Genomic DNA, 72,089 nt, shown 5'->3' on the forward strand with positions numbered 1-72,089 from the left:
ATGAAGTAAAACTACTCTATAATTACAATGAAAAAGACTTAGTCTTCTATAAGGTGGAAGCAAGTCCGATGACATCATTTTTGGTCTTGAGCATCAGGATTGATGTCAGCGCACGTGATACTATTTGGATCTACCTGCGGCTGGGCGCTGGCGCTTGGCATAGGATCTGCGCGCGCGGCATTGTTTGTGCGCGGCGACGCTGTTGGCAACATGATGGTCTGTGCGTGCGGCGCGTGCGGCACTGTTGGCCTTTGCTAGCCGCTGGCGATGGCAAAGATTATAGATGGGGCTACATAAGCACATACTATTCATTTTTTATGTGATTGGACTCCTCTTTCAAAGAGTTGAGATTAAATTAATCTCAACTACGGTCCGTGACACGTATTGTTAGTTTTGTCCTAACAAATTTCATAATTTGTCTCTTGGTTATACCACATCAAGTTCAAAAGCACATGTATGATGTGAATTTGTGTTATACTTTCTATAACACTTTATTTTCCTTTCCCAAAATTTGCCAAAGTGTCACATCATTCATTTCTTCGGAAGTTTGCTAGCCTAAAATCCGGCTAATCTTTTGTCAATTGGTGATGAGTAAGTCCAAAATAAGAATGAAGCGAAGAAGAAAAAATGATGAAGTTTTAATGAGTGCAAAATTTTTGAGGAGATGAGGTTTTCTTTCTCAAATGTTAGTGGAGATTGCCTCTACGTTCTTTTTTTTTCTTTCTTGTTTTTGTTATTTGCAGAGTGATGGTAAATTATTTTGAACCCTGAAACTTATTAAATGGATCATGCTGTGACATCCAAATAAGCATTTGAGTGAGACAGCAAAACAGATGAAAGTGATGTTCAATTCAATAATGAAGAGGAGCAGCATCCTAATATTGACTATCAGCACGTATTGAAATTTTAAAATATATACTATTCATTTTTATTACTTCCCTTTGTCTTACTTTATGTGATACAATTATAATTTAGAGTCAAACAAGTTTTTCTTTAAAAATAATCTTTTTATATGCCTTTTAAATATTCTGAATTGTTAATTATTATGACTTATAGTATTTTTCTGTAGTTATTAAATAGGTAAATTTTGTTTCAAAAAACATGAAGATTATATGTCTAAATTTATATCAAAACTTTAGATAGTTTAACGAATCGTCTGACATAAAATGGGACGCAGGGAGTATTAGTAGAGAATAAAGTTATATCCACCTTTCAATTATTAATGCTTAATTTTAATTTTTAAGTGGTTCCGGAGAAGTCAAAGTTGGAAATTTCGAAAGAGAAGCAGTCTGATCAGTTAGACTGACAAGTTAGACTTTAATTATACAAATATTACGTACAGGTCTTCAGTTTAGAATTTAGTGAGAGAAAGACTCTATATATACTTCAGTTTTAAGTGAATTAATTAATTGGGCACCCATCAATAATTCTTCTTCCTTCCTAACTAAAAATGGAGATTCAGTTTTCTAACTTAGTTGCATTCTTGCTCTTTCTCTCCAGCATCTTTCTTGTATTCAAAAAATGGAAAACCAGAAAACTAAATTTGCCTCCTGGTCCATGGAAATTACCTTTTATTGGAAGTTTACACCATTTGGCTGTGGCAGGTCCACTTCCTCACCATGGCCTAAAAAATTTAGCCAAACGCTATGGTCCTCTTATGCATTTACAACTTGGACAAATTCCTACACTCGTCATATCATCACCTCAAATGGCAAAAGAAGTACTAAAAACTCACGACCTCGCTTTTGCCACTAGACCAAAGCTTGTCGTGGCCGACATCATTCACTACGACAGCACGGACATAGCATTTTCGCCATACGGTGAATACTGGAGACAAATTCGTAAAATTTGCATATTGGAACTCTTGAGTGCCAAGATGGTCAAGTTTTTTAGCTCGATTCGCCAAGATGAGCTCTCGAAGATGGTTTCATATATACGAACGACGCCCAATCTTCCAGTCAATCTTACCGACAAGATTTTTTGGTTTACGAGTTCGGTAATTTGTAGATCAGCTTTAGGGAAGATATGTGGTGACCAAGACAAATTGATCATTTTTATGAGGGAAATAATATCATTGGCAGGTGGATTTAGTATTGCTGATTTTTTCCCTACATGGAAAATGATTCATGATATTGATGGTTCAAAATCTAAACTGGTGAAGGCACATCGTAAGATTGATGAAATTTTGGAAAATGTGGTAAATGAGCACAAACAGAATCGAGCAGATGGTAAAAAGGGTAATGGTGAATTTGGTGGAGAAGATCTGATTGATGTTTTGTTAAGAGTTAGAGAAAGTGGAGAAATTCAAATTCCAATCACAGATGACAATATCAAATCAATATTAATCGTAAGTTCTCTATATCTATTTAGTTCCTTGCTTTTTTTTTCCTAATGTAATATCAGCGAAGGTGTGACAAAGCAGAGACGGAGCATGATCTAAAGTTTACGAGTTCTGAACTTGACATCATATTCATAACTCGTCTTCATTGTTGGGTTCACAATTAAATATTTATACATATTTAATGAATTTTCTAATATAAATAGAGTATCTAAACAAAAGCTATAGCTCCACCCCTGCGTACAAGAAAGAGTAATGATGTTACTACATTTGTGCACCACATTTACTAGATTTTCTTATGCACGATTACAGAAAGGGACAAATATAAACTCCCAGATTTTCTTACATGAGTAATGCTACAAGCTTTAAAAAAAACTAAAAGAGCTAATTCCTTTTTCAAGTCTAGCTTCCAACTCAATATATCATGTTCGTTTCTTCATCATGTAGGACATGTTCTCTGCCGGATCGGAAACATCATCGACAACTATAATTTGGGCATTAGCTGAAATGATGAAGAAACCAAGTGTTTTAGCAAAGGCACAAGCTGAAGTGAGGCAAGCTTTGAAGGGGAAGAAAATTAGTTTTCAAGAGATTGATATTGATAAGCTAAAGTATTTGAAGTTAGTGATCAAAGAAACTTTAAGAATGCACCCTCCAATTCCTCTGTTAGTCCCTAGAGAATGTATGGAAGATACAAAGATTGATGGTTACAATATACCTTTCAAAACAAGAGTCATTGTTAATGCATGGGCAATTGGACGAGATCCTCAAAGTTGGGATGATCCTGAAAGCTTTACGCCAGAGAGATTTGAGAATAATTCTATTGATTTTCTTGGAAATCATCATCAATTTATTCCATTTGGTGCAGGAAGAAGGATTTGTCCTGGAATGCTATTTGGTTTAGCTAATGTTGGACAACCTTTAGCTCAGTTACTTTATCACTTCGATTGGAAACTCCCTAATGGACAAACTCACCAAAATTTCGACATGACTGAGTCACCTGGAATTTCTGCTACAAGAAAGGATGATCTTATTTTGATTGCCACTCCTGCTCATTCTTGATTAAGTATTGCTGCTTTTCTATTGGAGAATTTTCAAAATTCATCCACAATATATAGTGTTTGCTAGAGTTGGTTAGCTTTCCACTCTATATCATGTCTGTGTACTCAATAATCGTTTGGGGGTATTTATATTACAAATAAATAAAAGTTTTCCTTTTTGCATTTGTATGCATAACATAAACTTCTGATTAAATTTCACTTTGTTCTCTTTATTGTTTGAGGTAAATGATCTTCCCAATTTTGTAAAAGGACAAGATTCTCTCACCATATGGAAAAAAGAAAAGAACCAAAATGTGTGAAAAATAAATTTGTGACCATTTTATATATAACGCCCTTTTAAAGCGTGTTATACCTTAACGGCTGTTTGCTCACTTAAGTATAGCGCCCTTTTAAAAGGCGTTATATGTATAAAGTCTTTTTGAAAGGCTCTATATATATTATGTGGGCCCACCAATAATTCTTCTGGATTTAACTTACTAGTTTAATTACTAGCATTTTGATGATGTTTTTATTTCATGTATAATATTATTTTTTTCATCAATGTTAGTATTTATTTCTTTTTGATTTTTAAAATAAATATGTTTTTCATTTTACATGGTACTTGCTATATGACATGCATTTATTATTTTTGGTATCATTAGTTATATACATACATGACTTACGTTAAACAATATTTCATTATTAAGGGAATGTTTTCAAATGAACTAATAATATTAAACATAATAAAAATACATTAGCTCAAATCATTTTTTATATACTAATTGACATTGCAATAATGATTCATATGTATAATATATACTAAAAATGTATTTACATACTTAATTATTTATGTGTCACCATTAATGATTAATTGAACAGTATTATCAAAACAAATAACTTTTCAAATTTATATTATTAAATTATTCATAATTTTATCTCCAGCACTATTTTATATTAATAATAATACATAAAAATATAATTCTCACAATAAATAATTTATGCTACATGCTTTGTCTGACCTTGTAAGTATTTATTTATTGTCAGGCTCTACATCTATGCATAATTATACGTACTACATCTTTCCTGCGATTAACTTATGCACAGTATTATGAACTATTGGTGCGGTGAATGTGGATTAGGTATTTCATGTTAATAGTAAAATAATTTATAAATAGCGAAAAAAAAGAAACATAATATGATGTTTTAAATATTTATAAAGTTGTATTTATCAGATGTTATTGTGAAAAAATTGTCTCCAGTGATTTTAAGTAATATCAGTTATTATCACTTCATTTCAAATAGTTAGTGTTATGTATGTGTATTTTATGTAAAAATTAATTCTTATTATTTATTATATCAAAAAAATATATAATATATTAATATACTATTAATTATATTATTTTAATTAATAGATATAAAATACTTTATTGGTATTCACAGAAATTTTATTTAATATGAAACTTTATTAAAATCTTTCATTAATTGCTATGCAATACGATTCAAAAAATATCAAACTATTTCTTATGTCTGTATAATAATGTTTGCTTAATATAAATAAATACTATGGTAATTAGTAATAGTATGTTAAAATTTGCAATAGTATATCATTGAATCATTTATAACATTGACCTTTTTTCACCATTTCATCTTTAAATATGGCAAAAATCTTTTATGATCAACGACATATGTTAACAAAATATGTATGAAACAACAAAATGCAAAACAACTTAACGAATAAATATTTCAGAAGACTTGAGAATATTTATGAATGAATTTTTACAAAATCCTTAACCTCTTTAAATAAGGCAAAAACCAGTCTGGGGGTACAATTATTTGAGGTATAGAGCCTTAAATAAGGGCGTTATACCCAGTTGAACTATTGTTATGTCAGTTAAGCCCAGAAGAATTATTTGTCGGCCCACATAATATATAATATAATATATGAGTTTTTTACACACTTGATCCCTTTTTAACTATTATTTAAAAAAATAGCATCATTTATTGTTTATTCCATAAAGAGCACTTTCTTTTTCATTATTAGCATATTACAAAAACTAAGCCCAACATTCATCTTCTTCACTTCATTTTTTAAAATCATGCATATGTGAATGCCACCTAAATTCAAGATGTATTGATTTATACGTCTTTTATACTTTCTATATCAAGTATCACTTTAATTCAAAATGTATTTTTATGTATATATTTTTTGTATATTTATTTGTGAAGTGTCATCTTATTTTAAGATGTATTTTTAATATATATTTCAAATATATTTTATATGTCAATTGCCATTTTAATTCAGGATGTATTTTTTATATATATGTTTTTTGTATATTTATATGCCATCTTAATTAAATTTAAGCTATATTTTTTTTATGTATATTTCATATGTCTAAGTGTTATCTTAATTGAAGATGCCTTTTTATGTATAGTTTTTGTATATTTTATATGTGTTAATTCAATATATATTTTTTATATATATTTTGTATATATATACGTATATTATTATCAAAGTAAGATCTTTATGTTAAGAAAGGAGGAAAGAAGAAAGAGAAAAACTTAAGAAAGATAATTAAAAAGAAAACGAATGGAACAAATTTAGAAAATATATTGGCTTCGACAGAAAATAAAATTAAGAAGATGAAGAAAAATAAGGAAAGGTAATAGATAAAGAGAAAAAAAGACATGATTTTTGTACAAAGAATTATTGATTTTCCATTCAAATTGCTTATGTTTAGAGATTAATAATTAATATTCCTATTTTAATGAAACTGTGTGCTACAAATATAAATATTTTCCTGCCACAACTGTAATATTGGATTTCATGCTACGAATTTGTTATATTTCTTTTAAATTGTGACAGTTATGTAAAGTTCCCTATATATAGAGCCTTTCAAAAAGACTTTATACATGTAGCGCCTTTCAAAAGGGCTTTATACAATGGTCACCAAGTTTGTTTTACACACATTTTGGTTCTTTGAATCCAAAAGAACCATATTTTGGTTTCGGACTCCGTGAAACAGTATAAACACAGAAAATTGCAGGCTTGCAGCCTTCAAATATCCAACCGCTAATCTCCAGTTCCAAAATTCAGGGGAAGGGAACATAACTAACTGTCATTACTGAAATTTTAAAAAATCAGACCTAAGAGCATCAATTTCTGCAACTGATGCTACTGGCAAAAATCCAAAGATAAAAATAAGAAAACTTTTTACCACTATTACCAAAATTAAGCGTGGTACGACTTTTATATAGTATTATCATCAGCCTAATGATTGGTGCATGTGAGTCAGAGAATGAACACTATGATAGCTCAATCTACAGGTAATTAATTGTCTACAACGACCAAACTTGAAACGGCACATACTCGCCAATAAATACAAAGGTTTCCATTTAAAATTGGTACAAGTGAAGAAAGAGAACTAAGGAAACCTTACAAGCATTATAACCTTGTCATAATTTACGGAGCAACTACAGATCCCTTCTGCACATTGGGCACGAGCCATGTTTCAACAGCCATGTATCTATACACGGCAAGTGAAACATGTGATTACATTGTGGCAAACATCTAATAGTTTCCCCTAGTTGAAAGTCCTGTATGCATAGAATTAGAAAAGAAAGGTTTCAGGATCGACAATTAATTCAATATCAGCAGGAATAGCAAACAAAAGGTGTAAATGTAAATCACCTGAAGGCAGACTGAACAAGAGACTCTCTCTCCAGAATCATCCAAGTTGCTACCATTTGTGATTACAATCTTGGGGATTTTTTCAACAGAATCTCCACGCAAACCTTTAGCCCCTCCCGTATCAAAAATGTTAGGGGCCTCGTCATATGCAGTTTCAACAGCTCCCATCTGATCAACAAGAAAGAGTCAGACAATGAAGGGAGAGTAAGTTGCTGGCAAAATTTTACAATGGCCAACAGTAATGCAGCATATACCTGACTCTGGACTGCACTTAGCATAGCTGGACCTATCCGTTCACGAACCAATCGACCACTTAACAGGCTCGTGAGTACATCAATCTGTTCAAATTAAAAATTCCATCAGTCAAGGATATACCTAAGAGCCACAAAAAAGATCTTGAGACTCTCTCTCTCTCTCTCTGGGTGTGGGGGGAATACCACAAGAGTGTCGTAAAATGCGGATGCTAAAATGAACATGCAATGAACAAGATGAGACAAGATTAGAAATGATTACATCTGACTGAATGTATAAGTAGCATACTTTAGAGTATAAAATGAGAGAATTGATTGAAATATTTTGGAACCTAAAACCTTATAAAGGGGAATTGTCTCAAGAGATCGACAATCTCCCAGAGTCCATATATACTAAGTGAATAACATAACAGAATGGAAGCAAACGTACATTGGGATGTAACTTTTAGTTGGGTTTGGTTCACTTACATTAGGTCGCCAAGAATTCCTTTAGATTGTTTAGATATATGTATTCATTATAAGAATAGATGTGAGATGTAGAGAATTTTCAGTGCAAGTGAACCCTCAATTTGTCTTATAAGACAAAATTATTGAATTGGAATGAAAGGGTTCCAATTGAAGCTGGATGGATATAAATGATTCATAGAGCGGACCTCAACTTATTTAGGACTGAGTCATAGATAGTAGGTTGTTGTTGTTGTTGTTGGTTTTTGGGGAATGGCACGTAGAACAGAGCTTATTGGATCAGGACATGACTTGTCCATCTATTATTATCCCAGACATTGAAGTTACGAAATCACAAAACAAACTCTCAGCATTATCAGTGAGAAAAGAGTCTATATTGCTTACCAAGTAAAGAAGACATCTAATTCCAGATTCATCCGACTGCCATAGTAACAGAGATGACTCAAAGACTTCAAGAGAGAAAACAGCGCCAGATATGGCACCTACCGCAGCACCTCTAACAAATCCACTCTCTGTCTCTTGGCCTATCAAAGCTCCAGTCAGTGCTCCTAATAAGGTTCCCACTGCAAGAAGCCAGCATATTTCTGATAAGTTCCACATTCCAACAAACAGGTAAAATAAAAGCCATACTTTTGAATTTAAAGCAGACCCTCTTAACATTAGAAACATTTGGAACAAAATCACCAACCAATCTGCACGCGCACACACGCATAGCCAATCTCTCAATCAACTCGCCTTAATCCTTAACAGGGTAAACAGGGTTGGGTTGGCTATATGAATCTCTATAATCATTCCGCTCTATGCTGGTATTGAACCATTTACCCATAAAATATTAAACCGGGGTGCCAATATAGCTTGGAGTACGTCCCCACCAATTCATTAAAAGAGCTTAATATCTCTGCATATTTTGATACCAATAGGTGCAGTGGTTATTAGTATATGCTTAGACGCGCCAAATTTTTTCCCTTTTTGGCTTTCTTTCCCCCAAAATGTAAATCCCTAAGATTCAAGTCACAAAACAAATTCAACAAGATATTACGAAACCAAGGCTTACTTCTAACGGTCATGGGCCGAGCCAGGGGAGGGGAGAGGGTTCATCGCCGGAAAATTACACTATATATACCAGGTCAAAAATGTAATTTATGTATACATAATAGATGTTGAATCCGCTTGACTTCTTCATATCGCTTACTTCTTTATATTTTGAACCCCCTTCTACTAATGGTATCAATGGAGTTTCCCACACAATCGGTGTGAGTTCAATTCTCACTATCTCCTTTCCCCGACGTAATAGAAGGAAAGTTTTAAGAAAAAAACAACAAGACAACTGCCAAAAAAAAAAAAGAAAAATCACACGCCTCTGTTACTGCTGTTGTTTTCTAGAATAATTAGTTGTTTAGTTTTAGGAGGAGTCTGCTAGAAGATTCAGAATTTTAATTAGTAAAAGTTTAGTAATTTAGTTGTAGGAGGAGTCTACTACTTTATTTATTTGGCTATTTAAAGCCCTATGATTAATAAAATTTTAGAGACAGTTTTTCAATCTTATTTTCAACCTTCTTGCTGCTTGCATATTTTTCTAAAATCCATAACAGTGGTATCAGAGCCTCCGTTGATCTTGATGGATCTCTGAATTCGTTGAAAAACAAACAAGTTCAACCACTTTTAAACCATACGCATTTTTACCCATACCGAGTTTTAACCAAATTTTTAACAATGGCAAACATCGGTCTCTCTTTGAATACCCCACAAATTTTCACTGGTGAAAACTATCAGATTTGGTCAATGAAGATGAAATCTTATCTTGAAACTTATGATCTATGGGAAGTTGTAATGGAAAACAAACTTATACAACCACTTCCTGCAAATCGTACCCTTACCCAAATCAAAGTTCATTCAGATGAGAAAACCAAATAATACAAAGCCAAAACTATAATTCAAAATTCAGTTGCAGATTCAATCTTCTCTAAAATCATTGCATGTGAGACAGCAAAAGAAGCTTGGGAAACACTCAAACATGAGTATCAAGGAAGTGAACGAGGCACACAAAATCAGATTTTAAATTTGAAAAGAGATTTTGAATATCTTAGAATGCAAGATGATGAGACCATCGCTAAGTATTCTGACCGAATTTCTTTAATTGTCAATAAAATCAGGTTACTTGGCGAGGATTTCAAAGATGACAGGATAGTTAAAAAAATTCTTATGACAATTCCCGAGAGATTTGAATCCAAAACTTCCTCTTTGGAAGAGTCTAAAGATCTTTGTACCATCTCTGTTGCAGAATTAATAAGTGCTCTTCAAGCACAAGAGCAAAGAAGGGCCTTCAGACAAGACAAAGTTACTGAGGGTATTTTTTATGCGAAACACCAAAAAAAAAAAAGTCGATTATCCTTATTGCAAATACTGCAAAAAGAAAACATACTTAGAAAATTTTTGTTGGTGGAGACCTGATGCATTATGTGGAAATTGCAAACAAAAAGTTCATGTTACAAAAGTGTGCAAGTTCAAAGATGCTCATGCACAAGCACTAATAGCAGAAGAAGGAATTGAGGATCAACTTCTTTAGACTGCAGCAACAGAAGCAAGGAGGAGTGTTGGATTTTGCATCTGTTACTGCTACTGTTTTCTAGAATAATTAGTTGTTTAGTTTTAGGAGAAGTCTGCTAGAAGATTCAGAATTTTAATTATAGTAAGAGTTTAGTAATTTAGTGGTAGTAGGAGTCTACTACTTTATTTATTTGGCTATTTAAAACCCTATTATTAATAAAATTTTAGAAACCGTTTTTTCAATCTTATTTTCACCTTGGTGTTTATATATTTTTCTAAAATCCATAACACAACCCACCCCAATATTAGAATGCACGCATACATCAAGAATTAGAAGCTATCAAAGCAGCAAAGTAATATGATATGCAATTCTGGGCAAAAAAAAGAAAAGAAAACATATGGAGGAATATACACAATCAAACAAATTGAAAAGAGAATGGTTAGCAAGCGATACGCACCTAAAGCAAAGAAGAAGGTGAAGATTGCAGAGAAGAGACTGCCGATGATTGCAGATACCGCAGCGCTAAAGAAATCTTTGGCCCTATCTACCAAATCCCGTATGCAAAACGAACAAATAGACGATGAAACAGGCAAAGCACGAGATGGGTATGCGTAAAACTCCATTTCCAGTGATTCTTTTGTACAATCAACAACTCTTCCAACAAAAAGATTGTCTTTTGACACAAATATTACTAAGCTTATAAACGTAAAACTCAATTACATGTATTTGTGCAAGTCCTATTGTTTGTTATTTAAGGCGTTTAAAAGCTTATTTGCTAAAAAAAGAGAGAACTCGTAGTATTTATAGCTTAGGAAAGAGGAAAGGAAAAGGCCTTCTTTTTTTATCGAATGAATTGTATATATGTTTAGCTTGTTTTGCAAAAATTCAAAGGGAAAGAGAGAAAGTGGAGCTTGTCTCTGAATGAAAAAAAACGAAAAAAGAAAGAGTTTTGATGTTTGCTTGAGAGTTATAAATGAACCACAAAATTGGAGTCACATGCCTTAAGAAGCTTTAAATGATCACTCCTCCGTGAGTCACAGAAAGGGTATGAGAAGATGGATTTTCTTCATAGTATATATTTTCTTTAGGAAAATTCCCCCTCTCTCCCTTCTCTTTAATTTAAATTTAAATCATCTTTTGATATTTATCGTCATTTAGCCATAAATTTGATTGAAACTTAAAAAAATAAATTTTTGAAGATGATATAAAAAATATTTTTTAAAAATTAAAATTATATTTGGACATACACTTTACTTAATTTGAAATATTGTAAGTAAAAAACTTCAAAAACTATTTTTGAGATTTGAAGATTTTATTTTCAAAATCTGCCAAAAAATAATTAAAATCTATAAACAAATAGATATTTGAAAAAAAAAAATCCAAAATTTTATGGTGAAACGGGAGCTTAGATTATATTTGGTCAAAAATGAAAAGATATCTTTTTGAGTTAGAAACTTGGAGCTATAAAAAGGTATTACGAAAATAAATTGTGTTTGAATATAAAGTTTACTTGGAAATAAAAAATTCAAGACTTGTGAGTGAAAATGATTTAACTTAAAATATTTCTCAAACCAAAATTTAAATTTTGAAAATAATGTTTGATGTCCAGATATGTTTAAATTTAATTTTTTTTTTTTACCCCTCCCAAATTAGATCTGTAGTTTTTACATTTGCTCTAACTCGAACCATGACTATTTGGTCAAACTTAAAAAAACAGGAAGCATTTAGAAATGCGATTTGGTGAAGGGTAGATAGATGATGATGAATTTATAGATATTTTTGAGGGTGGACCCTTAAGAGAGTAGATATATAGGTCATGTTGTTTTCCATAAGGAGAGTTAGGTACTGATATTTTCTTTTTAGTGTGTGTGGACCCCCTAAAGAATGACAAATTGATTCTGTTGGGATTGAATTGAAATATCATTATCTCTTACACACAGCTTTCTATATTCTTGTGATTATTATTATTATTATGATTATTATGAAATTCAGTACTCTTCCATTATTTTGTCAATTAGGTGCGTTGGTCGATCGGTACGGTATGGTATTTATATATTTTGATTTGGTATTTTTTTTATTTGGTTTCTTAAAATGTTATACCAATACCGTACCTAATTAATTTGGTATGGTTCAGTTTTTCTCCTTTCGATTTATTCGGTTCGAAAATTTCGATTTATTCTATTTGAATACTAACTAGTGCATAGAGTCATAGACTGTAATATTTTTAATTAAAGTACTCATACAAAACTAAAAATATTTGTTGATAAAAGTTCTGTCCAAACCATCAAATATCAACCCAGAGAGAGAAAACTGTACATAAAAGAATAAATTTGATCATTAAAAATATCTTGTTACTTGCTTAGAATTATAGCCTATTTGGCCAAGCTTATTTTTGGGCCAAAACTGTTTTGTTTTTGTCAAAAGTACTTTTGGCCAAAAATTGAGGTGTTTGACCAAGCTTTTGAAAGGAAAAAAAGTATTTTTGTGGAGAAGCAGAAACAGTTTTTGAGAAGCAGAAAAAAAATAGCTTCTCTCCAAAAGCACTTTTCTGAGAAACACTTTTGAGAAAAATACACTTAGAAGTAGTTTTCAAAAGTTTGGCCAAACACTAATTACTGCTCAAAAGTGCTTTTCAAATTAATTAGTCAAACTCAAATTGCTTCTCACCAAAAGCATTTTTTTTAAAAGTAATTTTGAGAAAAACAATTCTCAAAATAAGTTGATTTTAAAAGCTTGGTCAAACATGCTATTAATTGATGAACTTAAAGAATAAAAGAAAGTGAAATTTTAGTTTTTTTAGATTTATGTTATAATTAATAATATATGTATTGTGTAATATAATATATATTTCGGTACGGTATCGATATTTCGATATTTCATTTTAAAGTATCAAATACCACACCTAATATCATTTTTAAAAAAATTTAAATCAAATATCATACCGAATATCAAAATATCGAATACCAAATACCAAAATTTTACCAAATTTTGAAGAGCTCACTGTCAATGACACAGCGTTGTTTCTTTCGGGGCCAAAAGAACAGAAATAAGACCACGTGCGCTCTTAATTTCTTGACTGTATAATTAGGAAAACCAAAAAGAGAAAATGCTCGTCTTTACATTTCTTTTCAAGTAAGATTTATACTGTAACGCAAAACTAATCATTTGAGTTTAAATTATATATATATTCTTTTATAATATTATTTATCCGTAAAACGGTACAATTTAATTTATACGTAATTTCTAGACAAGTGAATTAATTTAATCCTAAAATAATGAAATAATTAAAGAAATACACAATACTTAGCCTTGAAATTATGATAAAAATCACGAAGAACAATGATTTGGAAGCAGAACTTCCGGGCACAACAATGATGAAATCAAGGAACAAGAAAGTAAAATTGTATAAAGTTTTTTATTGATTATAGCGTAAGTTTGCAGGAAAATCGTGTGATTTACAATGATAACATAACTCATTATTTATAGTTGCACCTAGAGAACAAGGTCCTAGGATCATGCTCTTCTTTAATGTCAATTATGAGGGCCATTGAAAAAGATGTAACGGTGAGCATCAATTCTCTGTAACGGACAACACACTAAATAATGTGGAATATTCTCCATTAAATGCTACTGGACGGAGAGTATCTATTGCATCTTTATGAACGTTATTCTTTCAGGAGACAGACGGGACAATTGCCTTCGGTTTTAGCCATCCTCCGTCTTAGGTTCCACGTGTTCCTCTTTTTGGACGACCACGTAGCATAGCATATTTTGCCCTATACAAATATTAAGTCACTCAAAGAATATTTACATATGAGTCCTTTTAAATTGTGAAACTTGTATTCTTGAAAATAAGACAATTTGATTACTATATAGACAAATATAATCTAATGGTATAAATTTTCTTATGCTGAATATAAGTGAAACTCATACTTGTTGAATAGTAATTATTTGTAGAGATTTTTACTTATCTATATTACTTTTGAAACTTATTCACCATCACTATTGAAATTTTTAACTTAATTACAAGTTGATATACAATTTACTACTTATATATAAATTAATATTAAATGAGTATTCCTTTATATTAGGAATTGAATGGGAATATCAGTTATCTCCTCTCTCTCTCTCTCTCTCTCTCTCTCTCTCTCTCTCTCTCTCTCTCATATATATATATATATATATATATATATATATATATATATATATATATATATCATTCTCTGTTCATTCCCCAACCTCATTTTTCTTCCTTCAAATTGAAATTGTCAGTCAATAAACTTTGAAGGTGTTCAGCGCTCCACCACTGACAGTTGTTACTCCCAAACGCATACGCAAGTATACATGGTCGTACAAATAATATAGGATTGTAAGTCCAGATACCGTACCCACAGAGACTTGTGATTAACTATTTACTAAATTAAACTATGACAATTAACCTATTCAAGCGATTTTTCGAAGATTATTAACTACAGCTAATCTAGAGTCGAAAACTAAGAAATTACAGAAAACAAGTGGGCAATATTAGAGACAAATTCAATGAGAGACGATATTTTAGAGCTATGGGTTAGCTAACAATCCTGTTGAGTTTTTCACTTAAATTGTTTAATCAATTTATCTGGTTTATTGATTGACAGGGTTAATATTGCTCGTAGCCTTCTCCCGAAGTACTACTCACCTATTCAAGCTAACCTAACGCCTATATTCCTATGGAATTAGGATTAACAAGAACGCATTAGAAATTTCTGTATAATAACCAAGCAAGACGATTAGGTATATTCCTATCCTAACCGCAAATCCGTTCCCGATGCTCGAGTTCAAGATCTTTCTATATTCAATCTTATATGCAATATAAAATTTCCTCTCCCGAGTTCAATCCTAGATTCGTAGATAGTATTCAATTGGTGATTAAGCAATCAAATAATTAAGCGCAAGATTGAATAAATAAACCAATATGATAAAATAATAAGAACAATTCAAGCTTCAAACTACAACGTTCATGTAGAACTAATAAACTATGAAATTAAAGGAAGAAAAAAGAATAAAAACTAGTTAGAAGCCTCCTCCAAGCGTGGTCCTCCCCCACGTGAATGCTCATTCCAAGTATGTTCGATCCCTCCCCCCCCCCCCCCCCAAAAAAAAAAAAACTAAATAGGTTTAGAATCCTGTTTATACATGTTGGGGGAGTGTAGGTTTGAAATCACCAAGTCCCAACCGAATTAGGACAAAATACGCTCTTTGGCGTCACGCTTCTCACCTGACGCGGAACTGGACAACAAACTTTTTGGTCTTCTGCAATTGGCGTTTTGGTTGGTGCCTAGCGTCAACCTGGACACCAAACTCGTACTTCCTCCAAATTCTTCCGTTTTTACTTCAATTCGCATACAAACTTCCCAAATCACTTCCAATTATCTCCTACATATATAAATAACAAAAAATTATCTCAACTCATTGAAATTACACATTAGAACAATAAAAAATAGAGCAAAATGTAAGGCGATTCATATACAAAAATACATATTTTTGGCCGAACATCAACACCCCACACTTAGACTCTTGCTTGACCTTGAGCAACCTAAACTTTACTACCTAAACCACACAACTCGAAATACCACATCACGATGGAGCATATGACCATTAAGCACAATATACCGATGACTATGGTTGATAGCAACAATTAAGCTAGAGCATATGCAATCACATACAGTTCCCCTTTACTTATAACATTCTTCAAAGGAATTATTCACCAGTAAGACAACATGCTCATAACAATCCTAACCTCAAAAACTGACTCAATATCACAATGAACTCATGGCTTGAACACCCAACATCATAGAGAAATCTAATAACGTTACCTATCCCTCGTGAAATGATGTGCCCTCACAACAAGAACAATAGAGTAAGTTGAATCCACACATTCGAATCTCAGGATCAAATATAATTTAAGGACTCACATCTATCAAAGAAAATCTCACTCTCACAAAGAAGTCACATGCATGCAAAAGGTGCCATAGGCTTGCCCATAATGTAAATCTCCACTAATGTAGGTTCACTCGATCTAAAATCAATTAGGACTTTATATGGTTATAATGTGGGCTAAGTGACGGGTATGATATATTTAGGAATAGTGGTTCACCCTCCTAAGCACTTTAACATATCACATAATTAACCTTAAGCGCATGTTCTTCAATCCACTTCAATTTCACGAACAAGATCACTCCCCAAAATTATTCCCTCTTTCTTTAAGCATTAATTTAATTCACACCTCACTAGCAAGAGCAAGACAACAATTCATTCATCTCTATTTTACCTTCTCTTTTTCAGATTTTTCATTCTTTTTCTTCTTCTTTTTTTCTCAATTTTTGCGAATGGTGTATTATTCTACAAAACAAGTATACATTTCATTCTTTCATGGGTTCTACTTGAAATCCACCCCACACTTAGTCTTTGCTTCTTCTAGTGCTCATTGTACAATTAAAGTGCCTTAAGAGGTACAAGATTAAACAAATATCAATTAAGAATAAAAAGGGTATAGACTCGTATTGTGGGTGCCCAATAAAAGGTCTATAGGCTCAATAAGGTTTACTAGGGATCAATTTTTATTTGTGATAAGTATTAAGCTCAAAAAGATCAAAGAAAGCCTAAAATTATTTTTTAAACTGAGCATCACCTAAAATTTCGCTGCAACTCACATACCGGGCAAGTTCTAGACTCAATCACAATAACATGGACTATACAAAAATCTCACTTCACACATGGCACATGACTCACTAAGGATGGTCTCATTCTGACTTTCACACAATGCAAGTATTCACAGAGCCACAAAATATTAAGCATTAAGCACAAAGTGAACAACAAGTAAAAGAGACATAGGCATCATCAAACATGCTATCCAATTTCATCAAGGCATCATGAATAATTTCAGAACATAGGGAAGATACTCCACATGCCAAAGCTACTATCAAATAAGTCAAAGGATCCTAAGTTCATCAATCTTCCACATTTTATTTCCTAAATTCTAATCTACTCAACAAAAAATACTACTACCCGGTTTAAACTACATCCCATGAAAAAGAACCGATACACAAATAAAAACCAAGGGGAATTATTATCTAACTAAACTAACTAGAAATAAAAAGAAAATAGTTTTGGATTTTTTTATCAGACCTTAATCCCTCAAGAAAGCTGTCCACAAAATTCATCGTCGGAAAAAGTCCGAACTTTTTCTGATTTTTCTTCCTTACTACACTAAGAAAGAATAAGCTAGGATAGCACAGAAAATTACCCAGATAATCTCCTCACCTCACACTTAAAATTGTGCAATATTCTCAATACACACTGTAAATAACAAGAGGGTAAAAGAGACTCCCTAGTAGGCCAAAGGCCGAAGAATTAGCAGCTCACGGTATACTCAGACTTCTCCCAGGTATGATCCTTTGTGCGGGCACCCCATACTTAGTTTCAACCACCTGCTCGCTTTTGCATACTTCCTATTAGCTTTGACCCCGTGCTCCTACTCCTACAAAAATAACACTACACAGATAACACAATAAAAAAAATAAACAAAAGTAAAAAAAAAAAAATAGAATTGGGTTGCCTTTCAACAAGCGCTTGATTTAACGTCGCGGTACGTTGCCATCACTTTCACCACTTTTCCTTCCACTTTGAGGATACGAATTGCGCCCCTAATTTTGCATCAATTTTTCTGTCACGTTCCTGGAGCTCCTATCAAACTTATAAACATTATTAGAAATATCATAATAAGGGCTCAGAGAAGGGTAAAAAGAATTAGGACAACCATCCCAATGGCCACCATGACAATCACACACATTACAAAAATTACACTCATAAGACTGAGATTCACAATTTTGCCACAAGTGTGGCCCTCCACAATATGGACAGGGATCACCAAAATAAGAATAACCAATATTCGATCAATTCTCATTCCAAGATGCCATGTAAAAAAATATAATACTAACTATACTAAACTAAAATTAAAAGCATGAATAGAAAAAAAAAAGTAAAAGTCTAATCTAGCAAAACAATCAATTTTAAAGTCCCCGACAACGGCGCCAAAAACTCATTACTCCCAAACGCACACGCAAGTATACGTGGTTGTACAAGTAATATAGGATTGTAAGTCCAGATATCGTACCCACAGGAACTTGTGATTAACTATTTACTAAATTAAACTATGACAATTAACCTATTCAAGCGATTTTTCAAATATTATTAACTACAACTAATCTAGAGTTGAAAACTAAAATATTACAGAAAATAAATGGGCAATATTAGAGACGAATTCAATGAGAGAAGATATTCTAGAGCTATGGGTTAGCTAACAATCCCGTTGAGTTTTCCATTTTAATTGTCTAATCAATTTATCAGGTTTATTGATTGACAAGATTAATATTGCTCATAGACTTCTCCCGAAGTACTACTCGCCTATTCAAGCTAACCTAACGCCTATAGTCCTATGGAATTAGGATTAACAAGAACGCATTAGAAATTCCTGTATAATAATCAAGCAAGGCGATTAGGTATATTCCTATCCTAACTGCAAATCCGTTCCCGATGCTCGAGTTCAAGATCTTGCTCTATTCAATCTTATATGCAATCTAAAATTCTCTCTCCCGAGTTCATTCCTACATTCGTAGATAGTATTCAATTGGTGATCAAGCAATCAAATAATTAAGCGTAAGATTAAATTAATAAACCAATATAATAAAATAATAAGAATAATTTAAGCTTCCAACTACAACGTTCATGTAGAACTAATAAACTATGAAATTAAAGGAAGAGAAAAGAAGAAAAATTAGTTAGAAGCCTCCTCCAAGCGTGGTCCGTGTTCTCCCACTCGAATTCTCCTTCCAAGTATGTTCGGTCCCCCCAATAATAGGTTTAGAACCCCTTTTATACATGTTCGGGGCGTGTAGGGTTGAAATCACTAAGTCCCAACCGAATTAGGACAAAATCCGCCCTTTGGCATCGCGCTTCGCGCCTGCAGCGAAACTGGACAACAAACTTTTTGGTCTTCATTAATTGGCGTTTTAGTTAGGGCCTGGCGCCAACCTGGACACCAAACTCGTGCTTCCTCCAAATTCTTCCGTTTTTACTTCAATTCGCATGTAAACTTTCTAAATCACTTCCAATTGACTCCTACACATTTAAATAACAAAAACTTATGTCAACTCATTGAAATTACACATTAGAACAACAAAAAATAGAGCAAAATGTGAGGCGATTCATATACAAAAATACATACTTTTGGCCGAACATCAACAGCCATTAAAAAGCTTTGAAGCTTTGAATTCGAATTCAAATTTTCAAAAAATATTATTTGTGTGGATAGGGTGTTGTTGCAAACGATTGAGAATATTTTTTTGAGTTTATATCTCAATTTTGAGGGTGTTTGGTGAAGATAAGAGTTGATTTTGGCTGGATTTCAAATTAGAAGAAGAAGAAGAAGAAGAAGAAGAAGAAGAAGAAGAAGAAGAAGAAGAAGAAGAAGAAGAAGAAGAAGAACACATGACATACAATATACATGCAAAATTGTATTAAAGTTATATTATAGTTATTTAAGTTGTATTCTATTGTAGTTATATTTTTTTTATTTGAATGTTGTATGAAAGTTGGAAATTAGTAATATACTGTATGACTCATTATGTGTGAAATTTGTATTTAAGTTATAAATACTATCTTTTCACATAAAGTTGTTGATATGTATCAAAATTGTATTAAGAGAGAAAATTTTGATTGAAAATTCAGATAGGAAGAAGAATACATCACATACAAAATATATACAAATCATATACATATAAAAGATATTGTATAAAATTTATATGAAAATTGCCTTTAAGTTGTATGTTGTTGTAGTTGTATTTAATTGGGTAAAAATAATTTATAAAAGTTATAGATAAATTATAAATAAGTTGTATATTGTATAATTAGTTGTATGAAATTTATTTTTAGTTTGTATGTTATTGTAAATGTATTAAATTTGTATCAAATTTATACGAAATTTATTTTTAATTTATATTCTGTTGTACCATATATTATTCTTTTCTTACTCGATTTGTTAAAGAAAGAAAAGTAGATAATGAATTCTAAATCGACTCATGTGCACTGATTCATGTTTGTTTGAACTGAAAAACTTTAATATTGTTGGAAACTGAAAGATTTGAGTGGATAAATTTTGAATTTCACATTAAAAGCGCCATCGTCAAGTTTCTACTGTTCTTGTTGCTGCTATATCGATGGAGGTGGAGAAGAGAGAGTGGTACATTGTGAGTTGTGCATTGACGAGTGTTTTCAATTGCATATCTTAAGCTACATAGTGTGAGTTTATCGCCGAGAGCTTATTTCATTCCAAATAGATATATGTGACATCTAAAGTCCTCTATATCTCCATTGATCCATATGTATGCACTCAAATTAAGGGAGTTTTGGGAGAGAGGCGGCAGAAAATACAAAAAGAGGAAAGGAGAGACAAGAAAAGGGTGTAACTGAATTTTCTAATTTAAGGCACTAATAATGAATTGTCTATAAATTATAAATAAAATATAATTATAGCGGGTAATTTGAAACTTTAGAGAATTTTAGATAAGTTTGAAATTTGAATTATGGTAAATGAACGAAAAATCCCTTATTTGTAACTTTAACTTCCAAATATTATGTATGCATCACTTTAATCTAATGGGATAAGAAATATTATATGCTATTAAAGCTTAAATTCCACCCCCCCCCCCCCCCAAACCAAAAAAAAAATACTTCATTGTTTTAATTTGTGTGTCTTACCCTTTTTTTAGTATATGTTAAAAAATATCCTCTTTTCGTATTTGGTAACTTTTTAGTTTTACTATTTTCGTATTGGAATGACATGACATATGTAATATCATGAGATTCAATGGCTATTTATAATATACTAGATGGTTATGGCCCGTAAGCACGGGCCCAATATTGTCGGTATTGAAATTAACAGCTTAAAATAATTTATATTCATATCCGAACAAAATATGCACTCGTGCCTATTGTGTGGCTGCCAAATAGTACATTCTTCACATCCACGAACCTTCATATCATCGATGCATTTAGAATCAAAATCAAGTTGTACACAAGTTACGAAATATTATAAGTAGCACATTGTTTACTGCCGGAAGGCTGGAATGTCAACATGCGTCTATTATATTGAATTTATCCGATAGTCCCCATTTTGGGAACGTCCAGTGCCAAAGTCACTGAATGGGTAAGTCGCCAATTCCTAGACTATGTAATGTGCTTTATCTGCTAGGTTACGGGCGGATATTTTACCAGAGATTTCTAATCTACCCCTTGTGTGATTCCTGTTGAAGCATATACTCGGGGGGTGGGTGCAGGGAAGACAATTTTAAAGCGGACTCCCCATTCATTAGATAGAGAATATCATCAAAATTTCGCGATCCGCTGCCGAATTTATTCCAATTTCAAGAGCTCGGATCGAATCGGTATATCAATACCGATTCGATCCGAGCTCTCTTATTGAGAATGCTCATTCAATGAGAATTCTCAATATTATGCCTTGAAGAGGGCTCGAACCTCTACGTTATTTAGCACGAGATTTTGAGTCTCACGTGTCTACCATTTCACCACCAAGGCATCTTGAAAGTGAATCGTATTGAACTTACTATTACATATACATTTTTCAGATATATATATATATATATATATATATATATATATATATATATATATATAACAACAACAACAACAACAACCTAGTAAAATCCCACTAATGGGATCTGGGGAGGGTAGTGTGTACGCAGACCTTACCCCTACACCGAAGAAGTAGAGTGGTTGTTTCCGAAAGACCCTCGGCTCAAAAAAAAAATGACAAAAAGACAAAAGGAAACAATATTAGTATCACAACAACAATCATAGGATAAATATGAACACCATGGAATCCAGAAGAAAGATGCAAAGCAAAGGGAGACAATATTAGTAAATATTAGTATCACCATAACAATCATAAGGAAAATAGGAATACCATGAAATCTAGAAGAAAGGTGCAAAGCAAAAGCGAGAGCTAGTAAATAGGACATGCACTGAAAAGCGAAATAGTAAGCCACAACATTGCCAATAGCTATCTTAGACAAAAACCCTACAAGGCTAGTCCCACAGTGGTACGAAGTAAGGCACGACTCAACTACGTCCTAACCTACAACCCTAATACTCGACCTCCACATCTTCCTATCAAGTGTCATGTCCTCGGAAATATGGAGCCTCGCCATATCCTGCCTGATCACCTCTCCCCATTACTTCTTAGGTCGCCCTCTACCTCTTCTCGTGCCATCCACAACCAACTGCTTATATCTCCGTACCGGAGCATCTGGGCTTCTCCTCTGAACATGTCCGAACCATCTAAGCCTCGCTTCCCGCATCTTGTCATCAATGGGAGGCACATGCACCTTCACCCGGATATCATCATTCCTAATCTTATCTATCCTAGTGTGCCCGCACATCCACCTCAACATCCTTATTTCTGCTACTTTCATCTACTGGATATGTGAGTTCTTAACGGGCCAACACTCAGCCCCATACATCATGGCCGGTCTAACCACCGCTTTATAAAACTTACCTTTGAGTATCGGTGGCACTCTCTTGTCACACAGGACTCCAGATGCTAACCTCCACTTCATCCATCCTACCCCAATACGGTGTATGACATCCTCGTCGATCTCCCTTCCCCCTTGGATAACCGAACCAAGGTACTTGAAGCTGCCTCTACTCGGGATAACCTGCGAATCAAGCCTCACATCCACTCCCTCTTCCCCTGGCTCAGCGCTGAACTTATACTCCAGGTATTCCGTCTTCATCCTGCTCAGCTTGAAACCCTTAGACTCAAGAGCATGTCTCCAAACCTCCAGCCTCTCGTTAACACCGGCTCGCGACTCATCAATCAGAACTATGTCATCGGCGAATAGCATGCACCATGGCACATCCCCTTGAATATGGTGTGTTAACGCGTCCATCACCAGGGCGAATAAGAACGGTCTGAGCGCAGAACCTTGGTGTAACCCCATTACAACCGGAAAATGCTCAGAGTCGCCTCCTACTATCCTAAACCGAGTCTTAGCCCCATCATACATGTCCTTAATTGCCATAATGTAGGGAACTGACACACCTTTTGCCTCCAAGCATCTCCAGAGAATTTCTCTAGGAACCTTGTCATACGCTTTCTCTAGGTCAATAAACACCATGTGCAGATCCTTCTTCCTCTCTCTGTATAGTTCCACCAACCTTCTAACAAGGTGTATAGCTTCTGTAGTCAAACGACCCGGCATGAACCCAAACTGGTTGTCGAATACAGACACTGTCATCCTCACCCTCGCTTTCACCACCCTCTCCCACCTTTGATACCCCTATAATTGTTACAACTCTGGATATCACCTTTGTTCTTATATAATGGAACCATCGTACTCCACCTCCACTCATCCGGCATCCTCTTCCCCTTAAAAATAATATTAAACAACCTAGTCAATCACTCCAAACCTGCTCTCCCCACACACTTCCAAAATTCCACCGGAATCTCGTCTGGCCCGGTCGCTCTGCCCCTACTCATCTTACGCATAGCTCCCACGACCTCCTCAACCTCGATACGCCTGCAGTACCCAAAGTCACGATGACTCTCGGAATGCTCCAATTCGCCTAGCACAATATCCCGATCCCCTTCTTCATTCAGAAGTTTATGAAAGTAAGTCTGTCATCTCCTCTTAATCTGGGCATCTTCCATCAATACTCTACCATCTTCGTCCTTGATGCATCTCACTTGGTCCAAATCCCGAGCCTTCCTCTCTCTGTATAGTTCCACCAATCTTCTAAGAAGGTAACGTCCTTGATGCATCTCACTTGAATGATGTTGTGGTTAGTCGTCCTTTTTTCATATTTCGCACCTGTAGAATTGTGAAGTGATGAGAATTGTCAGATGTCAATGTCCATATAATGTATGTGTGTAAAAGTTTATAGGAAGGAAAGAAAGAACAAGAAAAGAATAGGACAATATTGATGCCCATGTTCTTTAAATTTCCTTAGACATGTCAGTTCTAAATTCTTGAACACAGAAGCATACAATATGGGCAATCAAGGAGAAGATGCTTATTCATTTGGATCGCCATGACAACCTAATACTATATTTGAAACTTATAAACACAACTGACGCATAGATGGATATCAAAAATTGCTTTTCTTGAAAGAAGATGGAATACTGAAGCTACTTGCAATTGAGTTCTGGATAGGATGAGCAGTCCAAAACTATTAGCAAAGTATGTTGCTGGCTTCTAGGCTTTAACTTCAAATATAAATGCATTTATACTTCCTCAAGTAACGTTGGTTATCACCAAGGCCATATATCTTTTATTGCCAATAGAACTTCAATGTATTGATTGGACATATATGTATGCAAGTTTAATTCTATAACCATAATTTTCAAGAAAAATCATACTCATATATAATCATAATTTTCAAGAATTTCAAGAAACATCATACTCACAATGAAAAAAGAAAAGGGCTACCAATTCAGCTAATATGGATAGTTTAACAAAGGCATCACCCAATACAAAACCTTAATAAAAATTTGTCTGGAGCATTTGATGTACATTATGTGTATACTCTTTCCTCTTTCTTATTAAAGGCCAGATAAAAAGGATAATTTTAAGTTACCAACTTCTTTTCTCCAAATAGTTTCTTCCTCCTAATTGTACCATTCAAATTATTTTACAAATAAATTTTTCCATGGTTTACCGTGGATAAACAATATTCTTAGTTAATTTCTTCATTTATGCTTCAAGTGGTGTACCATGACTATCCCATCATTTTTCCTTGAAAACATTAGTGGTAAGAAAAAGGATCTAGCTGATTAAGTTAATGCATCAACTCAAATGACACATAACTCATTCACATGTGCAGATAATATGTTTGCAAAATGATCTAGTTGATTAAGTTAATACATCAATTCAACTGACACATAACTCATTCATATGTGCAGCTAATATGTTTGCTCACAATTTAAAAAGAATCTAGCTGATTATGTTAGCTCTGTTGGAATAGAAGAGATGGTTCTAGACCAACTTTAGTGTGTGGAAGGGAACACAACACTTTATGGCAGAGCGAAATTACATTTATGCCCTTGGCCGACTTCACTTGCCTCTTCTATATAATAGAAATTATAAGAAACTTTTTAATTAAAATCATAAGATTCAAAAATCTATTAAATATTCTCAAATTTAATTAGGGTGCCCAATCAAACTAAGATATAAAAGGGAATGGGTTCCCGTCAAAGGATGCAAGATGTAGAAAGGACGCGCAAGATAGGCACTACCCATATCACACTATACCTTCAACTGGACTCATGCGATAACTTTAAGCTCCAAGTCACTGCCATGGTGGAGATCAACCAAACAATTAACACTCATCATAATCGTACTGACGAAATTATAACAGAAGAATACAAACTAAGCCACTTGTGATATATTCGCCAAACTAACATATATATATATATATATATATATATATATATATATATATATATATAATCGAAATTTACGGTATTGATCCCTCCCAACTCTAGTCCTAAAAAGGATAAGCGGTCACTGTAAATATAATTCGGTCTAAAAGTCTGAATTCGAATCCCACATAGAACTAAGGTTTAACTACAATTATTGACTATCACTAAGAAGGCAAGCTCGAACAATTACTAAGTTATAAATATTAAGATTCTTATACCTAATTAACTAATAAATTAAACTAGTCGATTAACAACTAAAGATAATAAGAGTTGGAGAATAGATTAAGGAGGTCTAGAGTTATGATTTTTTTAATTGTCGGAATCCTTCCCGCTACGTCTTCTATAATTTCGCCTAAGTATTCTCTACCGATTGTGAGTACTTCGGGTATCATAATTCTCTCTCGAGCAACTACCATAATTTACTAGACATATTCTCTAGAACTACGCTAGCTTCCACTATCTCACCGCTCACTACGATCGCACCAAGGTTTCATTATATCTAATCCCACATTTAAACCCTCCGTATTGATCTCTCACATATGTTCAGAGTGATGTTGTTCAACACTACCTAAATGTGTACTCTCTCTCGAGAAATATACACACTAAATAGGAACCGTCAATTTATGGCCATTCAAACAAAAGCAATAAACACGTAGTTGAACAAGTAGAGAAATCCAACGATTCAATTACATAAAAACGTAATAAGAAGTCATCATACAAAAGGTTCCATCAAAATCCTAGATAACAAATTAGCTATTCATACTAGTATGCAAAAGTACAATACTAGAATTCATAACCAATAATGGAAATAGGAAGAAGGAAGTGGAAAACTCGTAGAAGAATACTTCGCCTTGCTCCTAGCATATTCTTGCCTCCTTAAGTCGAATGCTCTCTCCAAAAAAGTCTTCCTTAGGACGAATTTGCTCTAAAACGTCCTCACCTTCTTTTAGACATGTTTAGGGAGTATTTATAGGCTAGGGTTGAAGTCCTTAAGTCCAAATCCAGGTTGGAGACTTTTAACCCGCGACTTCTAATTACCGGGTTATTGACCTCACAAAGCCAGGCTTATAGCGCGGTCAACCTCGCTATAGACCTCGTGAATCCTGGTCTGTAGTGCGATCAACCTGGCTATAGACCTCATGAAGCCTGGTCTGTAGCGCGGTCAAGCTGGCTATAGACCTCGCGAAGCCTGGTCTGTAGCACGGTTTGGGTACTTGGCATTTTTATGCTCTTTTCTTGTATTTTTGTCCTCTTTTTTTGTAACCTTCACTCGACTTTGGCTTCCGAAGCTCCTACACATAAAACAACATAATTTAGCTCAAACATCGCACAATTAACTACTAAACTAACAACATATAAGGCAAGTAATTTACTAAAAGTATAGCATTTTGGCCTAACATCACTACCCCACACTTAAACGTTGATCTTCCTGGAGTCAGCCACCAATTCCTAGAGCATCTTATTTTCGTTTAGCACATCCGAAGCAAACCATACCTATGACTATAGTTGATAGAAACAATTAAACTTTAGCATATGCCTTTAACACACACTTCCCTTTACTCCATGTCATACTTCAAAAATTTATTCAACAACAAGACAATGTGCTTATAACAATCATAGCCTCACAAACCTACTCAATATCACAATGCATTCATGGCTTGAACACTTAGCATCATAGAGATATCTAATAACGTCACATATCCCTTGCGGTATCATGTGCACTCACAACAAGAACAAAAGAGTAAGTTGACTCCACACATTCGAATCAAATGCTCAAATATATTTTAAGGACTCACATATATCAATAAAATTCCTCACTCTCACAAAGAAGTCACATGCTTGCACAAAGTACTATAGGCTTGCCCATTATATAAACCTCTACTAATGTAGGTTTGCTCAATCTAAAATCAATTAGGACTTTTTCATAGTTGTAATGTAGACTAAGGGACGGGTAGAATAAATTTAGGAATAGTGACTAACCCTCTTAAGCACTTTAACACATCACAAACTTAACTTTAAGCGCATTTTTCTTCAATACAACTTTACTTTCACAAACAATATCACCCCCAAAAATATTTCCTCTTTCTTTAAGCACTACTTTAATTTTTATCCACTATCAAAGACAAGGTATTCTTATTTTCTTTTGCTAAATATTTTTTTTTCTTTTCAACAATACTTTTTTTTCTTCCTGCTAGTGGTGTATTCCTTACAATACAAGTGCACATTTCTTTCTTTCATTGGTTCCACTCAAAAACCACCCAAGTTTCTTACTTCTTCTAGCGCTCATTTTACAATTAAAGTATTTTAAGAGGTAAAAGGATCAAAACAATGACAATTAAGAACAAAGGGGTATAGACTTGTAATGTGGCTGCCAAATAAAAGTTTATAGGCTCAAAAGGGTTGACTAGGGATAATTTTTATTTGTGGTAAGCATTAAGCTCAAACAAATTAAAGAAAGCCTAAAAATATTTTTTAAACCGAGCAAAACCTAAAATTTCACTTCAACTCACATGCCGAAAAAGTTCTAGACTCTAATGCAATGACACGGACCATATAATTTCTCACCACACATAGCACATGACTCAATAAGGACGGTACCATTTTGGTTCTCAAACAATTACAAGTATTCACTGAGCTATAAAATATTAAGCATTAAACACAAAGTGAACACGAACCAAGAAAATGAGACATAGGGGTCAATAGACATGCTATCTAACTCAATAAGGCATCATAAGCAATTTCAAACTATAGAGAAGGTAATACACATACTAGAGCATAAATATGCTACTATCAAACAAGTAAGAGGTGCCTAGAAATCTCATCTTCCTTCTTTTTGCCCCTAAATCCTATTCTACTCTAAAAATAAAAAACTATGACCCAATTCAAACTACATACCATGAAAAAGAATCGAGACACAAAGAAAAATCACGGGGGATTATTACTACCTACAAAAATAAAAGAAATATTTTTGAATTTTTCTATTTTTTAATTTCTTTTTGTGTTTTTGGTTTGACTTTAAACCCTTAAGAAAACTGTCTAATAGATCCATCGTCGGGAAAAGTTCAATCTTTTCTATTTTTCTAACATAAAAAAATATATTCAATTAAACTAACACAACTAAAATAGGATAGAAAGTCACCTAGACAATATTCTCACCCCACACTTAAAATTGTGCATTGTCTCCAATGCATACCTTTAAATATAAGAGGGTAAAAGAAACTCCCTAGTAGGCCAAAGGCCGAAGTATTAGCAGTTCATGGGGTACTCACACTTCTCTCATACTTGGTTCTTTGTGCGGGCACCCACACTTAGTTCTAACCATCTCACTTGATTTTGCTTTCTTCCAATGTCCTTGCTTCCCATGCTCCTAGAGAAATAAAAAACAACACTACAAGAATAATACAATAATAAAAAAAAAGAATAATAAAAAAAAAGTAAATCTAGGTTGCCTCCCAACAACGCTTGATTTAACGTCGCTTCACGATGCGAATCCCTTTTTGCCTCCATTTCGAACTTATGAATTGGACCCCAGGTTTTGATTCTGCTCAATGATCATGATCTTGGGGCGATACAAATTGTTGAGAGCTAAAAATTAAGTGATTTTTTATGCACTTTTTGGCTTTCAACCGAGGAGTGTCACCTTGCCTAGAAGACCTTGAAAATCATAATATAGGGCTCATCCACCTCTTCCTTTGACTCTTGCATTGGCTCATACAGATCAATTTCCATACCTCCTTCCGAATACAATGTCGAAAAATGATTGGAATGAGGACCAATGCGCTCAAACTGAAAATTCAACTTGTTATCGACCTCCTCTTCTTGCCACAAACTAGAATATATTAAATTTGTATCCGTAAGGTCCTCAATTGACTCAAGTACCACTTCTTCAATATCGACATCATCAAATTCTAGTTGGTTGGTTTGGTCATATTCTACTCTTAATTCCTTCATTATAATGACAATTTCTGCAGCCAATTCATGCTCTTCTTGGCTACTATTCACAATGTAAGCTTGTTGCGCTTTATAAGGTTCAATTACTTTATTTCCTTGAGCCTCCAAGTTGTGAATAGTGCCTTTTGCCTTTGTATCTACAGTGATTTTTCATCATATTATTCCACAAGGCACTTCAACTTATCTTTAATCTCCTTCAGGTCAGCTTCCCTAGGTTCTTTGTTCCTATTAACTTAACATGAAAATGTAGACCTCGCGAAGCCTGGTCTGTAGCGCGGTCAAGCTGGCTATAGACCTCGCGAAGCCTGGTCTGTAGCGCGATTAAGCTAGCTATAGACCTCATGAAGCCTGTTCTGTAGCACGGTTTGGGTACTTGACATTTTTATGCTCTTTTCTTGCATTTTCGTCTTCTTTTTGTGCAACCTTCACTCGGCTTTGTCTTCCGATGCTCCTACACATAAAACAACATAATTTAGCTCAAACGTCGCATAATTAACCACTAAACTAACAACATGTAAGGTGAGTAATGTACTAAAAGTATAGCATTTTGGCCTAACATCAAGTACACAGTAAATAGAAGTATGGATATATATAATCCTGATAAAATATAAATACTAGCAAAACGTCCTGTCCTCCAAGATTTTCTTACTCTGGGACACTACCCACTCCAAAGACGAGTGTGCTGAAAGAACCGTGAAGTTTCTTGTCTCGTATAGTTTGGAAGATCACCTTGCCAAAAAGTAACAACTACCAAATAGGGTGACATACTAATAGATAAACGTAGAACATACGATCGAGTTAAGTGTAATTATAACTTTGATTTTAATGGATTCTAGTTGGTACTCCTTCATCCTTAAGTAGAAATCTCGAGTTCAAGCACTGAATATATATGTAGTCGTCTTTGTTAAGAGTGATTTACCCGCAGTGGATAGAAATTTTTTTGACGAATTCGAATTTAGTCGAGCCCCAATATATATACTAAATACCGGATAGGAAAATGAATTATCCTTGAGCCCCACGATTCAAGCCGCGGATACTCTGGCTCTCGTATTGCATTTTAATTTGTGCACAAATTACTCATCAACTTGGACAAGGCGACCAAGCAATCAGTGCCTTCCCCTCGAATTAAGGTAGTTAAATGATTCCTTGCAAGACTTATTTTGAGTGTTGAAAAGAGCATATTCATGTGATCCCTACACCTTTTGCCATCAAAGTTTTTCTCAAATAATTAAAGCACTTGATTCTTTCTTAGAATGAGTAATATTTCTACCCCTTGTATTTCTTTAAGAGACTAATCATCAAATTGTTCGCATCGCACCTAGTGCTTCGAAAATGTCATGTGGTTTTTGAGATATATATGGTTGCTTTTATTATTGTTTTTCTAAGCAAAGAGTGACATATATGCTTAAAGTCTAATTTTTCTTTTTCTTTTTTTGAGTTTCACTATTCAATATTTGAAATTCACCTAATTAGAATTCGTGGAGAGAGTAAGCCCATTAAAGGAGTATAATGCTCCATAATTAAAGCACTTTTTATTTGATAATATGTATCTAGTGACAAAAAAACTCAAGCAGGACTTCCCGTGTTATTTTTAGAATATACTATTGAAATGAAGCAAATAACCAATTTTTACATAATTCTTAGATCTTTGAATGTCGTTTTTAAAAGATAATTTCACTTTGAAGTTCGACCTTAGAAAAGTTGAACAATTAATACGTAAAACTTTAATCGAATTAATGAGTACTGGATATATAATACCGTTTTGTAGTACGGCTGCAAAACTTAGAAAAGATGTTCATAGCTCAAAAATAATCTTCTATACTGTGTGGCTAACTTGCATTTATGTTTGGGTGCTTAGTATGAATTACACTTTGAGATAATTTGCTTAAAAGTAATTATTGAGTAAATGGTGTTTTTATAACCCTTTGATTTCATACTTTTTTTTCTTAGCAATCGCATGAAAATACTAATAGGAGTATCGTTATGTCACCACTTTGATTATCACACTACATAATACTTTATAATTATCACAATCTATTTTGAACATTGGAATTCAATTAAACTTATCTAATGTGTATGCTTTGTACTTTTAAAATCCTTTTGGGATTTCAGAGAATAATCTTTAGTACGATCGAAACTCTCTACACGTAAGTGAAGGATAGCTGCAACCTCGACCCAATTTTTATTTTTTCTCTGTAATAGTTTAGGTATCCAAATCGTTTTCATCATCTACATAGTAACATAGATGAGGCAAATTGTTGTTTTCCCCCCTTCCTTTTTGGGCTATGAACATGGGCGGACCCACACGAGGTCAACGTAGTTCATATGAACATGTACTTTCGTCGGAAAAATAATACTATTTATACAGGTATATTTTATTTTTCTCCGAAGATATTATGTTATAAATAAAGTTTGAACTCGCTCAACTTAAAATAAGTTTCCAGCCCACTTTATGGGTTCAAATGTTCTAAAGGATCCTGAGATGGAAACGACGTGGCAATATATGTAGTGCTATTTTTTTTCCCCATTGAGACGTAACAATGCGAATCCTTTTCTTTTTTTTAAAGATTAGGAAATTTTTTTTTAAAATTTTATTTACATATATACAGTTTGTGATTAGATTTTTATTATTGATTTAGAATTATTATATTTTACAATTGGTGACTTTCAGTAAATGAATTGACTGCTTTCTTAGTTAATTAGTTTATGTTGAGCCATTAGAAGTATATTTCATTTACTTTTGTTCTCAACTTCCCATCAATTTGTATTTATATATTATTCTTAGTGACTTAATTGTTTTTTGCTAATTAATCTAAGTTTCTGTTTAATTACACCGAAAGTTTCATGATGTTAGTTAAATTTGAGTGTATCTTAATTTTTGTTTGCGATGCCAATTTAAATTTTAAGTTTAAACATATTTATTCAATTATTGTGTTAATTCGAATGTTAATTTGATAATTCAGTTTTAAAATTTAATAAAGAGATTTTACTCTCCAATCTTTCAAATTGTCTCAATCAAATTTATCGTCTCAAATTGCTCCTCTTATGGAAATATTTTTGAAACAATTCGAAGAATAACCTCTTTCCTCTAAAAGCAAAGGCAAGGAGTAGATTTGAATTTGTCGAGGAATCAAAAATGACTTAGATTCCTCCGTTGATGAAACTCTCTGAGCTTTAGAGAGAAGGTTCCAGAAGAGAGAGCAATTGGGGAAAATGAATCTATATTATATTCATTTCCGTGAAAATGTGTGTATATACACGGGAGTAAAGGGTAAAGAGAAAAAGGCTAAGTGTCTAATTACCAAATTGCCACTACTACTAACTCTTACTCCACTACACTTTTTAGTGCTACACAGTTAATACACATAAATATAATCATTCACAATAAATTTCTTTAAAATAAAACAAGAACAATCATCAAGTGAGCGTGATGAGAATAGAAGAACGTACCTTCGAAGACGTCCTTACCAACCCTAAAATCATATATTTCCGCAAAGAAAATTTTCGGGCTTAATGCATCGTTTTAATCCTAAATGATCTTAATAATGTATTTTAATTTTTATTAATTTTGTTGAGTTCTTTGTAATTTACTTCTTCACATATTGCTCATGATTTTGAAGTGTTTGATTAAGCAACTAACTAACAATGAAAATCTCTTTTTCTTTTTTTGACTGGAGAACAAACAGCATATATATGAGCAAATTCCTTTGCTGCAAAACAATATACTTCTAACCTTTTAACAGGAAAAGAAGAGAAAAGAACATCCAGAAGAGAAGACAAACACCCCTATTGGAGTTAGAAGAGGGAACGAAATTAACTTACAGGGCCTTTCTTTCTTTGTTTCTCGTTTGTCTATTTCCTTGCTATTGACGTAATTGAAAATGTTGGATTTTAATGAATAACCAAAGGCCATAGCTAATAAATAAGGGTAACACAATAGTACTTGTTTAAGGTTTGGAATAGAATATTTGGTAATGTAAATAACTTGATTAATTAAGCCGTCGGATTGAAAAGTTTAGATATAATTTTCACTTAGCTAGGTGCTTCCTTGTATGTATGTAGATACTAAAGTATTACTCCTTTCGTTTCAATTTATGGAACTTATTTTTTTTTTATCCGAATAAAAAAAAATGACCCATCCTTTTTTAAAATTTAGAAATAATTTAATTTAAATTTTTAATTCTATCTCAATGGGAAGCTTTTATAGTCACAAATACTCTGATATGTTTAACATCACAAGCTTTTGTTTTAATTCGAATGTTAATTTGATAATTCAGTTTTAAAATTTAATAAAGAGATTTTACTCTCCAATCTTTCAATTGCCTCAATCAAGTTTATCGTCTCAAATTGCTTCTCTTATGGAATTTTTTTTGAAACAATTAGAAGAACAACCTCTTTCCACTAAAAGCAAAGGCAAGGAGTAGATCTGAATTCTTTAAAAAATAAAATAAATGAAGGAATATAATTAGGAACTATCATCCAAGTGAGGGTGATGAGAATAGAAGAACGTACCTTCCGAAACGTCCTTACCAACCCTAAAATCATATATTTCCTCAAAGAAAATTTTCGGGCTTAATGCATTATTTTAATCCTAAATAATCTTAATAATGTATTTTAGTTTTTATTAATTTTGTTGAGTTCTTTGTAATTTACTTCTTCACATATTGAACCCGCTTGGGTGGAGCTAGTGTGTAGGTTATGTGATCGGTTTCATCTTACAACTTGTTTGGATGGTCGTTGCATATTGTATTGTATCATATTGTTACTTTAAATACGATGTTTGTTTTGGTTGTTACTTAAATTTTATTATATCGTATCGTTAAATCTATCGTTACATAACGACGAAATGTGTCACTTTATGTAACGACCGATTTGGTGTGGTTGCGTCATTATCTTATCTTTTTCTCTCATCTCACCTTTCACTACTATTAAATAATTTTATTTTATCATTTATCCTACCTTTTTATATAATAAATTTATCCCTATCATAATTTTTTTTTATATTATTACAAATTTATTCTTCGTATTGCCGGTGCATCATATCATGAAACAACAGCAAACAATACAATCTATCCAAATATTATATTCATCAAACGATACGATACAATAAAATACAATACAATATATTATGAAACTTTTAGTAACAACCGTCCAAACAAGCTTTAAAGTAAAACTCGATGTTGTATTACCACGTTGAAATCATGAGAAATGTTTCATTGTAACTGAAAGAGGACCAGCAATCATTCACTGCTAAGTGCTAACGTTGTATTCGCAGGCATGTTGCTACATTTCGTACACCTTTAATTTCTCGTCTAGTCACCCAATCACGTGAACCTTTGCACATTGCCTTACTTTTTTGGTTTGACTTTAATCTTGTATACTATTTTTCGTCGTCAAATTAAGTTCACCTACCATGAAATAATCATCACATGATATTATGTAGTACTCCATTTCACTAACTTAAATTATGAATCTGTCGATCTCCATTGTGATGGTTTGTATGAATTCACTTAATTAATTATAACTTAAATTATGAATATGTACTCTATTAATTACTGGTGCAGGTTTTTACTTCCAAGTGTTCCTAAACATGTCTCAATCCAAATTATACCTAATTAACAACTAAGTATAATGTATTAGGAGGAAACTTGTTTTCATCAGAAAAATTATAATATATCAATATATGTAGTACAATGTTTAAAACACTGTTTAGAGTACAAACTCAAGACCAACCCTCCGTGCATGGCAGCTCGATCGGAGACGTAGAATCTCAGCAAACAGTCACTATATATCACTTTACCAAACGTGCCACTATCCCATACTTCTCCACAAAACCAAATTCTAAGAATATCTCCTTTCTTCTCCCAATCTTTTCACTCCTACTAACATGATCTTTATGCTATAAATTGTATTCTGCTATCCAAACGGATTAGCAATTTCTACTGCACATTACAATGTCCGAACCTAAAAAGCTCATATTACATGGAGATTTGGAACTTCACATTATCCAAGCTCGTCATTTACCCAACATGGACATTACCTCTGCCCGTCTTCGCCGCTGCTTCACTCTCGGTGGCATCTGCGGGAAACCACCTGATTCCACCGACGACGGCAGCCCTACGTCACCACCGGATAAGAAAAATCAGCACCGGAAAATCATCACGAGTGACCCATACGTCACCGTTTCAGCTCCACAAACCGCATTAGCCCGTACTCGGGTCATACCCAACTCCCAGTACCCGGTTTGGGACGAGCATTTTCGGATCCCATTGGCCCATCCTATGGCCTACTTGGAGTTTCGGGTCAAAGATGATGACTTGTTCGGGGCCGAAATTATGGGTAAAGTGAAAATTCCAGCAGAAAATATCGCCGCCGGTAACGTCATCTCCGGTTGGTTTCCCATTATTGGGCCTTCCGGTAAACCTCCAAAGCTCAATTCAGCCCTTAAGGTCCACATGAAATTTTTCCCTTATGATACAAACTCATTATACACACGTGGCCTTGCTTCTGATCCTCAGCATTTAGGTGTGAGAAATACATATTTTCCATTAAGAAAAGGAAGTTCAGTAAAACTATATCAAGATGCACACGTAAGCAATCATGTGAAGTTCCCAGATATTAAATTGGAAAAAGGAACAAATTTTGAGCACAACAAATGTTGGGAAGATATATGCTATGCAATTTCTGAGGCTCATCACTTGATTTACATTGTTGGTTGGTCTGTTTATCATAAGATTAAGTTAATTAGAGAACCCACAAGGCCATTGCCACGTGGCGGTGATCTGACACTTGGTGAATTGCTTAAATACAAGTCTCAAGAAGGTGTAAGAGTTCTGCTGTTAGTTTGGGATGATAAAACTTCGCATGATAAGTTCTTTATTAACACGGTATGTATTGTTGAATACTATTCTGATTCCTTTGTTAAATTATAATGTGGTTTCTTTTGATAAAGCATATTCTAATGTGGCATTAATGCATACTTTATTATGTTCTTGTTTATTAAAGAAGGTGTTAAGATAGTGGTTGCACGTGACTATCTTTTCTTTTCATGTCTTTCTTGGCAATTATAATCTAGCTTGACTTTTGCTAGTTGCTGATATTCTTCATTCCTTGCTTAAACTCCACTGACCATGCTAGTTGCCGTTATTTTATTTCGAAATCTTTGCTTAAAAACTCCAATGACTATGTTTTTTGCATACCGCTCGTTAGCATTTTGTCGTACTAATATTGTTTCTTTTTTGTCCTTTTGTCTTTTTGTTTTTTTTTGAGCCGAGTGTCTTTCGGAAACAGCCTCTCTACTCCTTCGGGATAGGCGTAAGGCCTGCGTACACACTACTCTCCCCAGACCTCATTAGTGGGATTTTACTGGGTTGTTGTTGTTGTTGTTGTTGCTCATTAGCATTTTGAATGCAACTTAGCCTTCTCCTCAAGTCATGCATGGTCAGTTTTTTGGAAAAAGGTTTCAGCTAATTATTTGAGATGGCATTGGTTGCAGGCAGGAGTAATGGGAACTCACGATGAGGAGACCAAGAAGTTCTTTAAGCATTCCTCTGTGATTTGTGTTCTGTCACCACGTTATGCTAGTAGTAAGCTCAGCATTATGAAGCAACAGGTAACTCTCTTATAAGTGTTCTCATCAGTTTGCTGGAGAAATGAAAGAAGAGGTAAAAAGGTTTAGCAGGAAAAGATGATCTTAGTTGCTGTGCATATCAAATGTTATTGATAGCATGAATATTCCCTATTAGAAATCTATTTTTGCTTTTGAATTAAAATCACTTCCTCACTTTTTGGCCTTTATCTCCCCTTTGTTGATGGTTTGCACATTTAATTGTTGCTTCCAGGTTGTTGGAACCATGTTCACGCATCACCAGAAGTGCATTCTTGTAGATACACAGGCTCCTGGCAATAATAGAAAAATTACAGCCTTCTTAGGAGGTCTTGATCTCTGTGATGGTCGCTATGATACACCTGAACATCGCTTATTCCGGGATCTTGATACTGTTTTCAAAGATGATTTTCATCAGCCTCAATTTCCTGTGAGTAGTTTGTTGTTCCAAATATTTTTTTGATAATTTTAATACCTGTAAACTATCATTAGGTGTGGTTCTTATTGGTTAGTTGGAGAAAAGTCTAGTATACTTTATGCTAGTTGGACTACACGGGTTATTGCAGCAGATTGAGTATGATAACTAATAGAGACCAAATCATGTGAAAAGAATGATTTCGATGGTTGTGTTAGTTTATATACCTTATACAACAACAACTACTACAACGCCTCAATACCAAGCAAGTTGGGGAAGCTATCTTCCTTATAAAATATCGAAAAGTCTGTTTCCAGCATATGAAGTTTAACCCATCTGTTAATGCTTTTAGAAAATCTGCTTGTAGATATTTTAGCAGTTGTTATTGCCACATGACTAAAAATGTCAACAAGCAAAGGGCAACCTGTAGTTCAAAGTATTCAAGTTCTAAACCCTGTTTGATTAGTTTGGGCTTAAAAGCATGTGCGCAACTTCTGTAACTGCTGGAAAAGTTTTGCTCAAGAGTTTGCTAAGCTCGCTATGTTGCTTAAATTAAATTTGCTTCTGTTCCCGAAGTTTAGAGTCTGTTTCCTTGCTGGAGTTGACGCATGAAGAGGTTCCTGCCTTGTTAATTTCACTAGTTTTAACTCTGTTTCCCAACAGGATTAGCAATCTAAAAGTGTTTGTTTATTTCAGATGCCAAGTGGGGAAATGTAGTTAGAAAAATTAAGTTCTAGTAAAGCATTAGGAGCTATGTTTTATGCCTGAAACAACTATTCCTTTGGGCATCGTTTTAGTTACTTATCATTCTTTTGGGTGAAGATTTCAGATATAATTTCTATATATGTATGTAGATACAAGCATTCTGGTTTGATCATGATTCTCTATGTAGGGAACGCGGTCAGTTTGAAAACAAATCTCTAATTTAATTTTATTCTGAAATACCACAAGAATAATGTCTCTCTCTGCTTATTATTTGAAGTGTCGGAACTATTTGGAGACCTTAACTTTTTCTGCAAAATGAAGATTTTACCTACAAGATACTGTTCTCTAATCTTTTTAGCTGTCAGTCTCTTGCAATTGTTTTGCCATCTATTATGGGAAAGTGCTCACACTTTGATGAAGGGAAAGAAAAAAGATGCTAATGCTAATAGAGACTAGGTGGCTTGCCAACAAAAAGGATAAAAACTTATATCTGAACTGACACTTATATCCCTAGAATTTGAATATTCCGGTAAAAGCTTGTACTTTCCTATTTTGTTCTTTTAATATCGTTATCATTTATTCGCTTCGATGTTGATGCAAATTAATTTGGAACTTGTACATTATAGACTGTTTGTTGTATAGTATTTGTCATCTGCCTTAATTTAAACCGAAACACCTAATATAAAACATGCAATTATTACTATGTCAAATTTGTTACTTTCAGATGATACTTTTACTGAAAATAAATCTTAGTACTAAAATAGGTTTGAAAATATAATAAACAAGAATTATAAGCAAAATAAATTAATTTAATGCATAAATGGTGAGATAAGAACTTTTCTAGTGTATGACTTAAATCTCTCAAGTACTTTTATGGAAGTTCAATGTTTGAGTAATATTCATTTACAATCCAAGGATTATGATTTAGTACATTGAACATTCAATTGTCAGTCGTGAATAAGGTTATCTAAAAGTCCCCAAGTTACTTCGAATAAGGGTTGTTATGTTTGATTTAAACCATGGATGGTGAAACCCTGCATTGTATCATATAATTATTTCCAGCCACATGTTTATGTGATTTTATGTCTTTTCTACATTGAAATTTCCTTCTATTTCTTTATTTCTTTTGATCATGGCTTTCTAGTTGATTATGTTTTTATAATTTTCATTTATTTGTACCACATTTACTAGCCAGGGACCAAGGCCCCGAGGGAGCCATGGCATGATTTGCACTGCAGAGTTGATGGACCTGCTGCATATGACGTACTTATAAACTTTGCTCAGCGATGGAGGAGAGCAACAAAGTGGAGGGAGTTCGCTTTTTTTAAGAAAACAATGTCCCGTTGGAATGACGATGCAATGTTAAAAATTGAGCGTATCTCATGGATACTCAGCCCCGCTTTTGCTGTTTTCAAAGAAGGGACTGAGATTCCAGCAGATGATCCAAAACTATATGTATCTGGGGAAGATCGCCACGATAATTGGCACGTACAGGTAGATTTTTCTTGTCATCCGGAGATGTTCAACAGAATTTGTTAAATCCCTTATAACGCTCTTCCTCATTTCTTATATTGCAGATCTTTCGTTCCATTGATTCAGGTTCAGTGCAAGGTTTTCCCAAGAGTATTGATGTTGCTAAGGCACAGGTACAGATACCATAGCTTTTTTGTCATAATCCTTTCAAAGTTCCGCGAAAGTAGCTGTACTGTATATGGAACACTTATCACTATTCACAATTTCTGTTCATTATGTCTTTGGCAGAACCTTATCAGCTCAAAAGATCTGGTAGTAGACAAAAGCATTGAATCAGCATACATCCAGGCGATAAGATCTGCTCAACATTTCATATATATTGAAAATCAGTATTTTCTTGGGTCATCATATGCTTGGCCGTCGTACAAAGATGCAGGTATTATATTTTCTTGCTATATTATCGAACAGAAATATACAAGACATGACACTATGTTATCACCAAAGAATTAAAAGGTTATGATTCCCAACATAGAAATGTGCTTTTATATTCACAACTTCCTCATGAAATAGATGATCCAAAATTTACATCTCCATTTTTAATGCATTTGACTAATAGGTAGACTCTACCAGGTTCAATATTTTACCACATCCAAATCCTAGAAAAAGTATGCAAAAGGTTTTAAGATGGGTAAAGTAAAAATCTGTAAATTCCAATTGTTCTCTAATTATTATCTTCATGTGTTTCCTTTAAGCAAACTCTTGAAAGTGTTACATTTCTTCCTGAAAGCAGTATTTTATAGAACTTACTCGCCAGTTTTCTAGGATAATCCAGTTATAATTGAGCTCAGACAAATTCTTGCTTTTGTTCTACTTAAATAAACCACCTGGAAGCATTCATCTTCTTCCTTGCCCAATTCCAATTCATGTTCATTTATCGATTTTGTTCAGGAGCTGATCATCTGGTACCCATGGAGTTGGCACTGAAAATTGCAAGTAAAATTAGAGCCAGAGAACGCTTTTGTGTATACGTTGTTTTGCCCATGTGGCCCGAGGGGGATCCCAAGTCAGTTACTGTGCAAGAAATTCTATACTGGCAGGTAATCTGTTTCCTGAATCATCATGATTTGTATTTTGGATTTCATAAACGTAGTTTCATATAACATTAATAATGTGACACTGGGCACCTTCAGCGGCAAACATCAAGGGCAGTTCTAGAATAATAGCGGTGCCAGCTCTTACGGTACTTTTATCTGAATATCATAATTGCATTAGTTATTCTGTAGATTAACATAAATGGGAATGGAAGTAGCTTCCTATTATAAACATTCTCATTCCTCATAAATTGGTATTTTATTTCTTTAATATGTAGTGACACAAAACACAACGAAATCAGATTTTTAGAAAGGATGTTGGTGGAAAAATGGTTTGTGTATTTGAGGAACCTGGCAGAATGAACGAGAGGAGAACTTTGATAATGAATGCTAACTTATCCCTAAAATATTTTCATGGTGTCTCGAGCTTGTTCTTATTTCTCTATGTCAGATTTGATTATTTAGTATTTTATGCTATAAAAATGTGATCTGATGCAAGAATCTAAGAATAATAATCAGATGCACTTTACTGAAATTTGTGTATGCTTTCAACAGAGCCAGACAATGCAGATGATGTATCAAGTTATTGCAAGGGAGCTCAAGTCAATGCAGCTTGTAGACTCACATCCATTAGATTATTTAAATTTTTACTGCCTTGGAAATCGTGAGGCGAATGGTCAATTCGCTAATGATGCTGATAAGGTAATGTCCAAGTGTGCACATAAACACTACATGCACTAACAGTTAAGTGAAAGGTCATTGTGAGATTAACAAGTTTGTGATCTCCACTCATAAATATACCTTGTCTGCTAGCTGGTGTTTGTCTGAATCTTATCACTTCTAATCTGAGCTATATTATACTTTTAGCCCTTAGTATGTCCAAATAAGGGAATATGTAGAGAAGGATAAATGTCTTCTTCACACATGGCATCACATTTCTTAATCTACCTTCCTTTCATGTCACTTCTTTTAGTATCTATCCACTTGCTCTCTCTATTTTCCCCAATTGCATGCACTTAAATCAGAATACATCATCTAGACTATCCATCACTGCTACTGTCCGTAGTATGCTTTACTTGTTTCAATCTCTTCAAGGCTGTTCAATGGAGTTGTCACATAATTGTTAAAATGAATAAAGAATTTCCCTACTCTTTGAACAATTGGAAAAAGTGCTGTACCTTGTACATACTCCCACGCTTTTGCTTCTCCTTCTAAGTCTTCCTGTTATTCCTCCGATAGAGCTACCCTTGCCATACCCTTGGGAATATTTTTTTTCTGTCCCTTTTTGGTAACAGTATGTTTCAACATTTTGCACTTAGATACTCCCCGTGCATGCATTGATATTAGTCTTTTTGTTATGGGCAGTGAATATTAGGCCCAAACGGTGCTTTGTGACCTATTTCTTGAGATAAGTTCACTATCATGGGGCTTCTAGAGGAATTGTTTTTCTTAAAACTAAGTAAATAAATGCTAAAATGGAGCTGAGAGCTGTACAAAACGTGACGTGCAAAACCTCAATTTCCTTGCTATTCATGTAAGGAACTGAACTTCATGAATCGTTGGGCAAAATCCTAAACCAAGAAGCTAACGAAAAGATACATTTGAATTTGACACTTAGTACAGTTATAATTTTGCCTTGAATTTTGGCTACATGGGCCAAAGAATCCATGAAGGACTTATTTTATTAGTTAGAGCATTCGTTCCTCTTCTGTTCAAGTGTTGAAGTAGTTCCCTAGTTGTCCTTCACACAGTCCACTTCAGCTCAAAGGTGGTCAAAATCCGGTTTCATAATTGTCTAGTAATTTTACAATTTCAAACAGACAATTTGAATCTTCAGCCTCCATTTCACATAATAAGCATCTGGGAAATGAAACATCTATTTGGCTACCGTGTTTCATGAAATTATTTTGATGCGTCTCGATTCGATGAAACTGGCAAAATTTTGTTAAGGCGTGTTTTTTAAAACTTTTCCATGCAACCAGGTCTCGGATTCATATAAATTTCAACGTTTCATGATATACGTGCATGCCAAAGGAATGATAGTGGATGATGAATATGTTATACTGGGTTCTGCCAACATAAATCAACGATCTTTAGCCGGATCGAAAGACACTGAGATAGCTATGGGTGCCTATCAACCACATCATTCTTGGGCAAAGAAGCAGCAGCATCCACGAGGACAGGTTTGAATGTTTGATTGTTTTCCCTTGCCAAGATCTTTATTTTAATTTATCATTTGAAGTTACAGACTTAGAAAAGTTGTCTTTGGATGAGATATTACAGACATGGGAAGGGACCCAAAGAGTTTAAGTTTAATTATCTTAATATGGTATCTGAAATTAGTGGCTTTGTCTGTGTTCACAAAGCTAAATCTACCTCCTCTATCAATTTATATTTAATAACTACTCTGTCTTTTTTTTAAGAAAAGGAAGAAAATTAGAAGGACAAAAAAAAGATCTTTGTTGACACGGTTGCTACCTAAAAATTCCAACTTCAAATCCATTTCAGTTGCTTTATCTCTATTAACAGGGTTGAATTATAGTGATTTCTCTTGGCTCTCAGCTGTAACTTTTATTTTGTTGCTTAACTCAACAATTATCCTAACTTAAAAGTCTTCCACAAAAAGCCTTTTATCGAACTTCATCACGCCTTTTCTATTATACATTATGAGACTTATGATTCATTCCAAATATCAACACCGTTTATCAAGTTGCTTAAGTGGATATGTAATATTTGTAAAATCACATGCAAATTCAAAAGAATATGCTACGTCTTCAGTAGTAAAACTAGGGTAATGAATTTTCAGTTATCATACCGTCACTATGCTGAATGTTCTCTCTTTCATCTTTCTATTTTTGTGTTCATTTTTTTCCCCCAAATGACTATTAGTTCAAATATCCCATGTTGTATTGACCTGTCAATTTATTGAAAAAAGAAAGAAAGCAATACTACACTAATGTGAAAACTCCAAGTTCATTTACTAAATCCACAGTTATGAGAAGAAGTTGAGAAATTTTTTGATGTTCAAGTGAATCATTTTTCATTTATAATTCCAGTTCTGAGAAGAAGTTGATTAAAACTCTGATGTTTAAGTGAATCATTTATTTTTCATCTTGTCTCGATCTCCAGGTCTATGGATATAGAATGTCTTTGTGGGCAGAGCACCTTGGAATGTTAGAAGATAGTTTCAAAGTACCAGAAGCATTAGAATGTGTAAAGAGGGTGAATGAGGTTGCTGAAGATAACTGGAAGAGATATACTGCTGAAAATTTTACTGAATTGCAAGGACATCTTCTGAAGTATCCCATACAAGTGGATGCTGATGGCAAAGTTGGTCCATTACCTGAATATGAATGTTTCCCAGATGTTGGTGGTAAAATATTAGGAAATCCTTCCCCTACTATCCCAGATGTGTTGACCACCTGATTCTTTAGGAAAGTTCATAGTCTCTTTGAGAAAGTACGATTAAATTGGAATGATACAAAGAAGATTAGCATACGCCCCCAATGCAAGGATAACGAGCATAAATTCAAGAATTGTCATGCTTCCGGGTCTATGGCAACATAAACATGGTGCATGTATAGCTGTGATATATTGTATTCTCATTCATATCTGTTTATGTTGTACATCAGCAGGTAGATTTAGGAGTATTTGATGCCCGTGAACAGTTACTTACTAAAAAAATGTATATCTGATTGGTACTGGGTTCTTTTAACAAACGAGAGGGTATTGTGTTGGATAAAGAGTGTTCCTATGGTCTTGTGTATACGGGAAAAGGGCCAAATATACCCCTTTACTAAGGTATATTGTTTACATCTATCCTCCGTTATACTATCGGGCTATATCTACTCTTACCGTTAACCAAACTTTTTTAAAATAACCTCCACCTAACGGAAAGCCACCAGATTAAAATAAATGACCCTTTTTAAAAAAAGTCATTAACCCATAACCCATAGCCCGCTAAGCCCCTTTTATTTAGTGCACTTCTTCCTCACAAATTAGTCATCTCCTTCGTAGTTACTTGTTGAACTCCAGAAATGATAGACATAAAAATCACCAACAACCATATATTCATTACTATATTGAGTTCCAATTCTTTTAATATCCTTATTGTATGCTTATTATATTCTACATTTTTTGATTTTGTTTTCTCGCTTCTCTCTTTATTTTTTCTATCATGTCGAATTGTACCGAGTATTCACCATAATTTTCTTTCCACCATGACTTTAAAATGTTTATAACATCTTATTAGGTTGACAGCTCTGAAGTCTTAAGGCAGCTACCAAGGTATTTCTTCCTCCAATAGTGAGTCTTTGTTGATGAGTATTCACGGACCATGATTTTCTTATCCTGTTTTAAGAACTTGGGCAACAAATAATTAACATCAAATCATGTCTTAAGAACCAAAGTTAGATTTCAAGCTATGGGATGGGATACTCATAGCTCTTAGTAACAACTGAACTTATAACTGTATGGGCAAAAAACTTCATGCCATGCGCTTGACTTGGTCAACGGATATAAGAGCCTTGGAAGGTTGCAATGTCTTGGCATTACGACATATCAAAAGGTCAAGATCATATAAAGAAGATAAATCGTCGTCGAGGTCGAGGTGGCTCAATAGAAGATGAGGGCGAGGACAAACATCTGTCCTCGGTGTGCAATAATGGCTAGTTTGAAGATTTAGATTCCTTAGAGAATATCCTAGCGAATATTTTCCTCTGTTGTACTATCTAGGGTTTTGTGGCCCATGTACCCTTATAAATAAAAAGATATGTAATTCTAGAAAGGGGATCGAGTATTTTTGTAAAGAACAACATTGATATTCTTTGCGAAGATTCTCTCTTTATTGAATACATACAAAGTTTTCTGTTATACTTCTTTTCCACTATCTTTCTCTCTTGAACCAATAAGAATCGAAATATTCAATTGCTTATCATCATCCATCATTGTCAGAAAGCTCAGTGAAAAATTTCACTCTTGTCGGGTGAACCTTGTTTCATTTATTACTTAAATATCATTTATTGTTATCTCTCACGTTCTTAAGCCATTATTGCTCCATTATTACTCTAGGATATTCTTATCTAACCACGCACGTTTAATACTCCTCGTAAAAATATTATATCTGCTACTTGGACGTTAATATTGACTTACATTAACCCTTTTTTTCTATAAATCTAATTGTATAAAAAAAATTAGATCTAAATCTTGGGTCATACAATTTGGCGCCATCTGTGGGGATTTCTTAGTCAAACTTTCAGTTTTCATCCAGATCAACAACATTCGTGACTTGTTAACCTAACGAGCCTTTGAGTTATCCTTTCTCTCTGTGTATACAAGGATCTCGTGGCAGGTAACCAAGGAAACAGAACAAAAGCTATGGACAACATCCCGCTCAATCTTATGAGTGCCATCGGCGGAGTACATGACACCCAAGATGAGGAGGTGACCCCCACGGCATCCCCCAGATTAGGGAAGTCGCCTATACCTTCTGCAGCACAAACAAAACCGACTGGAAAGAAGGTTTCTACCTCCACGGGAGAGGGGGCACCACCGCTATGAATAAGCTCCTTGAAGCTTGGCTAACCGACACTCTAGTCATCGTAATGAGCAAGCAAGCCCCATGCACGACTATGGAAACCACAAGAACACATGCAACACAACACATGAACGAACGAGACGACCGACCAAACCCTCATACTTCAGGTAACGCTCATACAATTGTTGACAATGCATGTGACAACCACCGACGTGTTAAATATAATGGAGGAAATGGAAAATGAAAATAAGGCGCTCAAGGAACAGATGAAGGAGCACCAGGAACGGGTAGAGAAGATACCAGGTGCCCCCAAATTGTTACCAAAAAGAGATGTCAGCAAGTTCGTGAAACAGTCATATAGGGAGGAAGCGACTCTTCATGCCATACCAAAAACTTTCAAGATGCACACATACCCCTGAATCTATGACGGAACGACTGATCTCGAAGACTATGTAACCCAGAATATCATCACCGTAAAAAGGCAATGAGCTCACCAAAGACTTCAATGGGCTAACCTGATGACTCACCTCAGTACAATATGAACCCCGGAAGGAACGCAGGGACAACACGAGGAGAGACCCTCCGGTATCGTAAAGAGACCCTCCGGTATCGCGATCAGGCAGAGATCGGTATTAAACTTACATCAGGGAACCCGTCCCCAACTTCCGCCGCGAAAACGACCCTTCTAGGACGAGATCAGACATCCACAAACATGATCTAGGTATTCCCCCTACTATCTGCTCATAATGTTTTGTATCACTTACGAAGGTGGTCTACGCACTTGAGAAGCTCGGAACAAAGGTAAAGTGGCCACCAAAGATGAGGTCCAACCCAAGCACCAGGAAGTCTGACGCAAAACGGAAGACTGCCACGCACTTAGATTAGAGGTAGTGAACCTGCTACAACAAGGGCACCTCAAAGAATTACTCAGTGACAAAGGCAGGAACACCTTAGCAAGGGGTCAAGAACTCCCATGCCCACCAAAACCACCTTCGCACGCTTGCACCATCAATATGATTATTAGCGGCAGTGATGACGCTTCCATCAACGACATCAAGTTCACCGCCACTCATAAACTCAAGAGAACAATCACCCACAAACGATATGATGACCTCGAAGAAATTATAATCTTTGATGATTCAGATGCCGACGGTTTGAATTTCCCTCACAATGATACACTTGTCATTACTTTACGAATTCTTGAAACTGATGTTAAGAGAATTATGGTAGACGACGAAAGCGGAGCGTGCATTATCCATCCTCGAGTCCTCGTACAGATGCGACTTGAGGATAAGATAGTGTCATGTTTCATTGCACTAACCGGTTTTAACAATGCAATTAAATGAACTTCGGGCGAGATCATACTCTCCTTTCTCACCGGTGGGGTGAGGCTGGAAATCACATTCCATATCATGGATCAGGATACCGCATACAATGCCATCATAGGTCGACCATGGATACACCCCCTGAGTGAAGTCCCCTCCAACCTGTACCAAGTGATCAAGTTCCCAACCCCCTAGGAATATTCATCATACGAGAGGAACAATGCACATCCCGGAAATACTATCGGATCGCTTGGGACGGTACAACAACCCAACAAAAGAAAGAAAAGGAAAAAAAAGCATAACAATCAGCAGGGTCGAGGTCCCTACAGGTCGAGGCCAAAGACACTATTATGAACCCAGAAACGGTCGAAAGGTACATGATCGATCATAGAGGACCTCAATCACGTCCATCTAGACCACAACGACCCCAACAAAAAGGCCTACATAGGCTGCAAACTCCAAAACCCAGGTAAGTTTAGTCAATTCTTAATTAGTTAACGTAGACTTGTTTGCTTTTAGCCATGCAGATATGCCCGACATCCCTAAAGAGATAGCCACGCACAAACTAAATATCGACCCCTACTACCCCCAAGTAAGGCAGGTCTGACGAAAGTTCAACCCCATTATTAACAAGGTCGTCCACAAGAAGGTAGAGAAACTATTGGCCAATGGCTCTATTAGGGAGTCGAAGTACCCCAAGTGGATTGCCAACATGGCAATGGTCAAAAAGAAGAACGGGAAGTGGATGATATGTCTGGACTTCACCGATCTGAACAAAGCCTACCCAAAGGATTTGTTCTCATTGCCACATGTCGACCAACTCATCGACGCGACAACAGGACATGAGCTGCTAAGTTTTCTGGATGCCTACTCAGGCTACAATAAGATACTCATGGAGTAAGATGACCAAGAGAAAACTACATGCATCACTCACAGAGGAATGTACTGCTACAGGGTGGTTTGCCATTCGGGTTAAAGAACGCGGGATCTACCTATCAAAGGCTGGTCACAAAGATGTTCAAAACTAGCTCGGCAAAACCATGGAGGTAGACGACATGTTGGTTAAATCCTCGAAGTCTGAGGATCAAATTGACCATTTAAAGAAGACAATCAAAATATTTAGGAAGTATGGGATGAAAATAAACCCCGAGAAATACGTATTTGGGTTAACTTAGGGTAAGTGTTTGGGCTTCCTAGTATCACAGCGCAGAGTCGAGGTCAACCCACATCATATTAAGGCTATCGACGGGATATTGGAACATTTAACCACTAAGAAACAAGTCCAGAGACTGACAGGTCAAATTGCCTCCATGTCTAGATTCATTTCGACGTCGTCTGACGGATGCCACAAGTTCTTCAACGTACTAAAAAGGATAAAGGTCTCGAATCAACGCCTGAATGCATTCAAGCGCTGAAGGAACTCAAGAAATACCTATCATCACCACCCTTGCTCTCAATGCCCAAGCCTGGGGAACATCTCCTCTTCTACCTCGCTATTTCAGAAGTAGCAGTAAGTGCAGTCCTAGTTCGAGAAGACAAAGGTACGCAATCTCCAATTTATTATATCAATAAAACACTTATCGATGCCTAGACGAGGTATCCTCACCTCGAGAAATTGGACCTGGCCCTCGTCATAGTTTCACGAAAGCTTAGGCGTACTTCCAGTGCCACCCAATCTCGGTCATCACCATGTTTCCTTTAAGAAGAATATTACACAAATCCGAGCTATCGGGGAGGCTGGTCAAGTGGGCGATCGAACTAAGTGAGCATGACATCACTTATCAGCCTCGCACAGTAATAAAATTACAAGTTCTCACCGACTTATGTCGCGGACTTCAGTGCCAAAGTGATGCTCAAGGCTGAGAGGGAAGCCACTCAAGCTTCTCACCTAATACAAGACCTCTGGGTCTTACACATTGATGGTGCGTCCAACGCATGCGGGTCTGGACTAGGACTCGTGCTCGAAGATCTCACTGGTGAAGTAGTTCGCCAATCCATAAGGTGCCCAAATATGACTAATAACGAGGCTGAGTATAAGGCCGTAATTGCAGTATTGAGACTAGCACTCAAATATGGGCCGAGACGTCTAAAGCTACATTATTGTTCTCAGCTCGTCGTAAACCAAGTTACCGAGACTTTCCATATCAAAGAACAAAGGTTGTAGAGATACCAAACCAAGTTATGAAAACTGCTACCTAAATTTGATGAGTGTCAGCTTGACCAAATTCCACGAACTCAGAACGCCGATACGGACGGTCTCGTCAAATTGGTCGCCACAACAAAAAAACATAACTCATGGGGATAAGAGCGTGGTGCATCTCCTCAGCTCGGCACTAGACCATATTGAGGTAAAATTCGTAAACCTAACCTAGGACTGGCGAAATTGTATTATAAACTATTTTCAGGACGGTACCATCCCAAATGACAAAAAGGAAGCCATGAAGCTGAGAATGCAAGCCGCCAGGTACAGTCTCCTTTACAACGACTTGTATAAGAGAACATATAGTGGCCCCTTAGCAAAATGTTTGGGCCCGAATCAAACCCAACGAATTCTTGAGGAAGTCCACGAATACTGGTCAGATACCTTATACGGGCAGGGTACTATTGGCCCACCATGAAGAAAGATGCCCTGGAATTCGTGAAAAAATACAACTTACTTCCTAGTCTATGGGACTGAAGCGGTCATACCAGTTGAAGTCGGAGAGCCCAGCTTAAGGTATACCAATGAAAATGGCAACGGCAATGACGAAAACAGAAGGCAAGACCTTGACAACATCGAGGAGCAGCGAGATATGGCGTATATAAGAATGGTCGCATAGAAAAAACAAGCAGAACACTACTACAACAAAAAGGACAAGGTACGGTTACTCAATATTGGGGACTACATGCTCAAAGCCAAGACCCATGCAGTAAGAGATCCACGATAAGGCAAATTAGGAGCTAATTGAGACAGATCGTACAAAATCGTAGGCATGGCAGACAAGTGTTTACTCCAACTAGAGACATTGGAAGGAAAGCTCTTACCAAATAATTGGAACATCAGCCACCTCAAATACTTCAACTTCTGAGAAACAAGGAGTACCCCGTAAGTTGCACTTTTTTTCCCTCACTTGAGTTTTGTCCTAACAGGGTTTTCTCAAGGAGGTTTTTAATGAGGCGACGAATGGGACATTTAAAGTTGGAGTAATTGAGAACAAACATATTTTCATTACCCGACTCCTCAAAAATTTCCAAGTAGAACAATGAAGGGACTAGATATACTGAGACTGGGACTGGAAAGCCAGCCAACACCCAAAACTTGTAATTTTCTCCAAAAATACCTCAGGGCAAAATGATGTAATCGATGCGATGATATTGAAATAAATGAGACACTCATTCATTGAAACTGCTCTCTTGAAAAGGTATTCGACCAGCCCGAACAACACCTATCGGCCCTCGGCCTCGACTTAACTCAAAGGTACGTTCGACCAACTCGAATAACACCTATCATCCCTCGGCCTTAACTTAACTTAAAGGTACGTTCAACCAGCTCGAACAATACCTATCGGCCCTCGGTCTCGACTTAACTTAAAGGTATGTTCGGCCAGCTCGAACAACACCTATCGACCCTCGGCCTCGACTTACCTCAAAGGTACGTTTGAACAGCTCGAACAAATCAGCCCTCGGCCTCGACCTAAGTTAAAGGTATGATCGACCAGATCGAAAAATACCTATCAGTCCTTGGCCATATCTCAACTAAGAGACACACACAACTGATTCAAACAAAGGCCACTACGGCCCATGACCACTCGACCCCACAACTATCATAACCTAGAGGATAACAATGAATAAAGAAAGTACAGAAGCAAAACACACAAGTGCAGCAACAACACGTACAAATATAAGAAATATGCATATAAGGCAAAAACCAACTTTGATATTTAGTTAAAGAGTCTTTACAAAGGCACTCGAAGACGCCAACAAAAAGTACAAAAATTTAAACAAAAATAAAGGTAGAATATCTAGTGTCCATCACAACCCTAGTCTCCATCGTCCTCTTCATCCTCAGCTCGATTGTAGGCAGAGTCACACCAAGCACTGTCCTCGAGCTAGTCAACGCCTACTTCATCATCGTCCTCAGCATCAGGCTGAGGTGTGGCAGGTTCATAGACACAGGCCAACCGAGCCTTACGAACTTTAACTCGAGCCTCTTCCATGGCCGTCTCAAAGACGAAACCTGTTTGACCCAACTCTCGAACCACCTCTACTCGAGCTTCCGTAAGGATCCATTCCTCGTACTACCTTCTAGTAATGGCAGGAGACTCGGAGGCATGAGAAGTAGAGGTTCGTTCGAGCAGTTTGGCATTCTCAACCTCAAAAGCAGAAATTCGTTCTAGTAGCTCGGAGTTCTCTTTCTCCAATTCACCTATCATGGCCTCCCTTGCTTTGATCATCGATGGGATATTGTGCCGGTCAGCGCGAAGGGTTCTATTCACCAACTCTAAAAGAATGGCCCTTCTTCGAGTCTCTATTCGGGAGGACTTCGCCTCCTTGAGCAGCTGCTGCTTGTCAGGGACCTCTCCCCTGAGCGCGTCCACTTCGAACTAACTCCTATCTAACTGACTTTGCAGTTGATCAACTGGATCTGAAGGTCGCGACACTAGGCCTCTACGCCCTTGCTCAGCTCGAGCTTATCCTTCTTTCTCCTTAACGCCCACTCGAGAGAGCTGAGCCACTCCACGGACACGGGTAACTCTTCGTCTTTCTTCCTCGGCTCCTTTCTCAGGGCGGGCATGTCGCCGCCTTCGCGAAACCACCTCTCAGCCTCCTTATACTTCCCGTGGAACTCCTTAAATTTCATCCACAACTTACGATAGATCTCTTTTTGCTTTTTCTTTATCTGCACGTTCTCGAGCTCTAAGATAACGGTCTGCAAACACAAGCAAAGGAAATAAGTAAAAGAAAGTCTTAAGATCAAAACAAAACAAAGAAAGAGTGAGAAAGGAAGAGATTTATCCTGAGAGCGAGGCCGACGATGCTCTTGGATAGGGTGTTGTCGTTCAGCTCCCCAAGAGTCATATGTTCGGCGTTAGAGTAGAAGGAACCAAAGGCATGAATCACATCCTCGGTTTCCTTGAGAAGGTCATGATTCACTGGAATTGTGATAGTCCCCGATCCTCCTTCTACCCTAACTTCGACCTGAGTAGTCCCACTGCTAATCATCTCTTGATCTTCAGGGTCAAGGTCGGAGTTGGACTTATCACCGACGAATTCAGCTCGCTCATCGTTCTGCTCAATGGTCATCTTGTTTTTTCCTTTATTAGTAGGAGAAGCCTCCTTAGCCGGAGACGAGGCCTCCCCGCGCCCAGGACGCACAGAACCGTCACCAGAGGCATCCACAGCGGCCCCCTCCTCTTCAGGTCGTGAAGGTACGGCAGCACCAATCTCTTCTAACCTAGGCACCTCAGTGGCCGCCCTAACATCCTCCTCGATAAATATTATTGCAATCTCTCGCACCACAATCTTACCCTCTAATAAGTCGACTGTCGCGGGTACACCTGCTTATGCGTCTACAACCTTCCTCTTATGGGGATTGAAGTCCGTGTCATGTAGGGAAACCCCTTTGTCCTCGACATGGGACGGAGCCAAGGAAGGGGCCGGTGCAGTATTCGAGATGGAGGTGGGGGCAGAGGAAGCAACAACCCTTCTTCTCCTAAAGGATGTTCCTTTTGTCAACCTCCCTAACAGTACATAGAAGCATGTAAACACAAAAAAAAGAAGAGATGAGCACTATAAAATGGACGAGTACAAACACACTGCTGTCTAAAAAATGATATTACCTTTCAAAGGGAGTGTTGGCTTGAACTTCTGCTAGAAGATCGACCAATCTCAAATCCCTACGGTGCATGGAAGGACCTGCCTGACCCAATCAGCAAGGTGCGTCACCAACTGAAGAGGCCGAGTTGTAGCTGCAAAATAAGAAGAATTGGCTCACGAGCTCGATCATGACACAACGATATGAAAGGGAAAAAATAAGTATGAATACTTACGAGTACGGTTCCAAGCTTCAGGAAAATCTGTGAAATTGGCCACGACAGCCTCGATCTTGACAAAAAAAAAGTCGAGCCAAAATTGTCGACTACTTTTGCCGTCTATCCTGACGACCAGGGACTTGCGTCCATGATACCGAAGGTTCAACATCGTGCCCCGGTAAAAGCTAGGCATAAACAAGTGCACTATGTGTCGTACGGTGACCTCGACTCCAGCCAGCTCGGCAAATTTCGACATCTTGATCACCTTGTAGACAAAGGGAGCGCGTTGAGCAGGACAAACCCGATAAAAGCAATAACTTTCTTCCACCAAAGGGGGAAGAGGGAATGAATAACCAATGGTGAAAGGATAAGCGAAGAGAAAACAATACCCAGGATGGTGAGTATACACTTCATCATCATTAGCGGGTATAAGCTCCACTTTATCAGGGAGGTCATACTTGGCCTTGAATTTCGCCAAGCATATAGCCAACAAAGAATACTGGAAAACCTCAACCATTGCCTCCGGCGACCGATGAAAATCCGATTTTGTGTCGGGATTTCAAGGAATAATCTCTTCCACTGAAGGGAGAACCTCAGCTTCAGCAGTGGAGATAGCGTCTCCTTCGCGGACAGAGGCCACAATAGCCAGTGGAATGGGTTGAATCTCCTCATTGGCATCAAAAGGTAAGTTTGACATGATTGTAAAGTTTGAAAATATTAGAGGAAAAGAGTTAAGAAAATAGGAAGAGAGGTTAGAAGATGGTGAGCTAGAGAAGAAAATTAAAAAGAAAGCAAAGGCAAGTCTGGAAGCAGAAATGACAGTAAAACTCAAAAGATGGGGATATCCCCATTTTATAGAAGAGGAACCTCTAAATTGAAGCGGCGCATCATAATGGCAGCCGAAATCGAAATGACGAAACCAATCCAAAGGTCGTGCGTGACCTGACACGACGTATCTAGAACATGCCTCATCATGATGAATGACGGCATGATGTCATATCCCATCCATGTCGGTTTTCTCTCCAGAGGTCACCCGGGAAGATTAAGATTTCAAAATATGTGACTCTCAAAGATCCATGCCATCTACCTCTTACGACGACCATGACCACTATTATCCGCTTATCAAGTACGCCCACGAGGACGACCTCGACAAGTGGAGGGACTAACTGTAAGGGCAAAAACACTTCATGTCATGTGCTTGACTTGGTCAACGGATATAAGAGCCTTTGAAGGCTGCAATGTCTTGGCATTACAACATATCAAAAGGTCGAGATCATATAAAGAAGACAGATTATCGTTGAGGTCGAGGTGGATCAATAGAAGACGAGGACGATGACGAACATCTATCCTCGGTGTCCAGTAACAGCTAGCTTAAAGATTTAGATTCCCTAGAGAATATCCTAGCGAATAGTCCCCTCTGTTGTACTATCTAGAGTTTGTGGCCCATGTACCCTTATAAATAGGAGGAGAAGTAGTTCTAGGAAGGGGATCGGACATTTTTGTAAAGAACAACATTAACATTCTCTGTGAAGATTCTCTCTTTATTGAATACATACAAAGTTTGCTTTTATACTTCTTTTCTACTATCTTTCTCTCCCGATCCAAGAAGAATCGGAATATTTCATTGTTTATCATCATCCATCATTTTTAGAAAGCTCAGTGGAAAGTCTCACTCTTGTTAGGTGAACCTTGTTCCATTTATTGCTTAAATGTCATTTATTGTCATTTATTGCTATCTTCCACCTTCTTAAGCCATTAATGCTCAATTATTGCTCTAGGACATTCTGATCTAACCACACACGTTTAATAACCCTCATGAAAATATTAGATCTGCTACTTAGATATTAATATTGACTTAGATTAACCTCTTTTTTTTTTTTATAAATGTGATTGTATAAAAACCTAGATCTAAATCTTGGGTCATACAATAATGAATAGAAATTAAAAACTAATTAGAGAAAATTCAATTTAATATCAAGCTATTATCTAAGAAATTCATCAGTAATGAAAGAAAGTACACCAACAAGCTGGAAAGTAACTAAACAACATAAGTACACCAACTTCATGTATTAACCAAACACAAGCTCTTGCTACTGCCATCTTGAACAACTAAGAATCAAAATATAAGCTCTTACTAATCAAATGCCACCATCATTCTTAGTCTCTCTCTAAATAAATTAAATATGTTAAGACATCTAAGAAGTCCCTTATTTGTATATGATGGATTTAACAGGTCATGGGTTAATTATGATTTTCCTAAAAAGGAGTCAATTTTTCTTAATTTGGTAGCTTTCCATTATGTCGATGGTATTTTTAAAAAGTTTAATTAATAGTAAGGGTAAATGTGGCCCAATAATATATCGGAAGGTAGATGTGAACAATATACCAAAGTAGAGGGGTAAATTTGACCATTTCGCTATGTATAATAACCGTGTGATCCTTATCTAATAATAGTCCGGAAAACATCTCTCCCTCCTCCCGCTTCTCTTCTTGTAATGTATTGCATTATATGCAAAAGCAACCTTTTCAAGAAATGATGCTCACACGACACGCTTTTACTATCTAAATGCAACAACATATTTATCAAGAAATTTTAGTGGTCACATGAATTCCGCGATTTGATTCTTTCTGAGATGCATTTCAACATTGGAGCCTGAATGTGATTGACTTCCACTATTGGAATAAAGCAGCACTATGTAAACTACTATGTACTATACACACAAAAAAAGATACTCTCTAGATACAATGGATATATAGCATCTACATAAAAGGGAAAGATTTTACTACGGGGGACACTCCGAGGTAAGCATCTTGGCTTATAAGGAAGGTTTTTGACGCTAGAAAATGATTTCTACACATGGACTCTTTTGCAAATATTAAAAAAATAGGAGGAAGTTTGATATCCAGAAAACATACATCTCAGCACTTCCATAATATCAAAAGATGCCATGGAAGAGGTTAGTACTGGGTTCAACTATAATATCAGTTTATCTGGTGGTTGGCACTTCATCAAAGACTTAACACAGATGATTGAATAAAGAAATGGATATATATATATATATATATATATATATATATATATATATATATATATATAGTGTACCAAATGAATATGTACTATCACTACATGAAAAATGGTCTTTAGAGACTAGAAAACTTGTCCCTAATAGTCCAATTCTGGTCTTTAAAGGTCAATAGCGACCAGGAAAATCTGGTCGCCACCGGTCGCTATAGGCTCCGCCGCTAAAAGTCAATAACGACGAGGTGAGTAGCTGGTCCTTAAAGTGTTTTTACGACCAGTATACTTCTGGTCCTAAAAACACTTTCACGGACCACATTTCTGGTCCTAGACAAAGACCCATCCGGTTCTTATATATTTTTAGCGACTAGTTGTACTGGTCCTATAAAGTTTTTAAGGACCAAAAACCCGATTGCTGAACCTCTCATATCCAATTTATCACCAGAATATTATACAATTTGCAACAAAGATAATCAGCTCAATACAACATAATTATCAATAACATCAAGCTTTTATATATATATACATCAAGGTTAAATCACTAAGATCTTGATGTAGATTTCAATAACATGTCCAATACAAGGAAGGGGACATATGCCTTACCTCCTACATATATCTTAGCATTTACATTTTACATAATACAACCATCTATATATCCTCGCTGTACAGGTTTGTCTAATACATTTCAAAATTCTTGCTGGTGTAGCATCTTGATGTGGACTTTGTTAGTCGAAGTAAATTACTGTTGTAGGTATTTTTCATGTCTCCATTAGGGTAGTAAACTTTCGTGTTTTGTGTTCAACGTCTTGCTGTTTGGATATATTTGGACCTTTATCTTGTTCCTGCACATATTAACACCACATATTAGCCTATACAACTAGGAAATAAATCTAAATAAAACAATTTACTATACACAAAATATTTTCAGTAATTGTCCATTTGGATGGAATACTCCACTGTACTCAAATGAAATAAGGTAGCAGTGAGTTCTAGTAGTTCAACTAATTCCTATAAGCATGAAGGGAAAATGTTTGGATCACAAAATTTCTAACTAGAGCATCTTTAGGACATCATAATAGCATACAAGTACCCCAATGTCTAAATTGTCCATTTATCCAGCAAGAGCACATTTTACTTACCAAGAATTAATAACATAGTTTACTATATCTTTCAAAGAAGCATGTTCTAACATTCAAGGAGGTGATTTCTTTACATATACAGAATCATGTACATATGAAATCAAGACAGTGTACATAATTGCATAGCAGCTCAAACAGACAAAACTGTTTCTTTTCTAGCACAACTCAAGTACTTCACTGTCTAACTATTCATTTATATAATTGAGGTATAAAGCTTGTTCACAAACTTTATTATCACTCAAGTCATGACAAATAACAGTTTTCTCCATTCTAAAAGATTATAACAATCGAGAGGAACACCCGCACATTGTATATTGCCCTCTCCTTCAAAGCATGCAACTTCATATACACTCCAACTACATCCTTTTCAAAATCTGAAAGCTAGATATCAATCAAATTGTATAAATGATAGCTCAAGATAAAGGAAATTATATTACATAATCTGAAAGGATGAAACTGAAACCATCAATGTTACTGCCTTTCTAAAAGACCACAAATCATTCTCCACGTATGTCTCTATTCAAATAAAATAATTGATGTATAATTCTAACATCATTTTTAACTTAAGAACTCCAACAAACGATGTTCCTTAAAATTATTTGAAAAAGATCAATAAAATCATGAAATCTATATTGAAACTCTCACATGATACACCTGCACCATCTTAATAAGCTCGAGTTTGCATAAAAGATGCTTAGGACAAGCTGCCTCATTTTTATCTTCTTTACACTGGTATGTTGCTTCTATGGTCTTTAAGAGCTTAGAATTTAGCAACTCAACATAGGAAGTAAAGAGTAAAATCAGTGAAGATGCAACCATCATGAGTGATTATGTATGGCTCACAGTGAGAAAAATTCTGTTTCTCGAATGTAATGATTTCTCCACAGATCCATTTTCAATGCCCAAGGTGAACAAGTATCGGAAGATAATAAAGGTTTTTGGTTATACATATTACATCAAACCAAATTACTGAGAATCTACATGATACTTCAAACATAAAAAGAGAATCTAATTATCTAACTAACAGTCTTAACCTGTTCCCTCAATCTACCTGAGATTGAGACTTAAGGTTGGTAAAATACTTAAGATATTATTAGATTATAGAAGATTTTTACTATAGGCCAAAAGACTACCTTATCCATTATAGGGACCTAATTTTTTGTTTTGTTTTTGAGTTACTGATTATGCCAACTTTAATATACGCACAGCTTATTGGTCATATCATTGGAGGAAAACAGAGGACGAGATCAATGTCAATCTTAGTAATCTTTTGAAAAATATCAACTTAAGTAATTTCAAAAATATATATAGAAATATCAAAAACCACAATCATCAACTATTTAGGTTTTAATTTCTTCTTTCTGTCGATTTTTTAGGAAGCTCTAGCTACAAGATCTGCTAAGCTAACTACATTGCTTAAAGAAAATATACAATAAAGAAATAAAGGAATCTTCAAATGTGTACGTCCACATTCAATCAACATTATCCTCACTACACTGCTTATACAAATCTGAAAATAAAAAACATGAATATCTAGAATGAATAACTGAATTAGAACACCTAATAAGTCAACAAAATTCTACCAATTCACCTTTTCTGATGAGGAATTGAACCAATTCACCTTATAGCAAAAGCCACAGTCACAAACCAATCCCGTATTGCCTTAGTCCTCTAAACAAGTTCCTAGAATCCTAATGGGCTTTTTTATATCAATGTGGTAGCAGATATGTAGTGATTTTGGTTTCTCTTGCTTCGTTTGCTAAGTTGTCTCACGCTTTATAGTTTAAAGGAAAATTTGGCAAATCTTGATGGATAAGACTGCACATGAACTAGTTTATTGCTTTGGAAACATCGAAAGAAATTAGATAGTTTTGGTTAAAGATCTCTTCTTTTTTAGTTCCTTTTACCTCTGGATTCATAAAAACTAACAATTTTTTTTTTACTATATAAGAGAAAATTTAATCAACATTTAGTATTTTTTTCTCACAATCCTTAGAACACAAATGTTCACATACTTGCATTCAGAATGACATTTAAGAAGAGAAACACTTTTGTTCCCTACATTTTTTTACTCTCACGAACATAACAACTAGGGGGAGATATTTCAATTCCTCATCCTCCTTGCCCACCAAGCCCCACCTTTGAACGAAACTCTATATACCATCAGTATTCAGTAGAAATCGGCACCGAAGATCCACATACTCAACAAGAAAGTTTTCTGTTTTAAACCTAGAAACAAGAGAAAGAAAGAAAGATAAAGACAAACCTGTTCATATAGACAACTCTTGTCATCACCGGTTTGTGAGTCTTCAGCCACTTCAGATAGACGCGTCGTGAAACAAAGAGGGTGTTTGGCTAAGCCTCGTCAAACTATCTTATAACCATTTTTCGGCTTATTTACGCCTTTGGTAAAGTTAAAAGTACTTATCAAAAAATAAGTCAAAAGCCATAAGCTGATCACCTCCAGTTTATAAATTTTTAGCTTATAAGCACTTTAAGTTTGACCAATATTTTTACTATTTTATCCTTAAAATATTCCTTTTTAGAACAAAACTCCTACATTCATAATCATTGCCTCAAGTATTTTTTTCAACCTACCCCTCTCTTCAAGTCTGCAATTCTCATTAACTATTTAAAATAACTGAATCATCTATTCCTTTGCATATTTGTATCAATGTAGTTGTGTATTAATCTTTGAACTGCATGTAATAAATGAGGGCATATCAATTTTTTGGTGTATTACTTTCTAAGTGTTGTGGTGATGAAGACAATGTTTGTTTCTCTTCAAATACTTTGTCCTATTTAGGTTTGTTTTTTACGGAGAAACTTTTGTCAATTTATTAATTATTATAACTTATGATTATATGCTTATCATAAAATAAATTATATTTATCATAAAATTATCTTATCTAAGCACAATTGTATTTAAAATAAAATGACAGATAGAATATTTTGTATTTGAATCGATCCAGAATCTAAAATTTTAAAAAAATTATGCCCTTATAAGTGTAAACAATTATAAGGTTATTTAAGTCATTTTAACAGAAAAGAGCTTATCAACAATTTTTTATCAAATATTGCAGCAGGTTATTATCAATTTCGGCACTTGTATCCAAACACGTAACTGTTTATTTATTAAATCAGTTTGAGCACTTAAAAATACTTTTTAACACCTAATGCTTATCAGCTACTTCAAATCAGCTAATCCAAATGGGCTCAAACTTTCAGAAAAATTTGGAACAAGGATTTGTTAGGATTTCATTTTGGGGAAAACTAGAAGGGGGAGGGGGAGGGGGAGGGGGGGTCTAATTGTCTTTCAGATGTCCCGAAGGGACTTGGGGGAGGTTTAATTAATAGAATTTGTTTAATATTGGTGCAAATTATAGGGACCGGGTCTTTATCCTTTCAGCGATCGGGTTTTGCACCCTTTGTTAGTTTAGAAACCAAAAATGAGGATTAGGGACCAGAAGAAAATCTGCAATAGGTGTACTTTTAGGGACGGGATTTTAACTCTGTCGCTATAAGTTGGTCGCTAACAAAATGCTAGTGTATGTCGAATGAATACAAAGGAACAATGTCTCATCTCTTCTTTGAGCATGGGCGAATTCAAGCGAGTTACTAGTGATGCAAGCAAAAAAAAAAAGTGAGAGTTGTGACTTCTGATTTTCTTATTCTATTCGGAGTTTGATAGGGGTTTTATAATTATTTGTCTCAACATTTTTTTTTTTTTTTTATATATACAGCTTCTCTAATTGAACGATTAGGTTTAAAAAAAATTGACAATTAGGATTTCTAAGATTGTGGAAAATAATGCATAGAAATTTGGATTTCTGTATCAGCTTCAATATTGAGAATAATCATGACAAATGAGTGGAAGAAAATTATTTATTATTTATCTATCTATCTATATCTATATTTATATCTATCTATCATTCTATCTATATCTATATTATTATAAATTCACACTAAATATTAAAAATATTCTTAAAATATTAATCGATTTTTATGCCTTTCAAAATTTTAAATCATATCTTTAAGATTAATGTCCAAAAAGGTAAAAGTATTTGAATTCTTGTAGACTCCAAGTTTTGTCAATTCTTCGTCAGGGCAAGATTGCACTCTGATACAATTTAACAAGCTTATCATGCAAAATTAACAATCCAACTTTACAATTCTATCCAATATAATTTTTACAATTCTTGTTATTGACAATAGCTTTTGGTAATATTTGATACAAGATATTTGTGCAACATGCGAACATAAAGACTACTTATTATAAAAGCATGAATGTAAAACTTGAAGCAATAAGGAGGAAACAAAAGAATACAAACTATATTGTGAATGAACTGTTATTTTTTATATTACTAGTAACTATGAACGTGCGTTGTACGTTAATAATGACACGTGATGATTTAAACATTTATTTATATGAAGGAACAATAAAATTTAATTAATGAGAGAAATTTTATGTATAATAAAATAACAATCATCTAAATGCATACATGAATTTAAAATAAAAAGGACATCATCAAAACTTACACAAACGATCAATTTTGTCAAGTTAGTTAGATAACTATATATTATAGTTTAAAAATATTTAATGTGATGGTATCTTAACGAACACTTCTTTGTGGACAATCAATTTTTGTGTATGTTTCCTCATAATGCGTTGGTTGCTCTGTCTTAACCAGAACTCTTGTTGTCGATCTTGATATCCCTCTTGAAAGTGTAACATACAGTTGTTCGTGCATGAAAACATATTGCGATAAATATAGTCCAATATTTATGATGTTTGTCCTTGTGCTTTATTTATTAGTGCAAAACATAAACATATTAAAAATTATTTTCACACAAATTTAAAATGATATTCCTTAGTTTCGTAAGACGAAAGTTGAATTGAGGGATACGAATATACTTAGTAGCACATTAGCCAATATCATAATTTTTGCATCTATGACGTTATTGTCAAAATTTCTATATACCATATATGTGCTATTACATAAGTTATTCAGCTTATCTAAGTTTTTCAGTAGCATGACGGACATAATTTTTCTTCAAAATTAACCTATATATAATGGAAGATCAATTTTAACTTAGTCTATTATATATACCGTGACTCTAACATACGTAAGAAATAAAAAACTTGACAACAAACATGTATGGTAGAATACCATTTGATATTAAAGTATTTAAGTATTCTTCTTTGTAGTAATTATTGGTATCATTTTCTGCTGAGTCAAAAACTAAAAAATATTTTGTTTTTACTATAAAATTTTACAATCAACCTTTTATTTAGTTGATCAACATATTCATTTCTGCTAGCTAAGATTATTTTTTAATTCTATCATGCGATTTGCATAAGAAGACACTGGATACTGGATCTGTTCTTACTTTATATTTCTTGTGAGTTGAATCTTTTTCGTTTGAGGCCAGAGTATAACTTTGGCAAGCTAGCTTTTAAAGTCTCGATTTTTGTCGATTTTGGAACTACTGGTACCACTTGACAGAAATCACCTCCCAAACCATTAATTTTTCACATATAGTTCATTAATATCCAATATATCTCTAGAACTCCGGGCAATTATTTCGATCGTTTGACACTTAGCCATAAATACTTCATCCCATATTGTTGATTTTGCTTTCCTTATAAATTTAGCACAATTGTTCTGCTTTGATATATTTGTGATGGTTATTTAAGTTGTTTGAAGAGGTATATCAAATCTAAAGTGGGTGGCTTCACAATAAAATCGTTGTTGGTACACCACTTGCTATTATTGCTAACAGTGTCATGCCTCTTGATATGATACTTGCAAGTAATTTATGACATTGAAATATTATTTCGATTCCGCCGGAGGCATCTACAAAGAATAATTCCGTTATACCAGAGTCGACTCTTTATAATATAGTCTTGAAAGCTTGTTCTTGTTTAGGATATAACTTTGATTGTGCTTCCTCAGACACTTGTATAGAATTTTGATTCTTAATAATATACTACCTTTTTACTTTGTGTTCTAAAGCTCTTTTTTATGGAATAAATTTATATACCCTAAGATTTTTTTTAACTTGAATAAGAATTTTACTCATATGATGAATTTAAGAAATAATTGAATTAGATTCTTTTGCTAAATAATTAATTAAAAGATTTAATTATTTGATTTTAACATAAAAAATAATTTATTCTATGTTGATTCAAATCTTAATATTAGTTCATCTCTTGTTTTGAATATTTAATTTTAATTATAATTTTATCCACCATAAATTTTATTTTCAAAGAGTAAAAGATTGATACGATATTACACTTTTAGATCTTTATGATTGAAGAATCATTAGTGGTATTGGCTCTTACCAACTTTTTTTTCTCTTTCTCGCACATTTATATTCTTAAATATTTTCTTAGTTATTGTTTAATAATTGAGTATTTTTTAATATTACACGAAAAATTGATTAAAAATATTATTTGAGTAAAAAAATAGTTCAAATATAAAATAAATTATATTATCGTGGGGATATTATTTTCTTAATTTTAACTCTTTATGCAGTCTATTTAATATTATTTTTATTTTTTCTTTGTATTGGACACTATGTAGTGGTAATATATTGCCAATACGAATGATTCTTATAAAATTGATTTTATTAAAACTTCCTACATATTTTTAATGGGAATTTAATAGACAAAGTTTTATTAATTTAAAATCTTAAATATTAAAAATTAGCATAGAAGGTATTATAGTCCAAAAAATAGGTTATTGCAGTAATGTCATTTCCCTGTGAGTTCTTTTGTTTCATATTTTAGGGCTATTTTGATATATTAATATTATATTTATAATTTTATAATAATATAGGCTCTCATTTTTTCTAAATAGATTTGGACAATATAATACATTCTCAAATTAAATTAGTAATAGGACATTATAATACGTTTTCAAATTAAATTAGTAATAGAAATTTTTAAGAAGTATATCCTAAAGTAATAGGATTATATGACTAAAGATATTTACTTGTTCAATTTTATATGAATTAAACAACCCGAAAGTAATTATACTAATAGGATTCCTAAAGGTAATCATGTAGGATTACTAATGTGTAGTATTATATTCTAAAACTAATAGTATTATAAGGCTAATATCTAGAATTCCGGTTATGTCCTTTTATCATGAGTTATTATGCTTAATATTATAAGGTTATTTTTGTAAACCGACATTGTATTCATACTTTTATTATAATATAGATTATTGTTGTTATTGTTATTAATATTTACAAATGGCAACTCCACTTCTCTTATATTAAATTATTTCCTGTAAAAAATATAAGTCATTTAGACTTTACATTTAACACCAACCTCTTCATTCCCAAAAAATGGCAAAGAAATTAATTTTTTTAAATTTATCTTATTTGACAAATCTTTATCGATAATAATATTTGCATACTTTTTTTTTTGTTTATTTTTGCATTAGGTCATACAAATAATAATATTTTTTATAAGATATTTCTATAAAAATCCTTAGAAACTACAATAAGGCATCTAAGAACTTTTATGAAAGGAATTCTTTTTTCATTGAGCCGGCTAAATAAAATATTTAGTAGTCATCATTTCCAAGAATTTATACATTTTTTGTTAATTTTTATTTTAAAGTCAAACACATTGTTTATTATGTTTTTGGTAATTTTTTGAAATAGTATACTTTATTGATATAGGATACACGCGCAAAGCGCGTACCGAGTGACGAAGCCACATGATCAGTTGACCACCCTTCGTCAAAAAATTATACTGTGTACATAGGTAAAATATTTCGTTTTAGAGGTTTATAACACATACTGAACACCCTTTATCGAATTTTTTTTATTGCTTTTAAATTTGAACACCCTTGAAAATTTTTTTAGTTTTGTCACTGTGCGTACCCTAAGACTAGTTTACAAAAAAAAAGTACCACGTCCAACCTTGAAATAAATTAAAAAAAGAAAGAACTTCCAAGAAGAAAATTTTAGACTATAGATATATAGTTGTGCTTTGAACGACTATGCCAATTATAAAAAACCATGTCAATTTCTGGTGAGCATCCACTAGTGGGGTCTGGGACCCTACCCTTTGACAAGAGTGAGTTGCTCTAGTGGTGAGCACCCTCCACTTTCAACCAAGAGGTTGTGAATTCGAGTCACCCCAAGAGCAAGATGGAGATTTCTTGAAGGGAGGGAATTGAAGGTTTATCGGAAACAGCCTCTTTACCCAAAGATATGGGTAAGATCTGTGTATAAATTACCTTTTTCAGACTCTACTAATAAAATTATATTGAATTATTGTTGTTGTTGCACGTCAATTTCTAGATGAAGTTTTTACTTGTGCTCACTCTCAACAATGAGAAACATAAGGCGGGTTAAGGCAAATGCTTACGGAATATATGTAATTTATACAAAAGCCTTGGGGTATAAATGTAATTTAAGGTGTTCACCTAATTTTCTATAACTGCCACATTACATCGCTTTCCCTTTCTACCCCTTTTGGCGATTTAGGGTTTTCTCGTCTCCTGGGAAATGGTAAGAGCTCTCTCTGATCCTACCTGCGATTCATCTCTTGCGTGTATCAGTATGTGTCTTTGTGTGTTTTAGAGAGAAATTGCCTTAATCCATTCTTCTCTGATTATTATTGCCAATTCAACTAATTGAACATATTCTTGATTCTTTGCAGGCTGATTCTCCTCGCAAAAGGTTCGGCTTTTTTTCTGTTACCAATTCCCCATATGTCTTTTTATTTTTATGTTGAAGCATCTTGCTCTTAGAAATTGGTACTTGCATTTATTTGTTGTACGCTAGGGTTTTTGATATGATGTTTTGTGTTTACTTGTCTGTGACTCTAGTGAGAGGTAGATCTATTTGGTTATGTGATATATAGGAGGAATATATGTAGTTGAGACCATTTGAATAAGCTTTTGGATGATTATGGTTTCAATTTTGACTAAGAAAATAGACATTCAGATTATTGCTAATTGACATTATTTTTTACTTTATATTTTTCACTTAACTGCATTTTGTAAACATTATTCTTATGTTTACCAACTTGAATGGCAAAGTTCTATAGAATAGTTGTGAGATCAACAATGCTATGTCGGAGTGAATGTTGGGCCTCTGAAGCTCTAACATATACACAAGATGAGTATCGTAGAAATGTGAATGTTAAGATGAATGTGCAGTCATACAAGATTGTGAATGTTAAGATGAATGTGCAGTCATACAAGATTAAACATAATCACGTATAGTAGAAGGTGCAAATAGGACACATAGAGGTTAAACTGAGAGAATGGTTGACCTAAAGTTGCACCGGTTTGTAGGTGTGAAACCATATGAGTGAAGTTTTAAAAGATAAGACCTAAAATCACACAACGGAACTTGTGTCGGAAGACCTGCAATTTCTTGGAGTATAAAGCAAGCAATATTAATGTTTTAATGCAAAAGATGGCTCCATTGAAGGTTCCTTTATGTTTTATATGAAAGTCTTACATGCAAAAAAAATGACTCCATTATTTGAAGTATCCTTTTAATATGTTGTTTTAACTTTTTTTCCATTTATCTGTTTATGGAATAGGTATTCGCGCTCTCCTTCTCCTTGGGAAGAAAACTCAAGGTCTAGATCCCCACCTGGATCATATTCTAGGCCAAGGGGAAGATCCAGGTCCAGATCAAGGTCAAGAAGTCGTGGAAGGTCTGTTGGAACTTTAGCTCTACTCTGCCTTAGTATTTCTTATTGTAGAGATACGTGCATATAACCTGGAACTTATGCTCTAGTGTGTGTTGATGGCTTGTTTTTGAAGCTGCTTATCTTATCCTCTATGACTTATTCAGGGAAGAAGTTTCTAATCCTGGAAACACACTTTACGTGACTGGTTTATCTACAAGGGTGACGGAAAGGGACCTGGAGGAACATTTCTCAAAGGAGGGAAAGGTTGGTTATTATTAGTATGTGTATCACCAAGTTATTTTCTTATTCCTTATCCAGTTCCCTCTCCTCCAGCTCTTCCTGGCACACGGAAAGATTTTTGTCCTCCAAAACCATGAGTATTGTGTTATCCGTGAGTAGAGTCTCGTTAATATGTACACCAACAGATTGATCATCGGTGGCCTTTTGATCAGAATAGCTTACCATTTGTACCATTATCAATTTCTTCAATTGCTTTAGAATTTTCTCTACATTTTTTTGACTAGGTGAAATCAATTTTTCTTGTCGTGGAACCACGCTCTCGGATTTCTCGTGGTTTTGCTTTTATAACGATGGATTCTCTTGAAGATGCTAATCGCTGCATTAAACACCTGAATCAGTCAGTTCTTGAAGGCCGTTACATAACAGTGGAAAAGGTTGGTTACTTGTACTCTGAGTGGTGAACTATGTGCTTCCTATTTGATTGCATATCTGTTTTCTTAACTTGGAGGTTTCTCTGGTTATATTCAGAAGACATTGCGTCAGCTTTGTTGGCAGCAATCAAAGATGACCAGTTCTTCCCTTGCAACATTATATTCACTCAGCTTGATCAATGGCCTGCTAAAACAGCTTTTCACATGCATCTGATCAACTAAACTTAGCAACTATATTGCCCAACAACTATACAACCTCAGCAAATACTTTCAACTCCCAACTAATCATCGGTCATTATCAACAATCTAAACAGGCTTTTATGCTATCGCATACTTGGCATTACCTCGGCAAATACTTTCAACTCTCAACTAATCAACGGTCATTATCAACAATCTAATCAAGCTTTTATGGTATCGCATACCTGACATTGGTTTCAATCTTCCATCTTTTCTTCCTGTGGTAAAACATGTTTAAATAACTAACCTGCTCTATTACACAACTAAGATAGTATTGTCATGTGCTTGTGCCACCTCTTTACCAAGTACAAGTATGGAAGGGAAAGTAAATGAATCTGATTTCGTTGCCCAGATGAGAGAATGTTGTGTTGATTCTTTATTACAACAAGGACTACATTGTTTGGTCTAGATATATCCTATTTCTTCTGGATGTAAATGTGCATTTTGTTCAGATTTCCCATACTGAAGCATTATATATTTTTCAGTCTCGACGGAAACGTGCAAGGACTCCTACACCTGGTCACTATCTCGGGCTTAAGAACGCAAGGGGTGAAGGTGAGTGTTCCTATTTTTGTACAAGTTTGTATTGCATATTCAGAGTAATTGCGGAAGTTCTTAACTACCAGTTGCTTTGTTCAAAGGTCGTGGTGACCGTGGTAGATATAGAGACCGTGAGGACTATGGGTACCGAAGATCTCCAAGGCATTCACCATATAGAAGCAGACGAGATTATTCTCCTAGGCGCTCACCTTATGGGGGAAGGTCAAGAAGGGAGCGTTCTAGGTCGTATTCTCCTTATGAAAGGAGCTATGCTCGTGGTCCAAGATAGGAGCTTCTTAAGTCCTATGAATTCATAGATGCAATGGAAAACTGCTACCGAGGATCTTTGTATTTTGGTGTGTCTAGAGTGGGAAGAAGTATTATGCTATTAATGAATGAATGTTTGGTGTGTTTGTTCATTGTGCTTATGTAGAGCTAACTTTTAACTTTTACCTTTGTTTGCAAACTGAACAATATGAAATCACAAACCGTGGAAAATTTAGTTCTAGTGCTGATGCTGAAATTATGGTCCGATGAAATTTTCGATTCTTGTCCTCTTATATATTAGTTTGCTTTTTTTCAAGATGAAATTATCATTTTGCTCGAATAAATGATTTGTAGGCCGTGTTATGATATGCTAGCAATGACCAAGAGGGAATTCTTGTAGTTTTGCATGAACGGAACGTAGTATGGTCCTGGAATAAGTATACCACAACTTGTTTTTTGGACTCGGAGATGATTTTGGCTAGTTCTTTTGTGGCTTTTGCTTTGTTTCTCTTCTTCCTGATTCCTTGATTTGTTCAAAGATTCGTGAAACATCTTTTCCTTTTCTCAGGGGTATTTCTTGATCTCTAAACGCTATGAAATGCCCACTATAGGGGCAACGTTCTATAGGTCGATTTAGCATTTGTATTTTTAGGTAGAAGATATATGACTCCCAATGGAAGTGAAATATGGAGGGGTTCAAATTCGGATACTATCTTATCAAAGAAAATAGTAAGCAGATATGTGAGTCACCAGTGTCGGAGTAATCTTCTTCCATGTTGGACATATCATTAAACAAGCAATATCCCAGGGCAAGTGCACGAATAGTCATTTTTAGCACCGCTATTTAAAGAATAGCTGGAGTTAATCTTCAAATTTCAAGTTTGAACTGCAAGAGCCTAACTTCAGACTTTAGACCTTGAGTTCCTTGTTTCTAATTGGACGTTCAACACTTGTCTGTGAACTACATAAAATGAAAGAGAAAGGAGCTCTTAGATATAAAATGTATCTGTTAGGAGTATTAGACTTATATGAATGGTTTTTCTACAAAGATGAGGATTTTCATATAATCTTCCAAGAGGTCTGGACCATCAAATCAAGATTCAATAGAGGGTGAACTGATTATTGAGCATACCAAACGAGATACTCTAACTAGGTATATACACACCTTCATAGAATTGACCATTCCAAGAAGTCCACGGACCCAGGGCCAAGATCGGGAGGAAGTCTTAACTGCTTAGGTTTAAGTTCTCTACATAAAGGGCCCCGTCTTTTTATCATAATATAGTGTTTATTATTTTACTGAGTACTTGTTATTTTTTACTATCTAAATTATCGTTACCGAGTAGCTGTATTTTTCACTAGTATTTCTCTGCGAGGTAAGTGTGAATATATACCCGATTTTAAAACCACCATGAAGTCATACTCGCATTGCATAAAAATTTATAAATTTACCAACTTTGAAACACAATTTAGCCGTACACAACTAAAGATCCAAAAATTCGCATCTGAAGTGCGGGCTTGCTTTGAAGTGTGGCCTTGGCAAGGACACACTTTATAGTACATTTTTACCTAAAGTTTAGCCTGGATTGCACAAAGCCAACTTCGAATATTTTTGAATGAAGTTGTGACATTGACAAGGCTAAACTTCAAACAATTTTAACTAAAAACGTGGCCTTGGCAAGGCCAAACTCTGAACGTCTGAAGTAAGCTTATTAAAGCCTAACTTCAAACGCATATATCTGAAGTTTATCTATACATTACCTTTTTCTACGTTGAAGCTGTCTTATCCTTGAATTTGACCCTTCATCTTGACATATGCTTAACATTCATATTAGTAGCAAACATCGAATTACATCACGAAGTATAATATGGTCTTACAGCAGCTTTTTCCAGAGCAAATAGCAGACACCACCTTTACCTATTTATGAGATTGGATATTCTTTGTTAATTCTATTACCACACATATGAAATTCAACATAAGTCAAACCCGTGAACAGATTAGCTTTCTAAAGTCTTTTCCCTTATAAATTTTTAGTGAAAATTTCATGATATACCCATTTATAAGACCTACTTTCTAGAATTACCCCAAAATTAGAAATTATACCAGATGTCCAAAAAATTTACGCTCTATATCTATAACGTACCAACCCCTTTGCAAGGTTGGAAACACTAAGACTGAAAAATAGGAGTATTCCTAAGATTACACATATTAAAAAAGGCAAACTTACTACTATCACTTCTATCCCTATAATTCTTCTTTTCAATAGGTAGGTTCTCCATTTTTTCAGTAATTAAGTTCTCCATTCCAAGAGCAGATTCCAAAGTTTCAGATGAAATTTCATTTGAAAAGTTACTAAAATATATTCATATTCCAATATATTTGTCCGTATTCTAATCGAACTATATATATATATATATATATATATATATATGTTCCAATCGAATTAATGTGTGTATGAACTTGCCAATCTGACAAACATGTATAATTATACACACATTTCATTTCTTGCTTGTGTCAACACTTTTGTGGCTAATAATAGAATGAAAGCTTTATTTTTAAGCGAT

At 34.8% G+C, this 72,089-nt stretch overlaps 4 protein-coding genes, 1 long non-coding RNA gene and 2 other non-coding genes across 7 annotated transcripts; 4 read left to right on the forward strand and 3 right to left on the reverse strand.

Moving 5' to 3' along the window:
• The first annotated feature begins 1,393 nt into the window (after positions 1–1,393).
• On the forward strand, positions 1,394–3,561 carry LOC104105986 (premnaspirodiene oxygenase-like). Its single transcript, XM_009614430.4, has 2 exons — positions 1,394–2,347; positions 2,786–3,561. The coding sequence occupies exons 1-2, from the start codon at positions 1,451–1,453 to the stop codon at positions 3,398–3,400; spliced, it is 1,512 nt and encodes a 503-aa protein (XP_009612725.1). The 5' UTR covers positions 1,394–1,450; the 3' UTR covers positions 3,401–3,561.
• Positions 3,562–6,667: 3,106 nt separating this feature from the next.
• LOC104105984 (NEP1-interacting protein-like 1) lies at positions 6,668–11,276 on the reverse strand. The gene is made up of 5 exons (XM_009614429.4): positions 10,788–11,276; positions 8,167–8,345; positions 7,321–7,404; positions 7,067–7,234; positions 6,668–6,972 (listed from the first exon to the last, which is right to left on the reverse strand). The coding sequence occupies exons 1-5, from the start codon at positions 10,951–10,953 to the stop codon at positions 6,850–6,852; spliced, it is 720 nt and encodes a 239-aa protein (XP_009612724.1). The 5' UTR covers positions 10,954–11,276; the 3' UTR covers positions 6,668–6,849.
• Positions 11,277–21,883: 10,607 nt separating this feature from the next.
• TRNAL-CAA (transfer RNA leucine (anticodon CAA)) lies at positions 21,884–21,964 on the reverse strand. The gene has a single exon. It is a non-coding gene; the product is annotated as a tRNA-Leu (tRNA).
• A 13,672-nt stretch (positions 21,965–35,636) lies between these two features.
• On the forward strand, positions 35,637–44,852 carry LOC104114692 (phospholipase D delta-like). The gene is made up of 10 exons (XM_009625197.4): positions 35,637–36,706; positions 37,315–37,431; positions 37,661–37,855; positions 39,737–40,039; positions 40,123–40,191; positions 40,307–40,454; positions 40,967–41,115; positions 41,665–41,811; positions 43,092–43,292; positions 44,239–44,852. The coding sequence occupies exons 1-10, from the start codon at positions 35,774–35,776 to the stop codon at positions 44,533–44,535; spliced, it is 2,559 nt and encodes an 852-aa protein (XP_009623492.1). The 5' UTR covers positions 35,637–35,773; the 3' UTR covers positions 44,536–44,852.
• LOC117281088 (U6 spliceosomal RNA) lies at positions 44,554–44,658 on the forward strand. Its single transcript, XR_004511705.1, has one exon. It is a non-coding gene; the product is annotated as a U6 spliceosomal RNA (small nuclear RNA).
• A 12,681-nt stretch (positions 44,853–57,533) lies between the features above and the next one.
• Positions 57,534–60,494, reverse strand: LOC104114693 (uncharacterized). Its single transcript, XR_690454.4, has 2 exons — positions 60,406–60,494; positions 57,534–57,842 (listed from the first exon to the last, which is right to left on the reverse strand). It is a non-coding gene; the product is annotated as an uncharacterized lncRNA (long non-coding RNA).
• Positions 60,495–66,371: 5,877 nt separating this feature from the next.
• Positions 66,372–69,765, forward strand: LOC138905745 (serine/arginine-rich splicing factor SR45a-like). The gene is made up of 8 exons (XM_070194266.1): positions 66,372–66,375; positions 66,677–66,720; positions 66,823–66,842; positions 67,717–67,833; positions 67,974–68,073; positions 68,334–68,483; positions 69,203–69,272; positions 69,359–69,765. Exons 1-8 carry the CDS (start codon positions 66,372–66,374, stop codon positions 69,544–69,546), a joined length of 693 nt encoding a protein of 230 aa, XP_070050367.1. The 3' UTR covers positions 69,547–69,765.
• The last annotated feature ends 2,324 nt before the right edge of the window (positions 69,766–72,089 follow it).

This window comes from Nicotiana tomentosiformis, chromosome 2, assembly GCF_000390325.3.
Source record: "Nicotiana tomentosiformis chromosome 2, ASM39032v3, whole genome shotgun sequence".
Classification (NCBI taxonomy): domain Eukaryota; kingdom Viridiplantae; phylum Streptophyta; class Magnoliopsida; order Solanales; family Solanaceae; genus Nicotiana; species Nicotiana tomentosiformis.

Excerpts from the sequence above, each read along its gene's own strand:
- LOC104105984 (XM_009614429.4), bottom strand. The coding sequence starts at position 10,953 with ATGGAGTTTTACGCATACCCATCTCGTGCTTTGCCTGTTTCATCGTCT. Across the intron at positions 7,405-8,166 it reads TTAGATGTCTTCTTTACTTG|ATTGATGTACTCACGAGCCT; the intron begins GTAAGCAATATA and ends TAATTTGAACAG. Across the intron at positions 6,973-7,066 it reads CTTGTTCAGTCTGCCTTCAG|GACTTTCAACTAGGGGAAAC; the intron begins GTGATTTACATT and ends CTATGCATACAG.
- LOC138905745 (XM_070194266.1), top strand. Across the intron at positions 66,721-66,822 it reads TTCATCTCTTGCGTGTATCA|GCTGATTCTCCTCGCAAAAG; the intron begins GTATGTGTCTTT and ends GATTCTTTGCAG. Across the intron at positions 69,273-69,358 it reads TAAGAACGCAAGGGGTGAAG|GTCGTGGTGACCGTGGTAGA; the intron begins GTGAGTGTTCCT and ends CTTTGTTCAAAG.
- LOC104114692 (XM_009625197.4), top strand. The coding sequence starts at position 35,774 with ATGTCCGAACCTAAAAAGCTCATATTACATGGAGATTTGGAACTTCAC. Across the intron at positions 40,040-40,122 it reads ACGATAATTGGCACGTACAG|ATCTTTCGTTCCATTGATTC; the intron begins GTAGATTTTTCT and ends CTTATATTGCAG. Across the intron at positions 40,192-40,306 it reads TTGATGTTGCTAAGGCACAG|AACCTTATCAGCTCAAAAGA; the intron begins GTACAGATACCA and ends TGTCTTTGGCAG.
- LOC104105986 (XM_009614430.4), top strand. The coding sequence starts at position 1,451 with ATGGAGATTCAGTTTTCTAACTTAGTTGCATTCTTGCTCTTTCTCTCC. Across the intron at positions 2,348-2,785 it reads ATATCAAATCAATATTAATC|GACATGTTCTCTGCCGGATC; the intron begins GTAAGTTCTCTA and ends TTCATCATGTAG.